The following is a 72,089-nucleotide window of genomic DNA, read 5'->3' as shown; positions in this document are numbered from 1 at the left end:
ATTGTTATGCACTGCATTCTTTACACATTGATTTTTTTTACATTTTTCAGTTATTTCAATGCAAGTTACATGGCACACACACTTAGTAATGTGATTTTTAGGATGCATCCACTTTGAAAGATCATAAAATACATATTCAATAACAAAATTACAAAAAATATACAACTTCTAGTACTTACCCTTAATTATATTTTTACTAATGTGTTTTTCAAATTACTAAATGCAACAAAAAAATAGAGGGGTGCACACCACACATTATGCTATGTTTTACTAAAAAAATAGGAACACTTTTGTGTGCACAAGACATTTCATCCTCTTAGTGTTATTTATTTTCAAAAAACTTTAGTGGTTTAGAAACTAGATTCACAGTACTACAATTCTTGTTCTTTTGGTATTGTCAATTTTTTTGTGCATGAATCTCAAATTATTGATCCAAGTTCAGGTTTAACTGATTTAAAAAAAAAAAAGAGTGGCCACGTTTGACCCCCTTTTTGTATTTCGTTTCCATGCACTTACCCACTTAAAAATAAAGATGAAGGATGAAAGTGGATTTGAATTTAAGAGATGATTATTTGGACTAGGATATAGATAGATAGATGAAGATGAAAATAGACAAGTTAGGAGGCAATTGGGACAAAATTTTGATTAGATAGAGATTTCTAAAACCATCAAAGCACAAAGAAGTTGAATTTCACAAGCATCAAACCATCTAGGTGCGAAAATATGAAAGAACTAAATCACGCAAGAACTAAAAACAAGCATTGAGAACAAGCTAAAAGAACTAAAATGAAAGGATGAAAAGGAAGTTGTTGGATGTGGTATATATTAGATTTTAGGATGGGGAATTGGATTGGAGAGATTTTTGGAGAAATAAATTAGATGGTTGGTTTAGGATGAAAGTTTGTTTGCTTGACTAAGGGGTGGATTTGAAAGTGCATTAAACAAAAAAAAGTAGATTGAGGGGGATTTGGGATGATAGGTGTTGGGACCTTCAAAATTTAGCAAAATTTGAAGGGTCCATGATGAGGAAACTAATTGCAACATTCAAATATCCCTACAAATTCTTCCCAAGTAGCCTACTTTGAGGATGAATAACTTGATTTCCTACAATTGTCATGAAAACCCATTTTGGGATCTTGTTCATATGATATCAGAGAGTATCCATGCCCATTCTCAACCTCCCATTATCAGATTTGATGTTTTTTTAATGCACATAGTTTGAGTGTTCTACAAAGATATGTTATTTGCACACTGTTATGTTAGCAAGAGTAGCCATTTTTAGAGAGTGATATTTTGCTACCAGTTGATTTCCATGCCAAACCAATTGCTTCCTAGAATTTTCCTTATATTAATGTACTATCATGTCCACTTGCATAACTCTAGTAACTCATTTGGTATTTTTTCCAAGCTAAAAGCAAATGAGATTTGTTCAGTTTTGCTACATGTGCTTTGCTAAATCTGGTATAGGGACCTTACATCTTAATTAATATTTCATGACCAAGTGACCTGCATATCAAATGGATCAATCCTCATGATTCTTTGGATATTCATGTACTCCCTCACTTGGTTGAAGCACCCAAACATTTAGTTTGATATTTTTTCGAGGCAAGAAGCAAACTAATTTTGTAGAGGTTCGTTATCAGTATTTCCAGAAATTTTCAGAGGGCCCATCTTTGACCATTAATATTTTGCATATTTGATGGAATTATGAAAAACGTCCTGGTATATGTACTCATTGTATCTTGATTGACTATTACACGTAGTGGCAACTTCCTAGAGCAAGTTTGATATTTTTTCAAGAGATGAAGTTGGCAAGGTTTAGGTGGGTTTTAGCATGTGCATTTTCCAAAATAGCTTAAGTAAGCAATTTTGAACGTTAATATTTTTTACCTCGGGCATCATTGTGCAAATCCACTTGGTAGTGTGATTATCATGATAACACTCAACATGAATGTCAGTTTTCAGAACTTAGGGAGAGTGTTTGATAAGTTTTTGAAGGCATTTCCAAAGGTCACCTCAACTATTTTAAACATTAAGCGAAGATGTCAGGTGTCAAGTTTAAATGACAACCTGCCTTGCCTTTGGGTCCATAGAGTGTGAAATTGTGGTTTCAAAATGGTTTTGGATCCATTTGTCTCATAACGAAAAAAATTAAGGTCGGACCCACAAGGGACCCAGCTTGCCTCATAGCATTGCAGTTTCATTTTAAGCTCGATCTTAAATATTTTATTATTTAAATCATTAAATGATTCAATAATAATATTTAGAGAAGAATGATGATGTGTGGACAAAAATATAATCATGCTCTTCATTTTTTAGATTTGAGATTAATATCACTTGGTAGGTTGAAGGTGAAAATTTATGTTATTTGAATCATTTTTTGAAATGATTTAAATATTCTATTGTGAAGAGATAATTTCATTATTCTATGAGTATGCATTTGAAATTTTGTGGAGCCTTTCTGAATTCACTTGAGTGAACAAAATGTTTGGCACAAAGGTTAATAAGTAAAAAATGGATTCAAATCATTTTTAAAATGATGAAGACTATCTGCACCATGTTTACTAGGGGAGAGGAACAATTAGTCGTTGTCATGTCCCCTCTTTAGCTCTGTCTAGCAGAGACATGTGAGTTAGCCTATTATGGAGTCTTGTAGGCTGGCAATGGTGGATAGAGACTCAGTCAGGATATTCAGTGTTTGGATTTGGTATTTCTGGCAATAGTAGACCAATTTGGAGCAGTTCCTTAATTTTAGGAGGCAATTCCTACATTTTAGGAGGCAGTTCCTACTTTTTAGGAGGTTGTGACAGGTTTAGTTTTAGGCTTTTGGTGTGTTTCGAGCTTTCTGTAGCTATTTGGGTTATATTTTTAATATATTTAAATATTTCCTAAGTTAGCGTTTTAATATTTTAAATAAGGCTATGTCTATAGCCATTTCGAAGTAATAAGGGGTTTTTTACTTCATCTGGATTCGTATGCCCATGTGTTATAGCTCGTTGGAAAGGTCTTGAACTTTTCTAAATGATTTTCACTTGTCAGAGTCCTTTTGGCACTTGGATTTATTTTATATTGAAAAAGTGGTGTTTTCTCTATACTTGGGCGCCCAATATTGGGAAATATGACCTTATATTAAAGCGCACTTTTCATATATCTTTAGGGTTTGATTTGGAAGGAAAGAGATATAAGGAGAAGGAAACCTAATTTCTCATTATTTTTTACATATTGAAAACTTGTTTGGTGTGATATTGCTCTGGTAGAGCAATTCTTCAATCTGGGATGCAAACCCCATGATTGGTATTGGCTGGGACGTAGCGCTCAGCTATTGATTGGTAGTGGATTCTTTTGGAATTGGCATTATTGGTCAGAGTGTATGCACTATTCCTTGTGGAGATTCAGATTGCTTGGTGAGGGTTTCAGCAGGGTGGTTGAATTTCCCAGCTGGGGCATGATTGTTTTAGCTTGATGCCACCATTACAGCAGGTACACTGTACATTGGAAGTGGTGAAGACTTTCATTCAGCCATGGCCGATGTTCTTGGTTTGTTTTCATCATCCACCCTTCAATTGGCGCCATTGTTGGATGTAAGCACATCCCCAATGTGTAGAGAATAATCTGGGTATTATAAATCAGAAATCTGCCTGGTACGGTTTGTATCAATTCTGATTTAATTGAATGTTCTTACTTGTTTCAGTTTCCTTCCTTATTTGTTGTTCTTTATTCATTACTTGCTTATATATTCAAAAAATAAATAAAAAGAAACCAAACATCCTGCAACTTCTCTCTATTCTGTAAGACCATCAGCAAAATCACAGGAAAATATAGTATTATTTTAAAAATTACAGCAAATTAGCAAGGGGATCCATCAACGATCTTTTAGTGGTATCAGAGCTATTTTCCTGCTAGCCTGTGGGGTTAAGCTTTCTTTTTTCTATGCATCCGGGAAGAAGTGACTTATACAGATATTATACTCGTAGAAGAGCTCAGTACGAGCGTGAGTGTGGAAGAGAACAGGAACCTATTATGGCAGATGAACAGATAAGACAGACAAGAGAGAGAGCTGATGAGGACCCTCATCACTACCCAGCCCAGGATTGTTCAGACCTTAGACAGAATACAGGTTACCCTGGAGCAGTTGGAAGTGGATAGACACAGAGGCAGACGAAGTAGATCAGTGTCTGTGGCTGGAAGCTAGCATAGTCATGGATCTCATACATCAGCTATGAGCTCTCATCATTCCCCTAGGCATGAGAGACATCATACACCAGTGAGGGATAAACCATTACTTCCTCAGTTTATATCAAGTGAGCAGCCGATACAGGTAGAGCCACCAAAGGAGGAATTTCAGGATTCAGTCAGGGCGACTAAAGCTAAGTGGAGAGCCCTACCCCCAGAGGTTAGGTATGTTTTTCCTTTTCTTCAATATTGTGCACAACGTAGAGATATTGTCAGGTTCAAAGGAGACTGGGGCTATAGGCCTCAGCAGTAGAACTATGACCTCAGTAGAGCTACCCAGAAGATCACATTGACTACATTTGATGGGACTAGTGGTACGAGTGCACGAGCGTGGGTGCACAAGCTGGATATATATCTATCACTGAGAGCCATGCCTGAGTGTGATGCTATTCGGTTTGTTGTCTTGCATTTAGATGGGGTTGCCTATGACTGGTGGCTCCACGGGTTGGTCACCCAGGACCACGCCATGGTCCACTCCTATGCAGAGTTCACTGAGCGCATCATTTCTAGGTTTGACCGTAAGGACACATAGCTCTATTATAGGGAGTTGGCACATCTGAGACAGACTGGGTATGCAAAGGCGTATATTAATGAGTTCCAGCGTATTGCAGTTATGGTACCTAATATGCCTCAGAGGCGCAGTGTGATGTTATTCATTGAGGGACTACAGGACAAGCTTAAGGGATGGGTACGTTCTTTCAAGCCATCCACTCTTAAGGATGCCATAGATGTGACATTAAGACTGGACACCACTCCTACTTCTTATCAGACAGATAAGAAGTCGTTCAGGGACTCACGATCTCCACAGAAGGCCAATACCTCACAATTTAGAGATGGACAGACAACTAGACCTCCCAGGATGGATCACGAGACACAAAATGATCTGAGAAGGAGGAAACTATGCTTCTCCTGCAAAGAGCCTTGGGAGCCCGGGCACCGTTGTATGGGCAAGGGCAAGGTTCATTTGATTGAGGTAACATTCAAGTTTGGTGATGAGGATATACTAGACACTGACACTAAGGACAGTACGGAGGAGACTAGGCAGGAGCAGCCGCAGTTGGAGATAGACATCCCTGAGCCATTGGCGACGGCTAAAGTGACTATGGCCACCCTTTCCAGTTATCCTAGATTTCATGTCTTTTGGTTGAAAGGTATAGTGCAGGGCCAACGAGTCATGAGCTTAGTAGATATAGGGGCGACGAAACTTTATTGATCAAAAGTTTGTTGAGAGGCGTGGGTTACAGTCTGAGGTATTTGATGGTTTTGGAGTGAAGGTTGCAGATGGTGCAGTTTTGGGCTATACTAAGCGGATTCCACAGCTTAGCATTCAGATGGGGAATTATACCTTGACAAATGACTTTTATATTCTACCTCTGGAGGACTATGATGTGGTTTTGGGCATGCAGTGGTTATAGGGTATTGGGAGGTATATTATTGATCATCACCGCATACAGTTAGAGTTCCTGTCTGGTGGGAAGAAGATAATTTTGAGGGCAACTTTAGATGGTGGACCTAAAGAGGTGTCTTCTCGCATGATGGATACTATTATTAGAGATGATGATGTGATTTGGGCTACATGTTGTTTGGTGAAGTCCAAAACACCTATACATCAGGATGGCAGGGCGTTTCATGTTGATATTCAGTCGATGATGGACTGACATGGTAGAGTCTTTGGTGACATACCTCCTGGTGTAGCTCCAGATAGAGGGTTTGAGCATGGGATAGAGATGGAGGATGGAGCTAAGCCAGTGATTACCACTCTGTATCATCATCCTAGAGCATACAAGGATGAGATTGAGAAGACTATTCATGAGTTGTTGGACATGGGCTTCATTCGCCCTAGCTCTAACCCCTTTGCTTCTTCTGTGGTGCTTGTTAAGAAGAAGGATGGGACTCTGTGGATGTGTATTTATTACCAGGCATTGAACAAGAAGACAATCAAGAACAGATATCCTATTCCATGCATTGATGATTTGTTGGATGAGCTTCATGGAGCTATCTACTTCTCTAAGATTGATCTTTGTTCAGGCTATCATCAGATTCGTGTATGAGCAGAGGATGTACACAAGACTGCTTTCCACTGTCACTATGGGCACTATGAGTTTCTAATGATGCCTTTTGGCCTTACCAATGCGCCAGCCACTTTCCAATCCTGTATAAACCATATCTTCAACAAGCATTGAGGAAGTCAGTTCTAGTGTTCTTTGACGATATCCTGATTTACAGTCGTACTTGGGAGGACCATCTCAGACATGTTGAGGAGGTACTTAGCATTATGGAGAGTCAGTCTCTATTTGCTAAGTTGTCCAAATGTGAGTTTGGACTTAGAGAGGTCTTATATTTGGGTCATGTGATCAGTGTTGATGGGGTGAAGGTGCATGAGGAGAAAATTCAGGCAATTCGTGATTGGCCCTGCCCTCGGAACATTACTGAGTTACGTGGATTCCTCTATCTATGTGCTTACTACGGGAGATTTGTGAGGGGCTTCTCTCAATTGGCAGCACCCCTGACATACCTCACAAAGAGAGGAGCTTTCAGATGGATAGAACAAGCACAGGGGGTCTTTGATAGGCTCAAGGAGGTTATGAGCACTTGTCTAGTTTTGGCACTCCCTAACTTCTCACAGCCATTTGTACTTGAGTGTGATGCTTCAGATGTGAGCATTGGAGTAGCGTTGATGCAGAACAAACATCCCATTACTTAAGAGAGTAGGAATTTGTGTGACAATGAGAGGTTGTATTCTACATATGATAAGGAAATGTTGGCTATTATGCATGCATTAGCCAAGTTCAGACAATATCTTGTTGGCAACAAATTTGTGGTAAGAACATACCACAACAGTTTGAAGTATTTCCTTGATCAGACAGAGCTCAATGATCATCAACAAAAATGGGTAAGCAAGATCCAGGCCTATGATTCTGACATCGAATTCATTAAGGGAAAGAATAATACTGTTGCTGATGCACTTTCTAGGAAACCATCACTTGCTGCCCTATGCTCATTGAGTGAGATTTCAATAGATTGGAAGGCTCAACTTTTAGTTGAGTACTCTAAAAATCAGCATGCTTGTGAGATCATGGATGGATTGGTATTGGATGATAGGTACAATGTGGTGGATGATGTCATTTACTACAAAGGCAAGGTATATCTTGTTCTAGGTTCTCAGTTGAAGGAACATATTCTGCATGCTTACCATGATACTCCTACCGCAGGACACCTAGGGTATGGTAAGACTTACAGGGCGGTTCGGGAGAGATTCTCTTGGAAGGGTCTCAAAGATGATGTTCTACGTCATGTCCATGAGTGTATGACGTGCCAGGAGAATAAGTCTAAGCATACTTTTCCTATTGGTTTGTTGCAGCCCTTACCTATACCAGAACAAAAGTGGACAGGGATCTCTATGGATTTCATTACAGGTCTTCCTCAGATTCAAGGGAAAGATTGTATCTACGTCATAGTGGACAGGTTAACTAAATATGCCCACTTCTTTCCTATTGCAATTGATTTCACAACATCTCAGGTAGCTGAGCTATTTTTTAGAGAGGTGTTTAGACTCCATGGCCTCCCCAAGACCATAGCGAGTGACAGGGATAGCAGGTTCATGAGTTCTTTCTAGCAAGAACTTTTCAGGCTCATAGGTACGGAATTGACACCTAGTACCAGCTACCACCCACAGACAGATGGGCAAACCGAGATTGTTAATAAGTGAGTTGAGGGGTATTTGCGCAGCTATGTGGCAGGACAGCAGAAGGCATGGGTGTGTTGGTTGTATTTGGGCGAGTATTGTTATAATACTACACACCATATGTCTATTGCTATGACTCCTTTTAGAGTCCTCTATGGTTACGATGCATTATCTTTTGTTGATCTGGCAGTAGGTGACAACAGGGCTCCTTTGGCACAGGATTGGTTACAGGAGAACCAGGATATCATGAGATCTCTCAGGGAAAATTTGAAGCAGGCACAGAATCAGCAGAAGGTCTATGCTGATCGGCATAGGATTGAGAGGGTACTTGAGGTGGATGATATGGTTTTCCTACGTCTGCAGCCTTACCAATAGAGAATTTTTAAAAGGGGTGGAGCTGAGAAGCTCAAGCCTTGTTTTACAAGCCATACAAGATTCTCAGTTGTGTTGGAGAGGTTGCCTATGAGATTGAGTTACCACCTGGCAGTCATATTCATAATGTGTTCCACGTGTCCTGTCTAAAAAAGGAATTGGGGCAACATATTGTAGCATCTCCCGATCTACCTCCCTTGGATGAGGAAGGTAAGATGACATTGGTTCCTGAGGAGATCTTGGAAGAGAGAGAATGTCGATTGAGGAGTAGGGTGATTCGGGAGTACTTGGTTCGCTGGAGGGGTCTCCCAATAAAGGACACCACTTGGGAGGGAGAGGCTATTTTGCAGCATCCAGCTTTGCAGTTGCTTATGGGTAAACATCTCCAAGAAGGGAGGACTGTCATGTCCCCTCTTTAGCTCTGTCTAGCAGATACATGTGAGTTAGCCTATTATGGAGTCTTGTATGCTGGCAATGGTGGATAGAAACTCAGTTAGGATATTCAGTGTTTGGATTTGGTGTTTCTAGCAGTAGTAGACCAGTTTGGAGCAGTTCCTTGATTTTAGGAGGCAGTTCCTACTTTTTAAGAGGTTGTGACAGGTTTAGTTTTAGGCTTTTGGTGTGTTTCGAGCTTTCTGTAGCTATTTGGGTTATATTTTTAATATATTTAAATATTTCCTAAGTTAGCATTTTAATATTTTAAATAAGGCTATGTCTATAGCCATTTCAGAGTAATAAGGGTTTTTGGCTTCATCTAGATTCGTATGCCCATGTGTTATAGCTCGTTGGAAAGGCCTTGAACTTTTCTAAATGATTTTCACTTGCCAGGATCCTTTTGGCACTTGGAGTTATTTTATATTGAAAAAGTGGTGTTTTCTCTATACTTGGGTGCCCAATATTGGGAAATATGACCTTATATTAAAGCGCACTTTTCATATATCTTTAGGGTTCGATTTGGAAGGAAAGAGATATAAGGAGAAGGAAACCTAATTTCTCATTATCTTTTACATATTGAAAACTTGTTTGGTGCAATATTGCTCTGGTAGAGCAATTCTTCAATCTGGTACGCAAACCCCATGATTGGTACTGGCTGGGACATAGCCCTTAGCTATTGATTGGCAGTGGATTCTTTTGGCATTGACATTATTGGTCAGAGTGTATGCGCTATTCCTTGTGGAGATTCAGATTGCTTGGTGAGGGTTTCAACAGGGTGGTTGAATTTCCTAGTTGGGGCGTGATTGTTTCAACTTGATGCCACCATTACAGCAGATACACTATACGCTGGAAGTGGTGAAAACTTTCATTCAGCCATAGCTAGTGTTATTGGTTTGTGTTCATCATCTACCCTTCAGTTGGCACCATTATTGGATGTAAGCACATCCCTAGTGCGTAGGGAATAATCTAGGTATTATAAATCAAAAATCTGCTTGGTACAATTTGTATCAATTCTGATTTAATTGAATGTTCTTACTTGTTTCGGTTTCCTTCCTTATTTGATGTTCTTTATTCATTACTTGCTTATATATTCAAAAAATATATAAAAAGAAACCAAACATTCTGCAACTTCTCTCTATTTTGTAAGACCATCAGCAAAATCATAGGAAAATATAGTTTATTATTTTAAAAATTACAGCAGATCAGCAAGGGGATCCATCAGGGATCTTTCAGTCTTGCACCCTAACTTTGCGCTTCTCAAAATCCTACAAGGAAATTTCAAATCTCTCCTAATTTTTTACAGTAGCTTACTTAGCAAGTCCCTTGCTTATAACTAAGGTTTTAGGGTCACATCATCAAGTATGGTGCCACATCAGCATGCTTTTTGCCAAGGTGTCCAAAACAACCCAAAAAGAAAGTGAGACCAATAGGTGTGCAAAAGAGGCCCCAATACTTGTGCAACTGTTGTGGCATGACATGATTGGTTACTTTTCTCAACTATTGGTATATTTCCTAATAATAACAACTTTAAAGTCACAATTATTGGTACATAAACACACAAAAATTGATATTTTATGTTTCAAACAATAGTTTTTGTTTGTATTATTATTGAAACAAAAAGTATCAACAATCCTCACAATAATTGATACAGAGACACTTAAAAATAATTATTTTAATTATTTTTAATTTCTCACATAATTAATTTATTAATTAATTATGCAAATTCTAATTCTCCTCAATATTAATTAATTATAATTAATATTTTCACTATAGTGTGTGATTGATCAACCCCTCTTTTTATTCTTCTAAAAATTAAATCTTCTCAAATCCTCCCCTTTAGATCAATTAATTAGTTAACCTACATATTCTTCTACAAATCATCTTCCTAATCCATCATTAACCTAATAAATTCTTCTAGAAACTCCCTAAACTCACTTAACCTTATTTTTCTAATTTTTAATTCCCTCTACTCATTCTCTTTCCTAGTCAAATCCTCCTACAAATCCTATCCCACCTAACATTTCCTCTAATCCCCCTTCTAATGAGTTTCTAGTGGCTAATCATGATTAGCCACAAAGTCAACTCCTTGTCCCTTCCATCCAACCACTATCCTTAATTGCTCTTTTCCTAGGTGAAAATCTCACATTCCTCTAGGCATCTCCTCTCCCAAGGAATTTTTAATTTCTTCTTATTCCTCCAATCCCCGTGATCATCCCTATTTGAAGAATTTTAAATTCATCCTCCCCATTCTTCAAGGAATGTCCCATCCCTTGCTCTTCTCAAGGCACATTGGGAAGTCTTCTCAATGCATCTTGAGGAGTGTGGAGACAAGAAATGCCTTTAAGGCATATCTCTTGGGCCTTGTGTGAGCTCACAAGAAATCCTAGCCCTTCATCTTGAATCCATCCTGGCCATCCATTCTTCTTCCCCTCTTGCTATAACTTGAGGAGTTCATCCCTTCATTCATCATCTCCAAGTTTAGTAATCTTATGCTGCTAGTTTGAGCCTAGAAAAACCATCATAGCATCCTTACCATGCCAAAATAATCTCTCATCCACACTTAATAATCTCATCCATATCATTCCTCAAAATCCATCTTAATCCATTTGTGCACAATATTTGGAGAGCCATCCACATCAAGCAACCAAAGGAGCACATCAAGTGGAGCATCATCAAGGGGCGCCTTCACTTCACGAGCTCAATCCGAGGGAGAAGTATTTATGCGGTTTTTGGAGGCCGACATGGTTAACTATTCTTTTTGTTGTTGCGGATCTACATAAGATCAATTTAGTTGATCATTTTGACATATGATATATGTGAAGAGAGTCTGTATGAGCGAATTTGTGGGTTTGGTGAGTGTGATTGAATTTTTTGGTGTTCTGGTGTGTGACAGAGCAGAATAATAAAACATAATATCATATCAGTTGTAGGAGTCAATCAAAGCCTAACCAAAACTTCATTTTAGCATAGATAGATGTTATACTTCAATTTACTCATTATGGTAATCAATTATAATAGCCTGTAAGGCAGTGAGCCTTCCTTTGGGTTGTAGCCCTTTTGTAATTGAGCAATGAGCTCTAGGCAGTGAGCTTGAATGCAAGTGCATTCCACTTTTATAATATTGATCTACTACTGGCCATAGTAAAATAATATTGTGGGCACTCAATCCCATCATGGTTTTCCCTTTCTGGGTTTTCACGTAAAAATATTGGTGTTATGGTTGTGTGGTTGTTTGCTTTATGCTTATGAACTTTGATTACTTTCTCATGCATCTAGTGGTTTAAGAATCAGATTAATAAGTTTGCAAATTATTAAACATTGATTGACCCCCCCTAAGTGTTCATTGATTCCAACAATTAATATCAGAGCTTTGTGCCTCAGAAGAAGCCTAATAGCTCGAGGAAGATTCAGGAGGTTGAATCAATGGACTCTGATTTGCAGAGACAACTTAGTGTGGTGCTTGAAGATCTTGATGCAGCAAGAAACGAAGTGAGTTCACTAAAAAGAAATCTGAATACAGCTAAAGACTTCATTGAGACATTAAAAGATCAATTGAGTACTTTTAGAGAAAAGAGGAAGTAGTTGATGGATAAGTTGAAGGAGAAAGAAGAACAAGACAAGACAGATGAATGTGAGAAGTTGGCTAGGGAGAATGCACTTTTGAAAAATGAGACGCAATCCATTGTAATGAAGTTGACAAAGGAGATTGAAGACCGAAAGAAGAATGAAGAAACCCTAGCTCAGTCACTGAAGGAAAAACTTGATGAATGTTTCAAATTAACATATGAGAATGATCAGTTGGAGCTTGAATTGGTGCAAATAAAGAATGATGGACAAGAGCTTGAAAGGCGGATCATAATTATGAGAGATGAGCTGACTACTGCAAATGAGTACAAAGAAAAATTCAAAACCAGTTTAGCCCGGTTGGATGATATGTTGGAAAGTCAAAGACATGGGAAATATATGCGAGGGCTTGGATTTGAGAAAGGAGAATCCTTTGGTTCTGGTCAAAGCAATCATCAGTCGAAGAATAAGAAACCTCTAGTAAGACAACCTAATGCTTACAAATTCAATGGTAAATGTTTTGTTTGTGGTAAATTTGGTCACATGGCGAGTCAATGCAGAAGTAGGATGAATAATGGGATGATAATAATGGTCCTACCTTTACCGGTCAATGTTTCATATGCAACAATTTTGGTCATAAGTCAAACATGTGCATAACAGTAATGAACAATTTTCAGAATAAGAGATGTTATGCTTGTGGGATGTTTGGGCATATTTCTAATCAATGCAGGGTGAGACCAAATCATATGAACTTCAGGCCTATGCAAAGAAGTGTTATTTCTCATGCATGCAACAAAACTTGGTCATATTGCAATAAATTGCAGAAGCGGGAATGCTTTGGTAGACAAGAATAAATTAGATGAAAAAGGAAAAGCTAAAGTGGAAGAGACTAGAGATCAACATAAGAAGATGTGGGTGAAAAGGGAAGATTCAAATGTGCAAAATGGATCCACACCTGATACCGGTGTAGGAACCTCATCCGATAACTAAGGTCTAATGTCTTAGGGGGAAGACTTGCATGCATATCTTTAGAACCCCCTTTCAGAGATCTCTAACTAGTCGAGGATGGTTGCAGATGGTGAATATTAGCTATGCAGTTGTTATCCTCTTCCCCTATTTTATATTGCAAAAGGGGTTTTAACAAATTTCCGAAGCAATTTTAAAAAGTGGTGGGCCTCGTCTTTGTTTCTATATGTCTTAAGCTCTCCATCGTAGATCGGTGGGACAAGAAATATGTTCCATCGATAATGTAAAGTCCCTTCGATGGAAATTGAAGCAGGCCCCAAGACTTACGTTCAGACACGAAATGCACACATCTGTGATCGAAGAGAGTAAAATGGGGTCTCTTCGATGGGTGATATATCTTGCCCTAATTTGTGATGTCAGTACACGAAAGGAAATGCATACAGAATGTGGAGGTGCAATCAATGCAAATGAATGGTTTGACGAACTGCCTCACATTGATATCATCTCATGGAACATAATGAGTGCAAGATCAGCAGAAAGTAGATTTGTTAGAAAGGATTTTGAACATTCAAGAAATGCATTTGGTGCAAAGCCAAAATCCATAACGTTTGACATTACTCTCCCATCGAGCACTAGAATGGAAGCTAATTGAAGACAGAGTATCGACATCCATTGAAGCATAAAGTGCATAGATTTTTATCAGTTGTTGTAGTTGCAAATGCCTTAGTAGGCACGCATGCAAAGATATAGAGTTATAGACAAGGCACATGAACAGTTTTGATCGAATGCCATGAAAAGGGGTCATCTCAAAGAATGGAATGAAATGATTGCAATGTCTGCACAAAATGAATCTGTTGAAAAGGCTTTAGCAACTTCCAAACAAATGCAATCAATACGTATGAAGTTGATTCAAGATCCTTTATCGTCATCCTCCCCGTTCGTGTCAATATTGGAGCTTTAGAATAGGCTGAGTTATTTGATAGGCCACTTCAAAGTGATGTTATTTCGTGGAGTGAAATAATAGCAGATAATGAAGTTGTATTGAGATCCGGTTGGCCACCACGTTCTAGACTTTCAGGCCAAGATAATATCCACATTGGCAGTGTTAAAATACTTGCACGTTTTCAGGTTCTTGTGCAAATACAGTTGAAAAATCATCCTCAACGATGCAAAATGATCTTGTGTTGTATCCAAAAAGCTCATTAGCTTCAGTGGGGAGTAAACCCTCTTCCATGTATCAAAGTGTCTGAAATGTTGCTGAAAAATGGGTTAGATCATTACTAGGGAAATCCAAATCCAAAGTAAACAATTACAATGCCAAGAGTAATTTTGATAGTGAAATTGTTCTTATCCATTGTGATGGGAGATCAAATGAGGAAAGACAGTTTCCTGCTTTTCAAGTACAGAGTATTGAAGGATTGGTTCTTCATCAGCCATAGAAGGAAGTAGGCAGATGTCGATTTCAACTGTGATTTAAAGGCTATGACAGGATGCAAGATAATGATGAAGAGTTGGAAAGCAAAGGGCTGTGAATTCAGGAAACTTAACATAGAAAATGTACTCATAATGTTGCGTGCTAAGGGAGTAACGGCTTAAATTTCACACATTAAGTTTATATTTTTAGGTTTAAAAATGTTAAACATTCATAGAACTCTGACATTTTCGAAGCTTAATATGTTGTTTAATATGTGTGGTCACACTAAAAATACATTTTTGAACTTAAAAACGTTTAACATTCAGAATTGATTAATATTCTGTAGACTTAATATGTTGCTTGATGTGTGTTGTTTAAAACTGACCGTTAAGAAGAGGATGATGCTAGAAGGGGTCTGCTCTACCAAAACTTGAGGAGCCTATTGCTAAAATCCAACAGAATGTGATGCTATTGCACTATAAAATCGTGGTTATTCTCAATGGTAAAGCCTACAACGAGGATCTTCCACAGATTATGGGCCCAAGTAGAATGTTGCTAAGGGTCAATGCATATCTAAGAGGGTCACACAAGTTGAAGGCAGAGTTATTCTTCACTTTGCAAAGGTTGTGATGAAAATTAAAGGTAGATTTCTCTGTGACATGGTTATGCTGCTCATAAATAAAGTCATATTTGACTTCTGGCAATTCCCCCTGTGAAGAGCAATACATTGGTTCAAGATTATGAGTCATTTTTTCTCCATTTTTTAGTGACTCCCATCTGTGAGAGGCGAGCCCAGTGACTTTTATTGTTTTGTTCAATATATGGGAGAGACACAGAGGATATTTTGATATTCAAATGACAAAATGTATAATAGCGAAGCAAGCAGATTTAGAAAGACTATTATTTTCACATGATCCTTAGGCAGTTGGTAATTTTCAAGGGTAGGATGTCAAGACAGTAGACACTAGAGAGTAAAATTAGTTTGAAGGCAAAATATTAATGTTGAGAGTTATAAATGACGTTTCAAGTGTCATTTTTTAATATTTGACAAACTTTCACATTTGAGTGGTGGATATTGTATTTTATTTGCCTAATGTTTTTCACCTGAAGATGGTCATTATTCACCAGAGGTAAAGTGAGGTAACATTGAAATATTTATTTTTTCACTCAGGAGAGGATGTTTTCACCAGAGTGTAACAATATTGAATGAACATTTGTACCCCAGAATGAAGAGTTACAACAGAGTGAATTTTCACTAAAAGGTCAAAATAAAGAAGAAGTGCTGGAACCTTTTCAGATTGCCAAGTGTCACATAAGATAAATTTAGTTGCAGATCAAAGAATGTAGATTAAAGGCAGGGATGCATACAGAGGAAATAAAGGAGATTCAAATGCAGATTGAAGATCAATCAAAGACAAAGAAGTCAAGTGTCATCTCTAGATTCATTTTAGCTTTCTTCTTCTTTTTATTAATTCTTTTTTTCTCTTTATTGAAAAGGGTTTTGATGTAATTTTCTGGCAGGTTCAAAATTATAGTAGGATGAGATTTCAGTTTGTAATTGTTTTACTGTCTTAGATAGTTCTTTACCAAAGTGTAAAAATGTTTATGAGTTTTGTTCAACTGTCTCCTATATGTATGAGCACCAATTTACGGAATAAATGATTAAGGATCTTGTGAAGGATTAAGAAAATGGCTACAATAGAACCAAAGTAGAGGATATTAGTGTCAGACATTGATGTTATGAACTCACTAACTTAGAGTTAATCTATTTAGGTAGGGCATTTGCTTACTGTATGTTGACTTTGTAGCCCCAAGGAAGGCATTGGTCTAGGGAGTCTATGCCTAGTTTTCAGAATCATTTTAAACTCCAAATCTCTTTAAATTTATATTGTTCAATATAGGTTTAGATTAGTTTTGTTCTCAACGATTTGTAAGGCAAAATGGGATTATGTCTGAATTCAGGAAAATATAACATACCCATCATCATACGTTTGAGAACTATCCACATTCGGGGGTCTATAGTTTGTTGTTTGTAATAAATTTGTCATTTATTCAGGCCTACAAATGTAGGAACACCCTCTTGAGTCATATGGAGCTCAAAGTATAGTAGGCTTAAGGGCCTTGTTCGTTGGCCTTTCTTGTCCTTGCCTAAAGCACTTCATCCCATTGTTTAGGCATTGTGTTATTTTCAACTCCAACAATAGGCATGCACTAGTTTTGCACAAGAAGATACACAAAAAAAATTGTACAATCCTATATTATTCTAGTGGGAGTGTCACCTATTATGGGCCCAAATTTATATTATCTATGGAGGGCGTGGGTAGCTAAGGAATGCAAGGTCATGGACCACCAATGTACCCCTTACCTTGTAGGCTTAAAGCCTTACCCAAAGTGAGCTCTACATCTACCACTTGAAATAATGTTGTAACTTATTGGGCTTGATTGATATCTGATGCAACACAAATGGGATGACCAAAATGTCTTAAGCTAGGATGAACAATGATTTGTAAGGAGTCCTCTATATACCTGTTGTGACCATTTCACACATCACCCCATTAAAATGGGGACCCCCTCTTTTTTGCTCGTTTTTGCTCGCCTTTCTCTTTGCTTTTTAGGGTTTTGGTAGTTTGTCAGTTGTCTGGATTAAGGGTCAAGCCTTAGGGTTCCCGTTTTGACGTTTTGGGCCAGAGTCCAGTCAATCTTGAGAGTTTTTCGAGCTTCCTTTCGTAGGATGCAATTTTGAATAAAGTGAATTCGCCAGAGGCTAAGTGAGTTGGTCTATTTTCAATTGGAATTTTGAATGAAGAGTCTAAATTTGTCTCAGTGTGAATGATGAAATTGCGAATTTTGTCCAATTGAGTGATTTTGACCAAATTTTGAAAATTTTGATATTTGATCCCGGGCATTGGAAAGGTCTTGTTTTTGCCTTGTGAAGTGATTGTAATCCCGAAATCATGATATTTTGGCCTGTAGGAGCAAAATCGCTCCTGTCCCTTAGTGAAGGACCGGAGCTCATTTCTCAAAATCTTACTGTCTTTGCAGGATCAAGACAAATTTTGAAGTGGAAGTGATAAAGGGAGGGATGATCTTTCCGTTGAATATAATTTGAAGAATTTCACAAGCATGGAAATGTGCCAGGAGTAAAAATCGCTCCTGTCCCTCAGTGAAGGACCGGAGCTCAAAATCAAACATTGCCTTGTCCTTGCAGGATTTGAACAATTTGACGATTTAAGGAGAACCAAGGAGATATGTTTCATAAGTTGAATATAATTTAGAAGTGCCTTCTTGAAGGAAAATGGACCAAAATGAAAAATCGCTCCTGTCCCTCAGTCAGGGACCAGGGCGAAATTCAGTGTAGCTCCCGTCCCTCAGTCAGGGACCAGAGCGATTTTGCCTTAGGTCAATTTCTCGCCAAGTTTGAATGAATTCCAAGCCATGGATGAATGAAGGGATGCACAACAAGATCATTGAAGATAAATTTTGGGGTTGGCAAAGTGTAATTGAGCTTGCACATGAAAATTCGCTCCTGTCCCTCAGCTAGGGACCAGGGCGAAATGATGATTATCTTGCCTTCCACTCAAGTTCAAACCACTCCAAGTCAAGATACATGGAGGCAAGGACGTTTTGAAGCGTCTCGATGAAGAACAAAGTTACAAGGACCGCTAAAGTTGAAAGAATTGCACCAAATGCCCAAATTCGCTCCTGTCCCTCAGTCAGGGACCAGAGCGAAATTTCTATGAAGGCTTGGGTTTTGAAGGTTTATCAAGTTTCAAGTGTCCAAGAGGGATCAAAGGACCTCATTCTACATGGTGAAAGTGATTGCAAGTTGATACAAACAAGGTTGAGCCCAAGATGCCCAAATTCGCTCCTGTCCCTCAGTCAGGGACCAGGGCGATATTTACCATATTGGCCAAATCCTTCAAAAATCACGCCAAGTCAAGGTTGTACAAGGTTGCACAGGGTCTAAGGTGTCTTAAGAAGATGATATGCAAAGAAATCAAACGTCAAAAGGTGATCAATTGAGCCAAGGAGACAACATCGCTCCTGTCCCTCAGTCAGGGACCAGGGCGATTTTCACAAGATCATTCATTTTCCTTCAAAATCATGACAAGGCAAGGATACACAAGATCAAGGATATCGTTTGGAAGGCAATGAACAAGAAACAAAGGTTACAAAACGATAAATTTTGGCTAAGATACAAGGTTCGCTCCTGTCCCTCACCAAGGGACCAGGGCGATAATCCTCCAAGCATCAAAGTGCCTTGTTAACGACAAGTAGAACAAGCATGGAACGAAAGGATAACGTTGTTTCTTCCTCATGATGAAATTTGGTGATCATAGAAGCTAAGATCAAGGAGAAAACACCAAGATCGCTCCTGTCCCTCACCAAGGGACCAGGGCGATGATGGTCACAAGAGGCATTCATTTACGAAATCAAGTCACTCAAGTTCGAAATTCCTTGCAAATATGCCAGTTTCAACGTGAAGATGATGGTTTTGAACGTCGAAAGCACAAGAATCAAGGCCAAAATGAAGTTCGCTCCTGTCCCTCAGTCAGGGACCAGAGCGATAGGTTCGTATCTTTCCCTTCTCCCAATTTTTGGCGCTAAAACAATTTTTTAAATTTTATTAAATGCTAGAAAAAATCGATAAATCAATTGATAGCATTTAAAAATTGCGCATAAGCATTAATTAATTAATTTTTGCCTATTTAAAAATCTAATTAATTAAAAAACGATGGCATTTAATTAATTAATTATTATTTTAAATAATAAAATGGGGCGCTTGGTGTTTATTTGTTTATTTTACAAAAGTCGGCCTTTAAATTTATTTAAAAAATTGTTTTAATTTACCTCATTTTGCAAAAGTCGGCCTAAGGTAATGAAGGGGGGTAAGTGCCTATAAGAGGAGGGTGAAAATTTTCATTTTCACATTATCATTTTATCATCTTCCATATGCGATTTTGGAGAAGTGCGATTGGTATTCAAGTGGAGCGAATTTCCATTCCAAGGAAGGCGCAAACATCATCAAGGAAGTGCGAACTTGAAGTTGGAGTTGAGCGAACTTGCCAAGATCACGTCAAAGACCCCCCAAAGGTGGCGAAGTTGCTAGCTTGAGAGAGATCACGTTGAAGCCACCAAATTTTGATTTTCACCTAGGCGATTTTCTTCATTTTTGCATTCTAGAGTTTAGCTCTCAAGTGAGGTATGGTGAAGATCCCTTGTTTTGATTTTGAATGTTGATCATCATAGCTTCAAATTTTGAATTTTGAAATTTTGAATTCCAGTAGCTCAATCGTTTTTAGGAAATGATAACTCAAGGACTTATCATGAAGTTTCCTAATCTTTAATCTAATCTAGTTATTCATTGCAAAATCTAGCTACTTATTATGAAATGTTGTGTAGGTATGGCGACCCCGAAGGCAGGAGCATCCACCAGTCGTACAGCTCTCCAGATGAAGGAAGTTCTCTTTGAGGACATCAGTACTAGATGTAGCCATGTTGAGGAGGTGATCAATCCGATCCAGGACAGAGTATTTGAGGTACTACGTACCATTCTTGGCAGGAGGATTGAGGTCGAGACAGATGTGGATTTGCAAGAATTGGAGGATAGGATCAAGGTCATCTTTTGCAAGGACGCTAATATCACAAATGAGCAACAGGACCAGATGTTTGCTACCATGCTCCTGATTGAAAAGACTAAAGAACTTGAACCTGGATGGGACGCAGCTCTTCTAGATGCATTTGATCAGGTCATCCACTTGGAAGAAAGAATGAAGAATCTTCCGAAGATTCCAAATGCTGAGATCGAAGGAATCGTGTCAAGATTCATTGCATATGCTAAAAAAGAGAATTGGAAAGGGAATAAGATTCTAGATGAGAGGTTGTTATAGATGAAATGGCACCTTAATTGTCATTGGTCTATGTCTCCTAGATTTTTGTGCCAAATTTAATATTTGGCTATGCATTTAATATTGTTCAGTAAAAAGGAGGCCATTTGTAACAAACCCTAATTAGGGTTTAGGTGTCATGATCTTGACCGTTGATCTGCTTTTTGATCTGGACCATTCATTGTAATTGAGGATGCTATTTATACCCTCATTTCATTTCATTTTCATAGTTAGATGTGAGAAGAAGATTAGATTATTGATGTATTAGAGAGATTAGAGTTTAGAAGCAATTTACTTTTGTAGCAAGATTGAGTTTTGAGGAAAGAATTCAAACAATTGTTGTACATGATGACTTTGAAATCAATGAAATATTGAAGTTATGGTGTTTTGTTGCAATTCTCTTGGTTATCTTCATGGTTGTTCAATTTTCTTGAATCATTCTCAATCAAAGTAGTGTGTTAATTCGAAGGACAAAGTGTTGGACTTGATCTTTGGTAGGATTCGCTTTCCAAACCACTAGCTTCTTGCTGATTGTAGGAACGCCTTGCGTGGTCAACTGGAGAATACTTGAATCACTTAACCTTCAATCATTGTTGTATCTTGGATATGTACCTTCGTGGTAGTGTCCTTGGTCTTTGATGTATTGAAAAATCATTTGTTACCTTAGAAGATCGCATCAATTTCAATTGAGTTGTTAATTTATGGCAATATTGAAATTGGTAGAATCTCACCAAGTCTTGTCCACATTGAGTCATTCTTAGGGTTAGACTAGATTAGAGCTCTTGCAAAAAACCCTATCCTTTTGATATTTTTTTTGAAAAGCTTGTTTAGTTTAACAAAATCTTCGGCAACGTAAGGCCCCTTGAGGACACAGCAAATCACAACGACCACTGGTGCTTATCCACACGTAGAGACCCTACTAGAAAGAACATTGGAGTCATCCTAACTGATCCTTCTTGCGAAATCTTCAACAGTTAGCGACTTTATTCAAGAGAGGATAAGATGCCTTTGGGTATTTTATTCTGTGTATGATTGTGTATAAAATACATGTCAACAATACCCCAAGGATACATGAGGTCAATTTGTAGATGAAAGGGAAAAATTTCAAACAATTGGGATGAGAGGGTAGCCCACTCTTCACCTTCACTTCCCCAATGTATAAAGTTATTGGGAGTTTACCTAAGATTGACAAAATTATACTTTCAAAAGGAATGCCTTTTGATTCATCCTCTTCTTTCTATATTCTAGTAGAACATGGGAGTTTGGGTTGTCCCTTAGGTTGCCTATAAAGAATTATCTAAGTGTTTCAAATGGATAATCCAAGATCACACAAAGTCCAAGGGGGGAGCATGCACACGTTGAGACCTTTGGGATTAAAAAAAGAAAGTGAGGTTTTTGATCCTCAAGATCACACAAAGGTGCAAAAGGAAAGCATGCACACCACTCACTCAAAGACACAACAAAATATGTTGTTTTCACACTACTCTAACTTTAGTGAAATTAAAACTATTAGAGAAAAATAATCTAGGACAAGTATTAACCTACAAGAAATAGATTAGTATTTTGATAAAGGTTTTTAAATAGGCACACATAGATGCACAAACTGGTTAGAGCAACATATCAAAATGAGAAATTAGCATGAAGATCAAGAAAATGAAAATAAATGCAAAAAAAGTAGAAGTGAGCCGATGTGTAGTAGAAATGCCTATTTCTCAAGGAATCCATTTGTTCAAGCATTGATATTCTTCTATGTTGATATGTGTACGCACTCAAACATAATATATAAGCATTTAAATATTATTCTAAAATATATATTATAGATTCCTTCTAAAAAATAATAGAAACCTATAAAATAGTATATTAGAAATGATGAGAATAGCAAGAAGACACATTAGCAAACATATAGAAAGTGAAGAACAAAATGGTAATACACAAGATGACATAAATAGAAAGAAATGCTCCTATACACAAAAGCACTTAATGATAGGGTAGAAGCATCAATGTGTATAAACATTGATATCAAGAGTGTAAAGTGAAAACCAAGATAGAAAAAATATTTGTAATAAAACACATTATCTTGCAAACAAATGGTTAGAAAATGATAAAAATGTGGATGAAAGAAGGCTAATGACTTGCACAATAAATAACAAGAAGTGAAATAATAATAAAAAAATATAAAAAATGAAACACAAAAGTGGAGAAACAACAAAATCATGGGAGCATCAATTTATGTGGAAGCATTGATTTGGGTGGTGCAAGTGCTGAAACGTAATGCATATGCATTGAACCATGAACCTAAATGTAAAAACTTTAAAAAAAACTCAAGTAGAGATTAGTGACAAGGACATGGGCCCCAATAGGCATGTCAAAATGAAGATTGAAGTTCTAACAAAGTCATCCATTGCTAAAAACATTTTTCATTGGTAGATTTTCCATGATGATCAAGACTTACTCAAGTCACTCCATTACATTGATGATTATAATAGTCAAGAAATTGACTTCCATAATTTTGTTGGAGTGATTGATGGAAAGGAAATTGTTTTATGAAAAAAAAAGTCATCCAATAAAAGATAAACAAGCTCCCAAGGAAATTAGTGGCATTAGAAATAGTTTTTGATATTGTTGATAAACATGTTACCAAATCAACCTTCGTGCATGAAGAGGGTCCTATGGAGATCAAAAATTACAAGAATAAAGGCTTATAGGGAAGACATATTTCTAATCTAGGCATAGTAAGAAAGAAGAATAGAGACATTCTACATTTTACTAAAATTTTTAAACATGAATGTCTCATCACTAAAGGATAATTATATTTTATCAAATATGGAAGCTATGCTACAAAAGATTACTGGTTGTGATATATTGTCCATGATGGATGCCGGATGCGTTTCAAGACACAACCAAACAAAGGTTAAAGAATCAAAGCAATATAAGACTTCCTTCATTTCACCTTGGGGCAAATGTTTATGCAATGATATCTTTAAGCTTAACCAATGTTGGTGCCACTTTTCTTCAGAAAGACATGGATGTAGCATACTCAAATATAATTGATGTTAACCAATCAAAGACCATATTTAGCCTAGAGGCTTAAAAATTTGGACGGATCATGTTCTAAATAAGATTGTTGTCATGATTCCATCTTACACACTCAATATTTATAATTTTACACATCTTTACTTTAATCTATCATTTAATAATATTTTTTTTAAAATTTGAGTCCTAAATAAGATTGTTGTCATGATTGTATCCTAGACACTCAAATGTCTCCAATTCCATAGGTCTCTACTTGATATTAAAAATTTTAATTAAAGCAATTTCAAGATGTACAAATCCTTCACATCATAGTATGGTCAGGCATGAGACAGAAACAAGCTGTACAACAAGAAAACACCATGATTTGTAAATCTGAAAGGCTTTTTTTTACAGTACCATTCAAGTGTTTTTTACTGCTGACAAAAAAAATTAATGGCAATCAAACAGACAACACAAGCCGCATTAACTGGCCGCAGTTCAATATTACAAGAGATTTTCGCATAGCAAAACAGAGCTTCCAAAACAAGAGTTGCGCGTGCTAATCCTCAGCTCTGAAGACAAAACCCAAGCAAAAACCATTCCTCACATCCCCAGCACTAATGCAGAGCGGTCAAGATGGAAAGCAATCTATCAATTTACTTCACTTCATTCTGAATGAAGATGGGAAACAAAGCGAAGCAAGTGGAAATTAAAAAATAAGTATTTTGCACATCGGACACTCATGAAGGCCATCAAATTCCACACTAAAACTTTTTTTCCCTAGAATGTAACGAATATAAAAGCTGGGAACAGCCGGTGGCACCCGACTCCTCCATTCCTAGAACTCGTCACCACAAATTTCCAAACGAACTCCCTTGTGAATCTCCGCACTTAGTTTCAAACGCAGATAAAAAAATGTCATTTTATTGCCCTCGTTGTCCTCTTTGTATTTAAAAATTCAATAATTCTTTCTAGCAGGTTTCTGAAACAGAAAAACATATGTTGCACTCGGCGAAAATATATGCTAGTTTCTTATCACCAGCATTAAATATTAAATTATTTAGCTGTTCATGGTATGTGGATTTTTGCATTATATGTCTGTAATTATTTAAACCTGCCGAAGCTTTCGATGTTGAGAATTTACAACTATCTTTTATCATACATTTTATATGTTTTCCCAATTCCTGTGAATTTGTTCCACGATTGTGCAATTGTCAATTACGGCTTTATTGTTGGGAAAAATTGGCATTTGCCTGCTTCCTGCTTCCAATACGTGCGTCTAAGTGTAGGTGAAAAATCAAAATCAAATTCAGAACTTGTAATGCTCGAATTTTGGAACTTCTATTTTTACGTTCGGTATATAGAATGTGATTTTTAGTTCTGTTTGTGTTAGATTTTTATGAGAACACGTAATATGCAAGTTTCGACAATTATTTTTCTGGAAAAATGCCGTGTTTTCCTTTCGAATTTAGGGCTTTCATTTCATGTAGTAGCTACACAAACTGCTTATATGAATTCAAAGAATTTGCATGTTCGTTTTTCTAGACGTGCTCACTGTTCTGGGCTTCAAATTTTGGGTTTTCTTGAATTCGTATGTTTAATAGTTGGTGAAAACCGAATTTAGAGCTTTGTAGAGCGAGATTATTGTTAAAAACATCTATTTTCTGTACGTAAAATAGGTTTTCTAGTTCCATTTATTATCAGTTGTTATGTAACGAGGGAATATGGATGTGTCCGTCAATTTTCAGGAAAACTGCCAATGCTTTGCTTTTTCTGATTGCCAAATTCACCATGCTGGGTTTCCTTCGGTTTAGGTGCCACGATAAAGTCGAATTGTTTCTGCTAAATTCTCCCAAGATTAGCACCTGGCCTTGTCCATCAGGGTATGCCGCTCGTGGGTATGGTAGCTTGCTCATGTCAGCATGTAACATGCTTTCTGGAGATTTAGACAAGTGTCTCCATAATAAAAGCCTTGATGATTTACCATATGAGCTCATCCCATGTGACATTGGGAAATTGTTGTGTTACCCTTGCAGGTTTAGTTTTTAATTTTATCATGTATTTACAGAAACTATTATTCTTATCTTGAATTTAAATAATTTCCTGTATCATAATTTGGAAACAAATTGCTGATTTCTGTTTCAAATTTGGATTTTTGTCTCATCTCTAGGTTTAATTATTGGCAAAAATCAAATTCAGACCATTTGCAACTCAGTATTGGAATTAGTTTTCACTTAAATATATACAATATGGCCTCTAGTTTTCTTTGTTAAAATGTTTCGCAACCACATGCTATATGATGAGGAGCATACGGGTCCTCAGGGAACTTCTAATCGATCAAATTTGTAAAAATGAAGATTTTGCTTGAAGGCAGTTTTTCAACTCATTAATTTCGAAGATTTTTTGATGCAGAAGCAAAATAATTTTATGGGAAGCTTTATAAGGTCATTCTATGTCCTCAGGTCAGCTTTCAGGTTAAAAATAGCCTCCTTATCAAAGTTATGCCAAAAGTCACTTTTCAGGTACCTTGTGCACATGTCGAAATTGCATTTGGAATTTCCTCTCTATTTTGTGCAAATATCAGAAAGAAATAAGGAGTTGCTCTTAAATGATATAGATCCTCAATTGAGGTTCTTCTAATTGAAGCAAAAGAAATCATGCAGATGAAGGCAATCTAAAATTGTGGAAAATCAAACGCCATATGGAAAGGCAAAACAGCAAGTTCAAAATATATGTAATGTCTATGTTTAGTGAGTTTAACACTGGAAAGGTACCACATTACTGGTAATAAATAAAAATATGAAAATTTATATATTTTATGGACAGAGGCATTACAGAGGTAGGGGGAGTTGCAATTGTGGAAGACAACAGGAAAAGAATAGAAGAATAACTTTTGAAGTTGAAGAGTCGCCCAGGCTAGAGGAAGGTGAGGAAATGAATCGCCCATCTTATGGTTGTAAAATTTAAATTAAAATAGCAACAAACAATCTGAAATGGAGGCGCTGCATTGGAAGAAGAAGAGAGAGGCACCAGTATGATTTAGAATCCTCTAAAATTTGCAGATTTTAAAGACAGACAGACAGACATTTAGAAACAATGATGTAAAGAGAATGACAAGAAGCTAAAGAGTTGCCGAAACAAAGTTTTTAAAGAGGAAGTAGGAAGGCGTGATGAGAGAGAAGGAAAATGGAGGGGCACCTAAATAATTTGAGTTACAGTGGGGAACAAGAAAAGAAGATGCATTGAAACTGAAGAAAATGGACAGTAATTTGAAGAATAGAGCATAAGTTGTGCAGAGGGAGCATAGTAAATAGACTTAGTCGCCCATTTGATGCATATAAAAAGAGAATAAGAGCAATTAAGGATGAAGAGAGGAGTGTGTGGGAAGAGAGCTGTGTGGTAAAGAAGTAAAAATGTGGAAAAAGGCATGGGAAGGAAGGAAGTGTAGTCCATACTTTAGACAGCACAGAAGGAAAAAACGTTTTGGCTGCAGATTAAAGAACATAGACTGCAAAATAAGAGTGGGGTGTAGCAGTTTGTAGTAGAGAATTGTTTTGAATTGTTGTTTCAGTCATAATGTTGAAGATTTAAATACATCACCCACTGATTTGATAGCAGTGAAAGAGACTCCAAATTAGAAGATGTGTGAAGAATTGAAAACAAACTTTGAAACTCCACAAATTTGAAGCATGTAATCAACAAGAAGAGTTGTTTATGTATGTAATTTGCAGAAATAGATTTATTACTTTTGTTATTTCAAATTGTTTCAGTTGTGAAGTTAATAAAATCAATTTGAGCTTTATTTTCAATGTGTGGATTTGTGAATGGCGCTGAGTTGGCAGTGAGATTGAGTTGCCTGCTAAGGTTACCCGATCCCATCTTCATCACTATATAAGGTTCAGTGGCAAAAATTTGGGAGTAATTTCATGTTATCTTTGTGGATTGAGGGTTTTTATTTTGTTCAGGAGCTATGCAAACTTTGAATCTTATTTGCATAGCTATTGAACAATTACAGTTGAATTTTGAGAACTTTTGGATTCATCATTGTGAAAGTTTTCAGCTTCAGATTTTTTTTTTGTCTTATTAATATGTTAAAGTGTAGGATCAGATTATTTATTAAAAGACTTGCCACAATTGGGTGGTATTGCTTCTATTAAATTGACCCAAGATCTGCATTTGGCTTTGACCATTAGGTTATGTCAATCCCGGAATTAAATATTGTAGTTTGCCCATTTTAACATTCAACCTTTGTAATATTTAAGCATGTAACATGTTTTCTGGGGATTTAAGAAAGTGCCTCTATTATAGAAGCCCCTATGATTTACAACTTGAGCTCACCCCATTTGACATGAGAAAGTGTTGTCATCCTTGCAGATTTAGTGTTTTAATTGTATGAACACTATACATGAATAATTATTCTAATCTTAAATTTAAAGAATTTCTTGTTTCATCATTTGGAAAAAGTTTGCTATTTTCTGCTTCAGATTTAGGGTTTGTCTTATCTCTATTACTCTAACCTTGAAATTAAAGAATACTTTGTTTCAACATTTGGAAAAAGTTTTCTGTTTTCTGCTTCAGAATCTGGGTTTTGTCTTATCTGTATGTTTAATTGTTGCTGGAAATCAAATTCAGACCATTTATAACTCATATTGGAAATAATTTCATTTCTTTTTGTACACTATGGCCTTTAGTTCTCTGTGCCTAAATTATTTGACAACTACAGTATATAAGGTGCATCGGCAAATTTTGGAGTAATGTCTTGTTATCTTTATGGATTTGGGGTTTTTATATTTTGAGGAGCTATGCAAACTTTAAATCTTGTTTGCATAGCTACTGAACAATTACACAATATCTGAATTTTAAGAATTTCTGGGTTCAGCATTGTGAAATATTTACGCTTAAGGTTTTTTTTGGTCTAATCTTTATGTTAAATTGTTGGTTGAAATTAGAGTATTTTTCTCCTCTGCATGGAGACTATTTAACGGTTCACTTTCTGGTTTTAAAGTGTTCCACAATCATGGGATATGCAAGATACATGGTTCAATTATTGGATAAAATATCATACATTTTCTATTTGATTGGTAGTAAAAAATGACGTGATATACTTGTGCATTTCAGTATTAAATTTGACTCTGTTGTTATACAAACTTTGAACCTAATCACTTGCTCTTAAGATTTTTTTTGTTTGAAAACTTACTGCTTTTTGCATATAAAATTAGCTTTTTGTTTATTTTCTGCCCTATATTATTTTTAAAATGATGATATTTTGTTTTTTCACTGTGCATGTAAAGGAATATATTTTCCATTCCTTATCAACTATACCAGGCCTTGTTGGGATCATTGTTCAAATATTATTAGTTGACAGGTAAAATGGCTTGTGTAGTGTAATTGTATCTTGTCTTTCCATGTGTTGAAAGTAGACTTAGATTGACATAATTACCCAAATCACAAGGAGGATTTATTTCTAGTTCTTGAGATTATAATTCTGTTTCGAAAGTTCCAAATTTTCTGCTTTTAAATAAATGTATGCTCACCACATGAAACTTTTTCTTGTTCAACATCATCTGGGCTGTGGCTGGAAAGTAGAGGTTTGAGCTTGGCGTTGTTATTATATTATTGGCTGTCAAATTTAAAGCCCTGGGTTCTCTGTACAGAGATTAAAAATGTCCAACGAACTTGTCACCATTCAGCCTGGAGAGCTCAAGTTTCCATGTGAGTAAATCTCTTCACAGCATTAGTGAATTTGGCAGTCTATTCACAGTGGGAAAACTAGTTTATGATATTTACATCCTTTTGCAATGTTAAATCAATTACTCATCGTTATTGTTATTGATTGTATGAGGGATGCAAGCATGCATACAGAGGAAACCTTGCCTTTGATCATAATTTTGTGGTGTTTCATGTTTATCATTTGTCTACCTATTGGTCTATGTTAGCCAACATGCCCTCCAACAAATTTATGGCATGTTTCATTTAAAACTCAGTCGTCAGTTTTTTGGTTTTCTTCTGGCACAATGCACTTTTTTCATGCATTTTGCAAGATGATTTTTTTATATACCCTTCACCATTATGTTAGCATCTTGCCAATCATTTTTCATATTATTTAATGAGAAGTGAAATCAAATAAACTTGCATATTATCCTGTATGAAATGCCTTTATTTATTATTGACATCTGTGTCTCCTGTATGAAATGGTTGGCAAGTTAAATTGAAGCAGCAGAGTTTGTGCTCCTTTCAATTGATCAACAATACAGACAATTATCTGGTGTTTAAGGTACTTGTACTTATTTTTATGTTCCCAGTAATTTCTTGCTTGGCGACCAATAGGCATTCTGATGATTTGGTGTGGTCAAGTGACCAAATGAAGCAAACATATTTCGTTTTTCTAATTTTAATTCTTTTGAGGCCAGTTCAATTCTACTCATAACATTGGTCTCAGTGCACAAGGTGGATGTGATATTAACATGAAATGTGACCATTAATGAGGTTAAAGTTACTTAATTCTCCTATTGTGCTTGTCACCTAGAGTTGTTCTTTGACAGACAAATTGTAGATTTTCTGCTAGAAGGGTAAGATTAGTTGTTAAAGGCATGATATAAAAGTTCTTCTGGTTTTGACAGGTTAAAACGACATCTACAAAGAAGTATGCTGTACGACCTAATAGAGGTGTTGTGCTACCTAAGGCCACATGCAATGTGACAGGTTTGAGACCCAATATTTACAATGGCTCACGGAGTGTTTGTCTCTTGCTTGAATATGATGCAATATAGAGCTTTCTGAACTTGTTTGGTAGGAACTTGATCATACTTTTACTTATATTCTTACATTGGGGTTGGCTTGCTGTGTAGTAACCATGCAAGCTCCGAAGGAAGCACCACCTGGTATGCAATGCAAAGACAGATTCCTTGTGCAGAGTGTCATAGCACCTTCTGGGGCAACTGTTAAGGATATCACTTCTGATATGGTGAGTGCTTATTATGATTTGATTTCTGAAAACTGGATGCTTATTGATAGAAGGTTCTCCTATGTCAAAAAGAAATTGAAGCAATAACCTATGTTTTCCAGTTCAACAAAGAGCCCTGCAGGGTTATTGAGGAGAATAAATTGAGAGTGCTGTATGTAGCACCACCTCAATTCCCTTCCACTATCCTTGAATCATCAGAAGAGGGACCAGCACAAAAGGAAGTCACAGGCTATATGAGCTCTGATGTCTCCTCATTTACGCCTGTAAGTGTAAACAAATGTCCTGCTTGTAGGCCATACATTGTTATAACTTATTAGCATGGTCTCAATTCTAGATGTCGTTCTTGGAGTATTCTATTGAGGTTTTTATTGCTTGTTGTTTACATCTTATTCCTTTCTATGAATTCTGAAAAGGATGCATTGAATTGACATTTTGGTTATTGAGAAAATGTTTTGGACATTGATTTCTCTGTTTGACATGAATAGGTGTCTAAAGATCTCAATGAGTTGAAAGAAAAGCTATTTGAGGTGAGCTCTCTCTTTAATACAACTAAATTCTTATTGGTTTGACTTTATATTGTTTGGATGGTATTGGTGCTTAACTTGGACTGCTAGTCTATTTAAAATTTTGACTCATTTTTGAAAAGTTGATATGACTAGTAATAATGCAAAATAGAAAGCATGTAGAAGACATGATAATGTTCACAATATATTAGTATATATTCTACTAGTTAGTGGTTAATAGATTTTATGAACTACACTTGAATATAGATTTAATCATAAACTTTAATTATACATACACACACATACGCACATATACATATGTATGTATGTATGCATGTATTCATGTATGTGTGTGTGTGTGTGTGTGTGTGTGTGTGTTGTGTATGTATGTATGTTTATAATAAAAGGCCTGTCTGCAAGAAGAAACAACTAGTTAGTGTCCAACAATTGTTTACAATGACAATTGCACATTAGCTACAGATGGACCAACAAAGTTTTGAAAGATCTGATTTGTTAGGGACAATTTTCAAATTTTAAAAATAAATATCAAATACTGAAGTCAACTGATGAATAGCCATTGATGAGTGAATCCCTTGGACATGCTAGTTATGAATAGTAATACATATACTTATAGTGACCAAATTTCAAAAATTATTGATGTTTAAGGAGGGGAGTGTACAAATGTCATTGCATCATAAGTGGAAATAATCTACTTTCAAATGCTAGACTTGCCTATGTGTAGTTTACTGGGTGTGTGTTGACGTGTCTAAAATCGCATTGCTGCAAACTCCATATGGCTAACACAGAATAGAATAACCAGCTGAGTATCCTATCCTCTCTTGAGATAAGGAAGTCCCTAATGCTATTTTTTATATTTGATCAAAGGGGACAACCTCAAGGTTTCTTTTGTCACGTCTTGACTGCGGGACTACTCAGTGGTTTGATGTGTTTTTGCTGGAAACACAAGGGGACTTACGATTTGCAACAAACTAGTCTGTTGTGATTCTCGAATTATGCAATAAAGAGCAAAAAGAAAGGGTTAGGAGATTTGAGACTAACAACATGGGTATGCGGGTAGACGGATTCAACATAACCAATTCCTGCTTGGCCAGAATAGCTCACAACCTTGCAGGAACGGTGCAATCTTCAAAGGGACTTGGAAGATTTTCAGACTGGAGACGCACAACTTAGCACCCAATTCTGGCGCAGCTCAGACGGACACCTGCAATTGAACTAAGCACAATTAAAGGCTCAGGTTAACCATACAAAAGGATACACAATCAGTGTATCCTCAATGGTATGAGCCTAAATCTATCAAATACCTGCACACCCAAAATAGAAAGATCTATCTAAAATGCTGAGAGAAACCATGCAAACAGGATGAAAACAAGACAATAAACACCAAATCAATGTTTATATATTGATTTCAGCTGCCTATTACAACAATTTCTGCAGCATCTCTATGCTACTGCTTAAAATCTAACCTATTCTAACTCTAAAATCTAACTCACTAACAATTTCTAACTATCTAACCATCTAACCCTTTACAAAAGAAAGACCTCTGCCTTTTATAGATATTACAATTTTGAATCGAAGGCTAGGATGGACTGCATCCAAGAGTCCTAATCTGCCTTCCAGAAGCTGGCAGCTTTAACCCAAGCCGAATTAATTCTCAGTTATCCAACCAGCAACTATCTCAACTACCTGCCACTATTTGGCTTTAATTTAGGTCTATCCAATCTTCTTGGTGGTTGGGAATAGTTATCCACAAAAATATCTTGTGCGGGACCCATAGGCAGTTTACAATAAAGCAGTTTCAGTTTTAAAACTGAATTTCTGGACTTAAATCCAGCTATGTGCTTTTCCTCGAGAAGGCATAAACTTGCAGCATTCAGAGTGTTCTTTGGTCTTTGGTCACGGTGGTGGACTTCATCTTTGTTCAGTGGCACGGTTCCCAATGTTTGGTTGCTCTCGCGCTCTTGCAGCACGTTCCCACATCTTTTTCTTTTCCAGTCTTCAGCGCCTGGGCTTGATTGCAATCCTTCTTCGATTTGCGTTTCAGGTTTTTCTCCCGGTTCTCCAATGATGTCTCGCGACCTGCGAACGATCAATTTCATTTTAATAAATCAATTTGAAAAATTAAATAATTTAATTTAGCAAACATTAAATTTAATTACGACGTCTAGCTTGAGAAGCTTTTTTTGAGATGTATCTTGAAAATGCTTCTCCTTTCTCTTTGAATGTGAAATCTGATCCTTGGTCTTGATAGTGTTTGGGCGATTTACTTCTGCGTGATTTTACCTTTGGAGTCTTGGGCATTTTGAATGGGTTTATGGCGTTTTGAAAACTTCTTATAGCATGATTCTGGAGGTTTGAAGAGCTCCTGCCAATTTTAAAATCCTAACACTCATGCCCTTTCTGGTGAATTTCGGAGAAGTAGTTGACTTTGGAATTTCAACTGCGTTTTATCTTCCAACTTCAGACCCTTTGGCGAATATGGAGGCCCGTCCAAAACCTATACTTCACATTTGCCCGACCTACGTGAACTTCGGAGCTATTACGTCCTTCGCGATTTTCGCGTCCCTGGCGATTTTGGAGTTTTTGGATGAATTTTAACGCCTTTTGCGATTGGAGATATTTCGGAGCCTGGGGAGTTTTGCAAGTCAAAGGGTAATTTTTGGACCATTGAACACTTTTTGCAACTCTAAAGAAAACTTCGGACCCCAAGGCACTTACTACAATTTCTACGAATTTCGGACTTTTAACATGCTTTGCAAATTCTTTTAAAAACTTCGGACCTTAACCACCTTTTCAAAAACTCAAGGTAAATTTCGGACCTTTAGCCCCTTTTAGAAAATCGGAGAAATTTCGGACCATTAAACATGTTTGCAAATTCGGAGTTTCGAGGCATTTTCGGCGAACTGGAGCTATTTCGGACCCTAGCGTATGTTTCGCAACTCAAGAAAACTTCGGACCTTAAGGCACTTTCTACAATTTCTACGAATTTCGGACTTTTAACATGCTTTGCAAATTCTTTTAAAAACTTCGGACCTTAGCCACCTTTTCGCAAACTCAAGGTAAATTTCGGACCTTTAGCCCCTTTTGGAAAATCGGAGAAATTTCAGACCATTAAACATGTTTGCAAATTCGGAGTTTCAAGGCATTTTCGGCGAACTAGAGGTATTTCGGACCCTAGCGTGTGTTTCGCAACTCAAGAAAACTTCGGACCTTAAGGCACTTTCTACAATTTCTACGAATTTCAAACTTTATTCTATTTTTTGCAACCTTTAGCATTTTCAAACCTTTAGCCAGTTTTTGCAACTTCTAGTTTTTCTCTCATTTTGGCCTGACAATCCGAAATTCGCCCCTTTGGGCATTTTGGCGATTTTAAACCTTTTCCTCAAGAAGTGCAAGCTTGGGCACTTGGGCGAGTTTGTCAAGATCTCGCCGAAGGATCATTTTATGGAATATAACATTTAAGTATAAGTGACATTTACTTTAAGTTATATTCCATATATACTTTCAGGATGTTTGAGAGTGGTTTCGAACCTCCAGGAGTTATATTGCAAATTCTAGTTTTTGGAGGATTCCTCAGTTTTCCAGACTTAGTCAAATTTCAGGATCAAGACATTCCAGACTTAACCAAATTTCAGGGCATTTGGAGATCAAGATGACATTCCAGACTCCATCACTCACCAACTTGACCTAACTCAGACCTTCAAGGATGATATTCACTCACCAAGCAAGACACAATGAGCAACAAGAGCAAAACCAGGCCGAAGACTCTCAAAGAAACCCTAATTCTGGGGCCCTATTGACTCACCCTGGCTCAAGCAGAGCCTGCCATCCCAGTGACTCCCCTGACAGTACTCATCATGCAAAGGCTAACAGACAAAACCTTAAAAAAAAACTAGAAAAACAAACCCCAGAAAGCAAAAAGTAGGGGTCCCATTTAATGGGGCGATGTGTGAGTTCGTCACAATAGCCCCCAGAGGCCGAATTTGGTTTAGCGGCACTTGACCCTTCATATCCCCTTCCTCTTCCGCAAAGACAAAAGGCACAAACTGGGGGGTCCCTGTCCAAGACGGGGATGGGTGTGCGATTCGCACAACAGTGTGTTAGTTTATTTTGAGTGAAAATAAAAAGGATGATTTTGCAAGGTTTAAGGTAAAAGTTTTATGGAATTAATGGCCATTGTGTTTTGCAAACCTATTGATGTGTTTTGGGCCCACTCTATAGCTATTAATGGTAAATATCAGGCGATACCAATTGTGCATTCTTGGTGCATTTTTAGCCAAGAAACTGAAACATTTGATGGGGAAAACAAGTTCATATGTCAAGGATTCGGCCCACTTTGTGTATAGATTTAGAGGTTTAAATGGAAAGGGATGACTTGTTGGGAAGTTTCAATGTTCTAATGTTGTTCAATTGTTTATCAGGATTCTCTTGAGGAAACATAAGAAATACTTGCAAAATCATGGATATAGAAACTATAAATTTTGTGGAACTTGATTGGCAAATGCAATGTGTTTAACCTTCTTAGAAGTAGGATCTTTAACTTTTAATCACTGTTCTATGGTTATGGGTCCCTAGGGGTTTGGGTGATGTCTCCAATGTCTTGAAAGTGTTAGGGATTTGAGGAATTGGAGTGAATGTCCAATTTTTTCATGAATTTTAGAAAGGTATCTTTTGAAAGAAAAATGCTAAAAATCCCTTAAAGTTAAAACCCAAAAGGGGGAGATGTGTCATTGTGAAATCAGCACACTGTATATACTATTTAGAATCTCGGTTGCTCTTAATTTTTTTTTAAAGTTATTTTAGTCATTCCCCACTATTCCCAAAATTTGGGAAAATTTTTGCCGTCCTTTAAGCCTTGTCCCCATGTCCCTTTGTTCTAGAAACTTGAAGAAATACTACTTTTATTATGTTGTCTCCTTCTCACTTTCAGTAATGCATTGTATCTCTTGAGTTTTGTTAGCAAATTCAAAATGTTGAGGATTAATAAAAACATTGCAATGTTCCTAGAAGCATGTCATGTAGTTATTATATTTATATATTGGATTTTCTTTATTACTTGTACTTTGACGTATTTGCATATCTGCCTGTTGCTTTATTTTTAGATACAATAGTATGATATTTGTATATATGCCTATTGTTTTATTTGATATAATAGCATGGGATCTATAGGGGTCCATAACCAAAAGAAGCCATAACAAAACATTTACATAAAGATACACAATATGTGACTATTGATGTAATGGAAACCACTACAAAATATACCAAAATTCCAGATAAAGCTTGTAAGGAAGAAGGAACTACTAAAGCCCCAAAGTCCCTGGATACGAATTGTGAACCTGGGGCCAACACATTATGCAGTTGAGCTCTAGAAATTCTTTTATTTTGAAAAGCTTGGATAGAAAAGATGCTCACTACATACAGAATGTTGTTCCTGAGAAAAACCTGTAAACTTTTGAGCCGTGGCTTGTTTGGGGTAACAACATAAGGGCTAGCATATAACTTGTGCTTTGTTAATGGAGCTAGCCCAAAACACAAGATCATGTCATTGTTCCCATCTCATGGATGTATTTATAGGATCACTTACTGTTCTAGTATTCAATAGCTTGACTTCTTAGTGGGAGATCAACATCAATGTTCAAAGTCATTGGTAATTGTAACTTGTAAGTAAACTATACTCCAAGATCAAAAATACCAACTTCTTAATAGGAATCTAATTTTTTTATGAAGAGATGTGTGCTTCTGAGCAGATAGTATCTGGTAAACACTTCTGGAATCTGCTGCTAAACATATGATGTTTGGAACTGAAGAGTAGATTGTTTTTAGAAATCGTCAATATTAAATCTTTGAAGGCATGGACTAAGTGAGATGGTACATTATATGAAAAGGACTTTCATGAGAAGGTATGGATTTGAGCTAAGCCTAGGATACTTAAGCACATTGTGGCTATAGCACTCAGTCTAGAATACTAAGTTCTTAACAAGAAGCTAGCATTTTGGTTGCAGGATAATGGACGCATGCTTCTGATAAGTTAATGTCTGGTAAAACACCGCTGGATTCTGCTCCTATAAGTGATTAACATCTGCTATCTGAAACTGAAAATTGAATAAAATATGTAATGTTGAAAACAAAGAATAGAACTGAAGATTTTGTATATCCTCAAAATCGAATCTTTGTTGATATGGAATTAGTCAGATGGCACATAATGTGAAATAATTGTCTTAAAATGTATGGACTCTAGCTGGGCCTAGGATGTTGCAATAAATTATGGGCACTGCACTTGGTCAAATAAATCTGTGTTTTACAAATGAACTGAATAGATGTTTTGACCCTATATAAACCCAACTGTAAGGGTCAAAGGTAATTCAAACTTTAAAGCCACCATTTTCCACTTGATATTTTTTGTTTCCTTTCATTGAGGCTAGTGATGCTATATAGTAAACTCTATTTTTGAATTTGTTATTCCAATATCCTTAATTAATAACAGTCCAATGCTTACATACAAACCTTTAATTGTCTTAAACCTGTGCTTAATTATTTACTTCATTTTTGGATATAATTGTTAGGATATACATCTTGCCTATTAACTTTTTTCATTTAAATTAACTGTTAGGATATAACCCCTTAGCCTATGATTACACAATGTGTTCTTTATTACATTGAAAATCATTTCTTTTATAGCTTTCCTGCCCATAACTGACTCGTAACCAACTCATAACTACCTTCTTTTCAGATTTTACAAGATATTCAAAATATAACATGGTCCTTTTTGTGTGTGTGTATCTCCAACTCATTAAAAGAAATGTTTTTAAAACATTAATACAACTGACTTTATAATAAAAAGATGAGCCCTTATATAAAGTTGACAAGCTAAGGGCTATCATGACATCATGCGAGACACTTTGCAAAACATCATTCACATCTTCCAAGATTTCAATGAACTTGGCAATGGTCACAGCTGCACCAATTTCTATCATTAAAATAGCTCTCGCCAAACAAGTCATGAGAAAACTATGATTAGCTCAGTATCAGTAGTGGACAAGTTTGTAAGGACCCTTAATAGGAACATTAATGTATGTGATCTGTTCTGGAGAAAGATTTGTAAGTCTGGCACCCAACTTGGGCAATCGTAGAGCAGTCATCTTCTCATATAAACACTTGGGTAACACATATACTTCTTATACTTACCTATTTTTCTCTCATTCCAAAGCCCCACTTGTGCAATAACCTAGTTTGTGAATGAGCAAGACATGACAAAACTTGGATGGCCAATATAATTTAATATTTTAACAAACACTTGTCTTTTCTATTGCAAACACTGTGCAACTTGCAAAACCTTGAAGGATCCTAAGAATGATACCTTGTGCAACAACCTTGTGACCTATGTAATCAATTTGAAATAATTGTATTATAATAGGCCTTTGTTCTCTTTAAACTATTATTTTCCAATGCATAGATAGCCTACTCATTATCAATCAATTGTGAAGCATCACTCTCTAAAGGCCCCACATCGAGATCAATTTCTTCTTTGGCATCCAAATCTCCCAATTTCATTTCCTCATTTTTTAGGCTCCTTCATCTCGTTTACTAAGACATTTGAAACTTTTTGATTCAATAAGGTGCTTCCCTTAGGAGTTTCAACATTGTTGACATGTTTTTGATCTACCAAAGCATCACACCTATTACCTTCATTCTCTCCTAATGCTCTAGCATTGTCTAAACTTATCCTTTGCTCATAAAACATCTCTCCAACCTTATTGTAAAACATTGGATACCTCAAGTTGTAATGTTCCCATATATAAATGTGCAAACTATAAAACACAAAATTAGCATTGAAGAAAACTGCCGAAAATCTTTTAGTGAGGAGTACATGTTGGGAAACACAACATGGCTACAATAGTAGAAAGCATAATAAACCAATAATAATAGGAAATCTACTCGGATTTCACAAACTGCCATGATGGTGAAATCCAACCCTATTAAACATGCCAACCCATGCCATTGCTAGAACCACAACAACAGATGCAACAAGACCTGCTAAGGTATATGATAGTAGACTCGGATTGCATAACCAAAGCTACAAGGAGAACAAATGATTGGTTTGTATTAAACTTTTTCCTACTATACTTATAGCCATTTTGGAGAAAAGTTGGGCCAAATTATTTCCCTCTAGTATAAAAAACACCACAACCACGAGGTAAAGTTCCAAATACAGCACTACAGATACAATGATTCTTCCAGTCCGTCCAAAAGTTGTGTCCTATGTCCAAATAACTGTGAATTTGTGTATTCACATCAATGCAATGCTTAAGAAGAATCCCAGTTAAATACTCTCTCATCCTAAACTTGACCTGGTAACCTCATAAGCAAGGAAACATGTAATATTGGCGAGAACACTTTTGGCCAAGGCAGGTTCTAAGCGTTTGTACATAACTTTAATCCCTTCAGAAGCAAAAAATTTCCTAAACGCATCAATTGAACATAGTAATTTTGCTGGCGGAAATCATCAATTTGGATAACACTCTTCACACATCAGTTGGATATAAAGTCAACTAGCAAGCAACACCAACAAGATCACTTGATGTAAGAAGAGCACTTCAGCCCAATCCCGAAGTATCACATCTTGCTTTAGACCTAATGCAGATTTTGTCATTGATGTCAAAGGATAATTGTCAAGGCTTATGAAAAGAGAATTGGAATGAAATATTAGTTAAGCTGCTGATTATTCAACAGATTTTGGTTGAGTAATTTTGGCTACTTGGTTGTATGGTTGAGCTACCTAGTTGTCTAGTTGAGCTGCTTGAGCTACTTGCTAGCTTGGTTGAGCTACTTGCTTACTTGGTTGAGCTGCCTAGTTGTCTTGTTGAGCTACTTAGCTGTGTGTTTGAGCTTCTTGAGCGTTAGCTTGAGCTGGCTGCTTGTCCACTTCACCTGCCAGCTTTCTACTTCTATTTGACAGATCACTGTTTGAATTTTCAACTACACAGTGGCCTGAATTTAATATGTTCCTTATTGTTTCAGAATTGACAATATGTGGAATATTAGTGGATTAATGTTAACTATGTGTTGAATGCTATTCATAGGATGCATCATAAAATGTTTGTTAAGGATGTCAAATATCTTTTTAAGCTATGACGGCAAGGTTGTCAGTTAGCATTTTGTGGAGTCTTGTGAGCATACGTTATAGGTTATATTTTAAGCTTTTGCATTGTGAAATGCTGGAGTATTAAGTCTGATGGCTATGGTAATCTTAGAAAACACCCGAATCGGGTATATTTTTGGTGTTTTATTATTCTTATGCACTGGGCAATTTTGGTTCAGCGTTTAGACAATAAGCAGGCATGGTATCGTGGACACTTTTGGTTGGCAGAAGCTTAATGACAATCTGTTTGTGCAGATCATGTGAGCCTTTTCTTGCTATGTGATGTGAGGTTGTGGATGAAATGAATAAAAAGACCGTATTGATAAATTTTTTGAGATGATTTGAATTGGAAATTCACCCACTTGAGTTTATTCCGAGCACAAAATACATGTTTTCCATCTATTTGTGGAACGTCGACCATTGATTAGATTTTAACACACGAAGCATATGGATAACGTGCGTGGAGCAAATAATAAGTGAGAAAATGTTGAATGAATATTTGGAGGTGATGCGATACTGGTATTGGTAGCATTATTGCAGAAGTGGAACTGACATTGAGAGTCCAAAGTGTGATTCGAATTTGAATTGAACATACATGAGTTTATTTAGAGCATGCTGTGGGGGAACTGGAGTATTTTGATTGCCTGAATCGGAACTGAATTTGTGTGTATGCAACAGATGAGTTAGATATAAAAGTTTGGCCAAGTAGCAGTTAAAAATTGAAATGGAAAAACATTGAGTGAAGTTTTAAAGCCTCATGTGATCAATCAGGTTGAGTCACTGGAAATTGTATGCATTTTGAATATTATCAGATTTGCAGCAGAAGGTATATGAAAATATCATTTCAAAATTCATTAGCAGATTTGTAAAGAAGAGTATTTCTGAGTTGATGCTCAAATTGAGGTTGGTGCCTTAGCTGATCAAAGTTGGTGCTTCAAGGAGAGTTGGTGCTCACTTATGTAATTTGGGTTGGTGCCTATTTTGTTAATAAAACTTTTGGTGTGTCGTGGTTTTTTACTTGAAAGGGTTTTCCACGAAAAATCTGGAGTTTGTGTCTTGATGTTTTCTCTCTCTATGTTTTATGAGGTTTCATGTTTTTTAAGGTTTAAATTACTAATTCACCCCCACCTCTCTCACTATTTTCTGTGTGCCCTTCAATTGGTATCAAAGCAGGTTACCTTTGGAAATAGAGCTTAAATGCTTGGAGGTTGATCTTGATAGCACACATGAGTGCTCTTGAAGGTCTTGCTACAAATAGAGCACTTCGATTCAATGGCTTCAATTATGCATTATGGTGTGTTCGAATGCGAGCTTATCTAATGTCCTTTGGTTTTGATGTTTGGAATAGTGTAGTGTCTGGATATACAATCCCTCCAAATCCTCCAATGGATATTGATGGGAAGGAGTTTGAATATAATGCAAAAGCCATGAATGCAATATTATGTGGTCTGACAGAGATAGAATTTGTGAAAGTCATGCATTGTGATACAACTCATGACATTTGGGAGAAACATCAAAACTTATGAAGGAGATGACAAGGTTAAGAAAGCTAAACTTTAGACTCACAAAAGAATTTTTGAAATTCTCAGGATGCATGAAGAGGAAATGTTGCTGCTTATTTTATGTGAATAGATGAAGTTGTTAACTCTATTAAGCATTGAAGAGAAAAGGTTGAGGAGTCTACAATTGTTCAGAAAATTTTAAGGTCTCTTCCTATGCGCTTTGATACAAAGGTTTCAGTGATTGAAGAGATGACAGAACTTGATAATTTGACTGTTGATAAGCTTCATGGCATTCTAACAGCATATGAAATGAGAACAGACTCTGATTCTTCATACAAAAGGGAGGCAGCCTTCAAAGCTTCGAAGAAAGGAATAGACAAAGAGTATGTATCTAATGAAAGTTCTAATGAAGAATCTGATTCTGATGAAGCACATTTTATGAGAAAGCTGAAGAAAGGGTCTAGTAAATACAAAGGCAAGTTGCCTTTCAAGTGTTTTAACTGTGGCAAGGTAGTACATTTTGCAGCTAAGTGTCCATATGAAAAGAGTGAGTATAGCAACTATGAGAAGAAGCCTAAGTTCAACAAGAAGTATAAGGGAAAAGAGAAGAAGTCTCAGAATTTCAAAAAGAGTCTATTCAAAAGAAGAAAGTTGTTTGTCTAGTGTTAGTGATGAAAAGTCTTCAAATGAAGAAATATTGTTCATGGCCATAGAAGATGTACACGTTGAAAATAAAAAAGATGAAGATCTTGTTGATGAAGAAGAAGGAGAAGTGGATTTTGAAGAAGAGCTAATAAGTGCTCTTAGTGAAATCAAGAGACTTAGAAAGAAAAATCAGAAATTGAAGTTGTTGCTACAAGAGGAGAATGAGACAAAAACCAAGACATCTCGAGCTCTTGAAGGAGCAGAAAAATTGATAAATGACTTGAAGGCTCAGGTTGAAGAAGCAAAGAAAATAGAAGAAGAAATTAAAACATAGCTTAATCTCAAGGAAGAAAACTGTGAAAGACTTGAAGCTGAAATTATTTCACTAAGAAAGATAAATCTTCGACATAGCTGAATCATGAGAAGATAAATCAGAAAAAAATCATGTCTTTGGATGAGATCATTGGCTCACAAAAATCATCTATTGATAAAGGTGGAGCTGATCTTGAAGAAGGTCAAAGCTCTAAGTCTACAAAAAAAGAACAGCAGAAGACCAATGTTGATAGCACAAAGAATTCACCATTAAAAATCAGAAATCATTCTTTCAAAAGGGCTCCATCTCAAGGCAAGCACATATGACCAGGTTTAACAATTCTTACTTTTATGGTTATTGTTTTTCTTGCAATTATTTTGGACACAAGGCGATCAACTATAGAATGTTTGTAGGAAATAACTTCAGATTCATGAATAAGAACTCTTTTGCTCCTCCAAGGAACTACAATGTTATATGTTATAAATGTAATAACTTTGGTCACACTACAAAAGTTTGTAAAAGTGGTATGGGATTCCTCTAAGGAGAACAAAAAGGTTGAGAAAGAGGACAAAGTAAAGGAGGTTACTAAGGTTTGGAGGAAAAGGAGAAAGAAGTTTTAGAAGAATCCTTGATTGTGCAATCAACCTTTCTTATAGAGAATGAAAAGGACATATGGTATGTTGACAGTGGTTGTTCTAGGCATATGACTGGAGATAAGAGTGAGTCTCTGACTCTCAAAAGTACAAATGGAGGCAAGGTGAGATTTGGTGATAATTCATCAACCAAAGTTGCAGGTAAAGATACACTTGTTTTGAATGATGGTGAAACCAAAGTTGAGAATGTTTTATATGTAGAAGGTCTTAAACATAATTTATTGAGTGTGAGTCAATTGTGTGATCAAGGACACAGTTTGGTTTTCAATTCAGATTGTTGTGAAATTAGTAAAAATGCTAATTATATTGCTAATGCAAGTAGGGCTGCTAACAATGTATACATTCTTGATGATATCAAAAGGGAGAAGTTGGGAGTGATTCCAGTCCATCATTGAATTGTTGTTTGGGCTCAAGGGGAGTTTTCATGGTCATATTCTTTCAGCCCCATTTTAGTTATGCAGGTTGGTTTCAATCATTGATGTCAAAGGGGGAGTAGTATTTCAGGGGGAGCAACATTGTTTCAAAGCAGTTTTGATTTTAGGTTGGTTGCAAATGGAGTTGCCATCAATGACAAAGGGAGAGTTTGTTTCAGATTCTGTCATTGATGTCAAAGGATAATTGTCAAGGCTTCTGAAAAGGGAATTGGAATGAAATACTAGTTAAGCTGCTGATTATTCATCGGATTTTGGTTGAGTAATTTTGGCTACTTGGTTGAGCTGCTTGGTTGTATGGTTGAGCTACCTAGTTGTCTAGTTGAGCTGCTTGAGCTACTTGCTAGCTGGGTTGAGCTACTTGCTTACTTGGTTGAGTTGCTTGGCTATCCGGTTGATCTACTTGGTTGTGTGTTTGAGCTTCTTGGGTTTCAGCTTGAGTTGGCTGCTTGTCCACTTCACCTACCATCTTGTCTACTATTTGACACATCATAGCTTGAATTTTCAACTACACAGTGGCCCGAGTTTAATATTTTTCTTATGGTTTCAGAATTGACAATACGTGGAATATTGGTGGATTAATGTTTTCTATGTGTTGAATGCTATTCATAGGATGCATCATAAAACGTTTGTTAAGGATTTTGAATATCTTTTTAAGCTATGCCAACAAGGTTGTCAGTCAACACTTTGTCAAGTCTTGTGAGCATGTGTTATGGGTTCTATTTTAAGCTTTTGCATTGTGGAAGACTGAAGTATTAAGTCCGACGACTATAGTATTCTTAGAAAACACCCGAAATCATGTATATTTTTGGTCTCTTATTATTACTATACGCTGGGCAATTTTGGTTCGGTGTTAAGACAATAAGTAGGCATGGTATCGAGCCTTTTCTTGCTACGTGATGTAAGGTCATGGATGAAATGAATAAAAAAAAACGTATCAATAAATCGAATTGGAAATTCACCCACTCGAGTTTATTCTGGGCACAAAATATATGTTTTCCACCTATTTGTGAAACGTCAGTCGTTGGTTAGATTTTAACACACGAAGCATATGGATAGCGTGCATGGAGAAAATAATAAGTCAGAAAGTGTTGAATGAATATTTGGAGGTAATGCGAGACCGGAGACCGGTATTGGTAGCATTATTGTAGAACTAGAAGTAAATTCGAGAGTCCAAAGTGTGATTTGAATTTGAATTGAACATATATGAGTTTATTTAGAGCATTTTGTGGGGGAACTGAAGCATTTTGATTGCCTAAATCAGAACTGAAATCGTGTGTATGCAACAAATGAGTCAGATATAAAAGTTTGGGCAAGTAGCAGTTAAAATTGAAATGGAAAAACATTGAGTGAAGTTTAAAAGCCTCATGTGATCAATCAAGTTGAGTCGCTGGAAATTGTATGCATTTTGAATACTATCAGATTGGTAGCAGAAGGTATATGAAAATATCATTTCAAAATTCATTGGCAGATTTGTAAAGAAGAGTAATTTTGAGTTGATGCTCAAATTGAGGTTGGTGCCTTAGCTGACCATAGTTGGTGCTTCAAGGAGAGTTGGTGCTCTCTGTGAGTTGGTGCCCACTTATGTAATTTGGGTTGGTGCCCATTTTGTTAATAAAACTTTTGGTGAGTCGTGGTTTTTTTACCTAAGAGGGTTTTCCATGAGAAATGTGGAGTTTGTGTCTCGATATTTTCTCTCTCCATGTTTTATGAGATTTTATGTTTTTAAAAGTTTAAAATACTGATTCACCCGCCCTCCAACCCCCCCCCCCCCCGCCCTCTCACTATTTTCTGTGTGCTCTTCAAGACCCTCATAAAACACCAAACATAATTGCATTTTTAACAATATTTTTTAAAAGTAATCCTTTTTACTTTATGTTTTGATGGATGTCCACATGCTATTCCAGAGCTACTATGGCTTTTGGCATTACACTTGTTGAATGCATGTGCTTGGGAGTTTTAAAAAGCCTTTTCAACAAATCCATTTTGACCATATTTTGCAATACTGGCATACATGAGACTGTAATTATTTGAGGCATTATGTCAAACAGTTCACACTCTTTTGTCCACATGTTGTCTTCATGGGCATACACATTTACTAGGGCATCAACAACTCAACATTTATCAAAAATCCTCCTTTGATTATGCTTTGATGAAGGTCCACAACCTATTGTTCAAAAACTCTATCTTCTACCCAAGTGCAACAAGAAAGGTGCAGTGAACAATTGTGGAGTTCGGCGTTACATTAAATTAGAGCTCCCACTTCAGTTCAAGTGTAGAGGAATTTTTTTTTCCATCAAATCCATTTAATCTGTGGTGTGCAACTTTGTGCTCCATGAGACCATATTTCTTCAAGGCTTTTTGTCAAACAGTTCACGTGCCTATTCTGCGCTTCTATATTTTGCATGCATGATCACTAGAGCTTCCTACATTCAATTAGACCATTTTGAGATGAGGAGGGAAATGAAATGTCTTTGAAAAGGGATGTCGGGGGTTGGGGAGGTTCTCGATACAAAGGGAACCTCCAAAAAGTTCTTGGTTCCTATGCAATTGCAAACGAAGCAATAAAAATGTGAATACATGAGTGGGGTTGGGGATTCTAAGGTCATTAGAAATCGTCAAGGATTAGGCACCTATTAGGAACGATCAGGGGTTCCTAACTCATTAGGAACTAAAACAAGTTTAGAAGATTTTAAATAGAATTTCTTGGATTTTAAAATGACAATAAAGGATAATGGCATGAATGCTAAGGGTTGTAGGAACTAGGAACCTTAAAAGATTTTAAAATCCAACCATTGCCACAAATTTTGAAATTTTATTTTCTGAACCAGAGAGGTGTCACATGAGGAAATATCAAGATTTGACAAATTATTGAACTTATGAACTTGTTTTGATAATGCCCAACAAATCTGTAAGCATGATGAATGAAGATCTATACATAAATTTTACTTGGATCAATGTTTTCTCGCAATCTTGCCACATTTTGTAAAATAACATTACAAAGCCCCCAGCCAAACCATTTAGCTCCAACTTTTATGGAATTCTCAATTTAATTGTTTCCGCTAACTGCATGTCGAAAAAATGAACTTTTAATATCTCACAAATTGAAAGGCATCTTGATCTAAAAACTTGTCACATTAGGGAAATACTGTCAAGATCCCCCCAATAAAATGATTTCGCAACATATCTCATGGATTGTTGAGATTTAATTGTTTTAGCAAATCCAATCCAGCTATATCATTGTTTTTGAGGGTTTTGGCTGAAACAATAGAGATTTTTCTGCAGAAAGGCAAGAGACTTAATGCTTGAAGATAATTGGGAAATTTTTTACTAGGAACTTCTCGACACAAGAATTCAGATACAAAAAAGTTAAATTTGGCGATTTTAAGAATGAGGCTACCACAACTTTACTGTTTTCATTGTTAATCTAGGTTGCGACTTCTATTCTTGCTCTGTTTGATCTGTTTAGACAACCTGCATGTTTTTAGATGATGTTCCTCAACATATTGGACTTGATGTATTTCACTATAGTTGTATCCTTGAGATGCATGTGTTATGTTTTATATTTCTAGTTTATCATAATTCTTTAGTTCATGGCTATGCATATTATTATTCATGTTGTTGATAAATGTTATAATAATTGTGTGACAATTAGATGCACTGATTTACATGTTATATGATGCTGTACCCCATTGGGTGATTATGCTATGTTTTGGCTATTATATATTGAGTAGGTACACTTATCAAGTGTGTTGAGTGGGTATAGGTACAAGGCTATTTCTTCACTTGATTAACAGGTCTGAGTTATTTGTCATGACCCCACCATGAAAAGGATATCAATGCTCAAGAATATCGTCTTATTTATAAGACTTCATGATTTTCTATGTGAATTAATTATCTTCATAAGAAAGATAACAAGGCAGCGATCAATGTTAAAGGATAGTAATACATTCAGCAGCGATTCTATTAACAAACAGTGATGATTAGTATACAGACGAAACAACGCTCATGTCATGTGCTAAGCAACAGTTAATTAATCCCAGCGGTTAAAATATTCAAAACTCCTAAAGAAGTGATTAAGAAGTATTAAAAAGGCAGTATTTGAAGCATTATTATTAAGGATAAGACTTGAAGAGGCATTTTTAAGAAAGGTTGTGACCATTCTTTAAGGACAGCAACTTCCAAAAGTTGTCTCTCTTCAAAGAGACACGAAGATATAAAAGGTTGAAGACCACTATGGAGGAAGGCATCAAGCAACATCAGTACTCATAAAAAAGCAGATCAGTTTATAAGACATCAGCGATCAAGCATATAAATCTATTAGATCAGAGATTACTATATATTGCAGACAATAACGATCTTATTCATCTGCAGTATGCAACATGGAGATGTTTTATAGATAATTCCTCACATAATGATAAAGGCAATAATGTGTGGATAACATGATAGTATATTTTATAATCTCTCTTATATGGATGTATGCAATATGATAATATATTTTACTCTCTCATACATAATTAGATTTCCTAATTTATTCATCAAACTGCTGCAAGCAATCATGTGGAGGTAAGGAAGGGAATACAAGGAGGGAGATGATATGAGATCCTCTTCTAAGTACACCACCTCATGTTGGATGGCTTGTGGCCTGCCACATGGGGCCAAGGGGGGCAAGGTATATCCCTCCCTTGGGCTTAGATGAGAGGGATACTCTAGGCACCCTATTGCAGTTTCCCCTTGAACCTCCACCATGGTTGATTGTTGGAATGAATTTAAAGGAATCTCAATCATAGGAGGGCAAATCAAGTGGCATGAGTAGGGAGGGAGAGACAAACTTCCCCACTAAGCATGCTACCTCATGTTGGATGGCTAGCGGCTTGCCACATGGGGCCAAGGGTGATGGTATATCCGCTCTCAGGCTTTGTGTGAGGATTGCTTCAAGCACCCTATCATGTCTCCATATCCCAGCCTTGTTATGGTTGAAATCCAATAATGAATTATAGATATTGTATGATTTATTTAAATTAAGATGATTATGAATATACATGTGCCATATGTTATTTGATCTTTAACCATAGTATAAATAATTGATTTTATGAATATATTTTCTATAGTTGTCTAACATGATTTTAGGATCTCAACCAGGATCTATCTAGCCTAAACATTTTTTGGGTGAAGTTATGTCCCTAACTATATTACATTTCTTGTTTTTATTGAACTTATGATTCGAGGACAAAATTTAGGGCTATCCCAAAAGGGGACATTATATTATTCCCCAACTGTGGTCATTTCGAAGATGTCACATTGGGCTTCTTTCATTGTTATTTCTTGATCATACTCAAATCAAGTACAAGATATGTCATGTATGACCCAGTGTTAATCTAGATTTGAATTGTAGGCAATTCTAGAGTTGTCTATATTGTGAGTGACTTGTAATTGCATGATTTAATTTAATGATCTAATTTCTTTGCTGATCATAAATGGGTTTTGATGCATTAAATGATTCATAGTATCTAGTGAAATATTTCTATGATTTGAAAAAAGGGAAAACAGGGATAAGTTATTTATGTCTGGAATATTTCATTTGGATAGGATATATATAATTAAACTAATCATTTTGCTTATATATTGCAATGAAGTAATGTTAAATGTTTTATTTTTCTCAATTGCATTTTGGAAAAGAGTGGGAAAAATATGAATAAAGGAAAATAGGAAAAAAATGAAAATTAAAAAAATTTAAAATAAACCAAAAAGGGGATAAAAGAAAAAGAACTAGGTCATTTTTCATTCATTCTTGTTTTGGGAAGAAAAATAGTTCTCAAAACCCTTCTCATTAAAATTTTTAATTGGTGGATTTTACTCACCTTGGATTGTGAGAGCTTGGGATTGACATGGGATTTGGATCATCAAAACGTTCTTGGATCTTGTGTGTGTTTTCCTCCAACTTTCGTGAAATTGAAGAAATTAGAATTTGTTTGTGACTCTCTCTCTCTCTCTCTCTCTCTCTCTCTCTCTCTCTCTCTCTCTCTCTCTCTCTCTCTCATTTCTTGATTCCATTATGTCGTGCTCACCCTTAAGGAAGCATAAGACTTCCCTAGTAGATTTAATTTGGAGCACATCGATTAATTAAATTGCTTTTAGAAATTTTTTTAAAATGTCCATTATGTGCCCTTGTGATGACAACATTTCCAAATTTTCTTGGAATACAAATTTTATTTTGTGAATGAGTTGTTCATGTTTGAAGCGAAAGGGCACTTTTTGTTTTTTGAAGCAAAAAATTGAGCTTTTGTTAATGGAGTTTGAAGAGATTTGCTAGTTTTTTATATAAAAAGTATTTATCTTTAAAATTAAATGTTGAAATTGAATTGGATGTTTTGGTATGGGGGAACTCGTGTCTCCTCCAAGATTTTTTTGTTGTGGACATTTTAAAATCATGTTCAAAAAAATTTTGTGGCAAAGTTTTGTGCCTTTTTACCATGCCATGCTCATTTGTGCCTCCATCCAAAAATCAAATCGGATTTTTGTGCCTCCTTAAAAAGTTACATATTCACAACAAGCTTCCAATGAAAAATATATTCTGTCATCAATTTTGGTGGATTGTGCCTCATTTGTAGATCTTATCGTATTTATTTTAAAAAGAACACAACTTTTCTGAGCAATAAGATGGTTTTATTTATATTATTCCTACAAAATGTTATGCACTTGCGAACATAGTGTCTGGCAGTTTGAATTTTTCTTTTTGGGTTGTGGGGCTGGCCTATTTTTATACTAATTGTCAGGGTTGGCAACAGCATTGTCTATGCATTCGACTCTATGGTCAAAATCATCAGTAATAAGTGATCAAGGGTGTGAACTGGGAATTTTAACTCCTTTGCAACCCATAAGTTCATATCAAATGGACTAAATAAATTACTAAGACTTCTGAGTTTGTACAACAGCATTACATGCAAATTCAAATAACATTATTCTTTGTCTTAACACTTGAGTTTAACCATCAATGTTTTTACTTGTATGCATAATTATGCTTCACGTTGTGGTGCTTATTAAATCTTATTATATTTTATGACAGGTGAATCCTTGTGGTGTGATTATCGATCCATTAAAAAATAGTTGACACAAGTTTCTCAGAACATGGTTGAAACTGTAGAGGATGATCTCAACAATTTCATGCTTTTTTATTTTATTGGCTGTTTGAGTCCATAGAAACAAAGCTATCCGTCATTTACAAATTTTGTGAGAAGTTAGCTATTACACACTTGCATTTTAAACATCTTGGTGTCTCATGGAATATTAGCAGTAATTTATTTCGTTGACTAGTCTTGTAGCAGACATCACAATTTTGTACAAGTATAAATTGCTTTTTGGATACTTGAAGAATACAGAATGCTTTGGTGCTTTTGCAGTCTCAGGCTAAAATCTCAAAATTTACAGAAGAGAAATCTGCCGCTTTGCAGCAAAAGCAGAAACTGGAACAGGAATTGGTACGTTCAGAAAATAAGGTTGATTAAAGAATGCTATTAGAAATCTTTGGGAATCGCTTCTTTGACATTCTTAATTTTATTGAATATTTAGAGCCATGTTATAGTGCTTGAAGAAGGTTATCATGTCTGGGGCTATGCGTATTAATGTTGATTTATTTATTTCTCAAGGGATGTCTTAAAAAAAATTTACATTTTATAACAGATTTCTTTTTGTTATGGTTATCAATACCATTTTCTTGAGTGTTGTGCTCAAGATTGTGCCAACCATAATATTGTCGTGGGGAGAATTAGACAAAATAGTTTCTAGCTAGATTGTTGACTGCATAATTGTTGAATAAAATTGATGTTTGGACTTTGGAGTGTCGAATTCAGGTTATTTTCTCTAGAAAAAAAGTTTGGAGGTTAACTTTTAGCTTACTTCCAAGGTAGGTTTGCAAGTTTTATTTGTATGATTGGTTGTGTGTCTAATGAAACTATTATGTGATTGCTGGTAGCCTGTGTGTTCACATTTTGCTTTGTCTTTGACACGAAGCATTTTCTGGGAATATATAGAATGCATTTGGTTTGAAGATTTTGGACTCTATACTTTTACCTTCCTGGGAAAAGTATGATAGAATTAACTCTTTTAAACCCTAAGCATAGGATGTGCTAATATTTGCTTTATTGTTTTTTCAAGATATTTCTATTTCAGCATCAGTTGCTTTAGAAGCACCCCAAGAGTGACAGTTCTCAATAGCATAAGCAGCTCCTTTATTTTTGTGAATTTTTCCCTTATTGTAGGATTGACAAAGATGTCTACAATCTTATCATTGATTCTCACAAATCTAAAATCGAGCACTTGCTATGCCTCATTCCTTTTGTTGTTGTCCTTGGCTTCTGCATGTGTTTTCAACACTCTAGCCACAGGAGCATAATAGGCCTGCTGATTTTGACTTTGGGCCCTTCTTGGTGTAGTAATATCTTCATCAATCTCCCTTAGTCCCTTCAACAAAAATAGTAGCCCAGTAAAATTAGGTGTTTCCCTTGGGATGACTAACACCCTTTCCCCTCCCACGCTTGAAGCAAGTTTTTCCATGTTTCGGATCAATCTCATCTGGCATAGTGGATTCAATGCCCAATCTTTTGTATGAATTCTCAATTAATGCAGCATCACTCCAAAGAGTCCAAACAACCTCATCATTTTTTGAAAGATCTCAAAAGTTACAACTAAAGGACCAACCAAATTGGAACTAGGTCTCCCATCTTCAACCATGCAAACAATTTGGTTTGTAGGTTCATCAATTCATGTCGGTATCTCTAGATGGATTCACTTCATTAAATATCACATCTGTCCAAATGATGATGCCTTTGGTAGGACTCCATAATTGATAGGCTTTGGACTCCTCCAAATAGCTCCTCATAATGCACTTATGCTTTTAGGGTTAAGCCTCTTTCACTTATCAACAAAAATTTAGGCCCATGTGACATGTCCAAATTCTAATGTACAATAGTTGGCTTTGCACTGCAACATTTCTTGAATGGTATGGTAGCTTGAACAACTTTTGTAGGAACCTTGTAACAATGTAATGAGCACAACAAAGTACAAGCTACTTCAGACAAAGATTTATAATGCATACTTTTGTCTTGGGATATACAATGTGCTATCTCACTCAAAGGTTTTCTCTTTGCTTGGTCGCATGATTCTGCAGGGGATTATAAGAAACAGTTCAGTGTCAAACAATCCCATGCTTGATACAATGCTCTCCTAAATGATTTAATCTCAAATATTTGACAGGATGTCTGTACTTGTGGAGGATTCCACATGCATCAAAAATCAAAGTGTTGCATTTCAAGTGCCCAAATTGCAGGAATTGAGTGTGTTAATGTAAAATTGAATGGAATCCCAATTTGCATGACTCATTCCTTTGTTCATGCTTTCTTTCCCAATCTTTATGCCCATTTTGAAGAAAAATTGCATAGAGGAAGATTTTTCCATGTTGAGTTTGGAGCTGGATTGCCCTATTGACTACATTTTGCTGAAGACTAGCATGTTTTGCATAAATCTTTGTTTGCTTGGCTTCTAGGTATGGAGACAAATTCAAATTTAAATTTGAATATCCTTCCTATCAAATTGGCACGCTGTACTTGTGGAGGATTCCACATGCATCAAAAGTCAAAGCTTTGCATATCAAGTGCCCAAATTGCAGGAATTGAGTGTGTTAAGGTAAACTTGAATGGAATCCAAATTTGCATGACTCATTCCTTTGTTCATGATTTGTTTCCCAATCTGCGTGCCCATTTTTGAAGAAAAGTTGTGTTGAGGAAGATTTTTCCATGCTGAGTTTGGACATGGATTGCCCTATTGACTAAATCTTGCTGAAGACTTGCATTTTTTGCATAAGTCTTTGTATTTCCCATGGAAAAGGGTGGACTTGTTTGATTGAGTTCAACTCTTGAATAGACTTGGCATATTAGAGTTCAATTCGATTGCATGACACTTTTGATGGAGTTTATCTCCCACTTTTTCTGCTATTTTCTCTAATGCTTCAGGATGGAGGCTAACTGAAGGGTTTTACAAAAAAGAGAAGTTAAGAGGAACTTGCAAGGTGATTTGTTTCAGGTTGAAGGTGTTACAGAGGTTCTATTGCAAGTTGGAATGTTCATGACAAGTATTGTCATTGTCTAGCACATAGATTGTAATTTTTTGAAGACAGCATCATTTTATCACAATCTTGTGAAGGTGAGGTGTTTTAATACATTTTTTCTAGTTTTCCACGGGAATGTACTACCCACTTTAAATTGCATTCTATGTGATATTTTCAACAAACTATCAATAAAAAAGCAACATTTTCCCACACCCTATGAGTCTAAAATTCCATTTGTAAGGGGTGGTTGTTCTAAAATCTAAATCATTTTTTTTGATAAAGACTAGTGTCGTGAAGTTTCTTGAATTTCTCTAAGTCCTATAACCAACCAGCTATGCATTTGTTAAAATTTGTAAAGCAATGTTGGTTTGATTTAAGTGTAGGGACTATATAATCAAATTGTCTATCGTTTTCAGACCCTTGTGAAACTTAAGAAAATGTGTGGTTAAGTGTTGCTGCAAGGTAATGGTTGTTATTCATTTTGCTTCCCAACCTTTGTCTGTATAATCCATCCTACAAGAGATGGATATTTTTTAGTACATTAATCAAAATAAACAAGTTGAAGATGCCCCTTTGTACACGAGGCCTTAACCCTCTCAAAACCTTCTCGATAATGCTTGTCGAGAACATGTCTTCCACAACATGCCTTTGGATAGAGAAACAATAGGTAATCCATGAACCAGATCCTTATGATCCACTAAATGCATACACCTAAAATTCAAGCGCCCCAATCTCTCATGTTTCAATAGGCTTGGATCATTTGCCATAGGTACTAGTGCTAAAACATATTAAACTTGTAATCCTAAATTTTCTTTTCTGGCTTACCATGGCCGTTCACTTGAAATTTATTGCTAATATTCTTCACAATAAATCAAATATGACAAAACTAAAATACATTTTCTTGTTGAGTTATATGGAAAACAGATGGTAGATTGTAATGTCCCCACTCTACTCAGTCTCAGTGACTGATGGGTTAGCCTATTATTTTGGACTCTCGTAGGCTAACATTTTGGATAGAGAGTCTCAGTGGCAGTTCCACTTCTTCAGTTCAGTCTTGGTTTCAGTTCCAGGGCCTTTGCAGTCAGTGTATGGGCTTAGTTGAGGGACTTACTATTTATAGTAAGTCAATCTGGCAGTTGTGATATTTTTAGTCAAGGCACCTGGACACATGGGGGCTATTCAGTGTTGACCCCAGTTTCTAACGGCACGTCAAAAGACTAAATATTAAGGGAGATTAATATTTTAGTGGTTAAGTTATTTAATTAACTTATATGGATTTTATAAAGTCATAAAGTGACTTTATTAAAATTATAAGCCACTTAAATATTATAAAGTGACTTTATAAAAATTTAAAAGGTCACTTTAAATATTAAAAGTGATTTTAAATCACTTAAATGAAAAAGCACGTTCAAGATGAATTTGAACTATTGAAAAGTGATTTATATACATTTAATGTATTTAAATTTGCATTTGGGCATACTTTTTGAGAATTGGCCATTTGGGGGTTATAAGAGAATTGAAGGCAATTCAAACTCATATTATTGATTATTTGACATTGCTTGATTTTTTCTCTGTGGATTGTTTGAGACAAGGGTTTTAGAGGGTTTGCTATTGAAGAACATTCATTCTTCATGGATCTGTGATTCTGAGGTTGTGAAAGATCAACCAAACTATTGCAAACTGAGAGGGCTTCATTCAGAAGTCTTTATGTGCTTCAACAGTGGTTTATTTCTTCAGTTATTTACAGTTTTGGAATAAGGAACGAGGCAATCAGGTTTAGACGCCTCATTAGCAACATTTTATCAAAAATTCAATAAATAGCTGTACCAGTCTTCTTGTTGGCCATACCAATCAGCCTTGGCACGTGGGCTCCAAAGAGGGCGTTTTGCCTGGGAGGCTAAAATGCCTACCCAAAGTACATTCTGAGTACACATTTCCCAACGCCTAGTCTATTCAAGCTATTCCATCAACTTTCTGGCTCAGAGAAATCACATTCTGGACTTGTATGCTCATTTTGGTCAGTTTCCGAGTTTTGACTGGCAAACACCAAATTTCTTCATTTGAAAAAAGATAAGGACCTATGGGTATGCAATTAGCAGTAGGATTTATTGTAGCAGTTATGTTATTCATAATATAGTTGCAGTTGCTCTCAATTTCATTTCTATTTGGTTTTATGTGCAATTCTTGCTTGGCACATGTGTTATTTTTGCTTTAAAATTGTTCAAAACCCTTGAAAATTCAAAAACAAATCAGCAATAGTATTTCAGGAGAGTTAGGACCAGCAAGGTTCTTACAGTGGTATAAGAGCTTCAATCCTGCCTTCCTAGAGGGTTAGGAGTTCTTATGCATCAACAACAGTTTGGGCCTCACAGGTATTATACACGCAAGAGACCTGGTTTGCAAGGGGATCTGGATCAAATTGAAGAGATACCATTGGAAATTATGGGGGACAGGAATGATGATGAGCCACATAGAGAGCCTATTAACAATGAGGGGTCTAGTAACGGGGCAGCGACAGGTGGCAAATATGTTGCAGCAATTGACTACAGCCATACAGCAGATCACTATGCCAAGGGGACATAACCTGAACCAAGAAGAAAATGGAAGTGTTGTTGGTCTCTGTTGACGTGTATTTTGTACACAGCCAAACACAGAATAAAATACCTAAAGGTACCTTATCCTCTCTTGAATAAAGTCTCTGAATGCTGAAGATATCGCGAAAAGGATCAATCAGGATGACTTCAAGGTTCTTCGTTGTAGGATCTCTACGTGTGGATAAGCTCTTTGTGGTATGATGTGATTTGCTAGAATCACAAGGGGACTTACACTTGATGACCTGAACGTCTGATTTGCTGGAATCATAGGATTTTACTAGCTTTGATTTGAAAAAAGGAAAAAAGATGAGGGCGAGGAAAGGATCTAATTCTTATACTAAGAATGTAGGAGCAATGAATGATCTTTGATGAAATTCTAACTAAGTCTTGTTTTGACATCCCAGGACCATCTCCACAAGGTTGGTGTGATCTTCGAAGGAAAGCTTTATGATGTTCAAATCATCACTACAGGCATAGACACCATCAGGCTGATGCATATCAATGAAGAAGCGACAAATGAAGTTAAGCTTAAGCTGAATGATTCCAGTTGACTACACAAGGCAAGCCTGCAATCAACAAACTGCTAGTAGTATGGATATACGAATTTCACCATCAATCAAGCACATGTCTTCCACTCATCTAATAACATGAAATCAAATATGAGAAGTATAGAGACCATGCAAATTGTCGAATCGACCCATAAATTTCACCATTTCTTCAATGAAGTTTTACAAGTCTCTTACAACAACATCTTGGCAACAATCTTTGCCTTCTCTCTCTACTCTACTCTAATTGCTATTCTATCAACTAGCTAATCACCTTCTAACTACTCTCTATCTGTCTTCTATTCCTTTCTAACTCTCTAACTGCCTTTACAAAATGAAGAGTCGGGGCTTATATAGTGCCCACAATACAATCCGATGGCTAAGATCAATTTGAGATCAATGGCCAAGATTCAATAATAAAAACCCTAATTAGGGTTTGTTACAACCATTACATAACATTTAATGCTTGACCAATGATAAAATTACATCCTTAGGACACATGTCTTCTCTGGAAAAATTGACCAATAGATAGCTGGGGTAGGTACATAGAAGTTTGTGCCGCCTCCCATGAGTTAGATACATTGAATCTGGACATGCTGAGGTGGACCACACTGACTGGAGAAATGATGACTAGGATGCCAACTCGCCAGACACTTGGTTGATACTCAATTTGGTAATGTTGAGAAGTTAGCTTTAATTAACTCTTCTGGAATTATCTGCTTCTTCAATGAACCCTTTGCTTTGACTTCTTGTGTCCATGATTTGCAGGATGATGATGTACCTCGCCTTGGAATACTGGACTGGAAGAGGTCGCCCTTATCCTGATGATGCCGGATCGAAGAAGGTCATCCTTGTCGATGCTAGGCTGGAGGAGGTTGCCCTTATCCTTGCTTGATCTTCTTTGATGAGAACCTGCTGACTTGTAGATCCTCCAGGCTTGGGAGTCGCCATTTGATGCCTACACAAAAATTCCAAAATTAGTCTTTAAGCATTATATCTTAAAGTGTAGAAATTAAGACTCTCCAAAGGGAAGATTCAAGATATTGATTAGGAAATTTCATGATAAATCTAGAATTCTTCATTTCCTAATTAACCATGCAATACTTAGACTTTTCTAAAAAATGTCTAAAAATCAAACCTTGAACAAGGGCGTTAAGATGATTTCGTCATACCTCCTCTTGAGTTTTAAACTCTAAGAAATGATGCAAAAAAAGGATTTCGCTAGGCAAAGTGTAGATCAAAGCCCTCTCTTGGATGAACTGCGCCTCTTCTAGCCTTCAAAAGAGCTCCACCTTCCACTAGCTTCTTCAAAATCTGGAAATTCGCCTTCAAATGCCTTCAAAAATCTGGAAATTATCCTCCAATCTAGCAAGAAATTCACCTCTCCAATAGCCTTCAATATGAATTTCGCCCTCCTTAGTCTCCACACTTAGTCGAAATTCGCTCCACTCCAGCTAGATTTCGCACCTTCAATTAGCTCTCCAAATTCGCACTTGAAAGGATGATTGAATGATTTGAATTGTGAAAAAACACCTCCAATATATAGAGCGCTCACCCCTTTGCTCCCTCTAGGCCGACTTGGCAAAAAGAGGTTAAAAATAAATAAATTTCCAAAAAAAAGGGGGGCCGACTTGGCAAATAAAGGCAAAATAATGCCTTGTGCGCTCCACATTTAATTTTAATTTAATAAAAATTAATTTTAAATGCCTTCACAATAAAAGTTCGATTTTTTAAGGCCTAAAATCAATTTATTAAATGCCAAAATGTCTTTATTTAATGCCAATTTAATTTTAATTTTTTCAAATGCCCCAAAGTTAGCAAATTTTGGTGAATTTCAAGGAATGTCAACGTTCAATTAATGCAAAAAATGAAGGATATCATCAATTTCGCCCTGGACCCTTGGTGAAGGCCAGGAGCGACTTTTCAATCTAGACCTTGCATACCTCCTTTTTTCTGCCCAAAACTTCATCTAGACATTTAAATGGCATTTTTAACTAGAGTTTTGAGTTTGATTTCATTTGATATTTAGGAGGAAAGTGTATTTATTCCCTTTTCACCCTGGACCCTTAGAGAGGGTCAGGAGCAATTTTGCAAATTCAAGCTTATCCATCTTTTGTTAGCCCTCCAAATTTTCTTCAATGGGTAAAACATACCTCTACGCATCCATTCCAACCATAAAAATTGCTTTGACCTTGCAAGAAAAATGAACTTTTGAGAATTTCGCTCTGGGCCTTCAGAGAGGGTCAGGGGCGATTTTTGTCTTTGTTGCCCAAAATTCACCATTTTTCAAACTTTCAAACTTTCAAATGCATCCAGTAATGTCCAATCTTCTCTCTGGAAAACCCTGCACAAAACAAGTTAGCCAAAATTAGCGAGAAATAAACTTGAACAACATTTTCGTCCTGGACCTTCAGCAAGGGTCAGGAGCGAAATTTACAATCTAGGCTAAATTGCTCAATCTTTTAGTTTCAAACCACTTCACAGGGCGAGGTAAGATCATTTTCAAAGCCAGGAACAAGATTTCAAGCTCAAACAAGGTGGCAAATGAAGTCTACAATGAATTTCGCTCTGGACCCTCAGCAAGGGTCAAGAGCGAAATTTCTAATCTTGGCCAAAATTCTTCATTTACTCATTTTTCATCCAAACAAGTGTTTTGTCCTCAAAGATGCCTTGCAAGTCAAAATTTGGTCAAATAAGGCCAGGAATGAGTCCTAGGTTGATTTTCGCCTTGGACCCTCTGGAAGGGTCAGGGGCGAGATTCGCATTGGACCTCCTGAGAGGGTCAGGAGCGAAATTTTTAGGATCAGGACTTTCAGACTTAGCCAATTTTCAGGATCAGGACTTTCAGACTTAGCCAATTTTAGGATCAGGACATCACCTAAGCCGGACTTGCTATCCATGTGATCCCCTTGGCGACACTCAAAATGCAAAGGCTAACAGACAAAACCCTAAAAGACCTAGAAAACAAACCCTAAAAAGCAAAAAAGTAGGGGTCCCCATTTGCAATGGGGCGATGTGTGAAATGGTCACAACAGTCTCCCAAGGGCAAGAGTGACACCCACACACACCTATGATAGGCCTACATGCCCAACCTTTGTAAGAAATGAACCTGAAGAAGAGGACGTGGTTGAGGAGGAAGATGAGGTGGCCTTTACAGTTAATGTGACAACACTTCATGATGAATGGGATGCATTACCACCAAGAGTTAAGGAACATCTTAACTTTGATAGGTTCATGAGTCAGAAGAGGGAACATAGCAAGAAGTGGAATTGGAATGACAGGAAACCTTGGAATAAAACTAATGATCTCAAATATGCAATCAACAAGCTCACACTTTCTACTTTTGATGGCAACGTTAGAGTCACAACCAGAGCTTGGATTAACAAGTTGGATACTTTCTTGACCTTACGTCCTATGTCAAAAGAAGATGCCATTAAGTTTGCAACTTTGCATTTGGATGGGGTTGCCCATGATTGGTGGCACCATGGGATGGTTACCTTGCATCATGACCTTATTACTTCTTACCAAGAATTCACTGATAGATTGGTTGAGCATTTTGACAAAAGAGATCTAGAGTTGTATTTCAGAGACTTAGCTCAGCTGAAACAAATGGGCAGCTTGGAATCTTATATTAGTGAGTTTCAAAAACTCTCGGTCATTGTCACAAGTATTTCAGAGAGGAGGCTGGTCATATTTGTTGAAGGTCTTTATGAACCTATGAAGGGTTGGATTAAGGCTTTTGATCCCCCTACGTTGCAAGAAGCTATGAGGAGAGCACGTAGCATGGAACTTACAGCTCCACGTAGTAAGTTCAACTCAAACAATTCAAAACCATCTTCATCCTTTAATGACAGCGAATCTGATCCAAATAAACCAGAAGATAGTGATCAAAAGAAGAAATTTGCAGCACCTTTGGATAGGGAAACAATTAATGACTTGCATAGAAGGAAATTGCAGCACCTTTGGATAGGGAAACAATTAATGACTTGCGTAGAAGGAAACTGTGTTTTTATTTCAAGGGCCCTTATGATCAAAACCATGATTGTCCCCTCAAGCTTAAGGGTCAAAATAGGCATATGGAGTGGTTTTATGAGGGAGAAAACATGACTAATAACACAGACCAGCAAGCTGATCAAGATGATTCAAAGACTGAAAATTCAGAAAAAGGAGTTGAAAATGAAGGGGAATTTGATCTACAGGAAGCTCATATGTCTAGCATGCAGGGAGAAGGCTCTTTTAGGTTGCGTGGACTCTTGGCTGGTCAAAGAGTCATTTCTTTACTTGATGCAGGTGCAACTCATAATTTCATAGATGCACGGTTGGTAGAGAAGCGTGGAATTCAAACTCAAGAGTTTGAAGGTATAAGGGTGAAAATTGCTGATAGTAACATTCTTACTTGTGATAGAATGATTTCAGACTTACCCATGAAACTCAATAACTATGAATTCAAAGCTGATTTTTATGTGGTTAACATGGGAAACATGGATGTGCTCTTTGGCATGACATGGCTTCATGCAATAGGTGAATTTACACTCAACCTTAGAGCTAAGTCACCGGTTCGGGTTCGGGTTCGGGTTCGGGTTCGGGTTCGGCAAAAAAAAAAAATTCTTGGGTACGGGTTCGTCCGTACATATATACATATATTAATTATAAATTTATACATATACACATATATTATATATATCTTCAATATATACAATCCATACAAAAATAAAATATACAATGTGACTTTCCATACATAAATCATAAATCCATAATTGCCAATGCCAATAAATATCCATATATCGCAAATGTTATCAGTAAACTAATAACTAAAGTCTAATATCATATTCATAATTTGCAAAAAAGATAATATTCAAGTTTCAAGTTTCAACTGATTCAAGTTTCAAAATGTGAATATGTCATGACACAACAAAAATTCAAATTACAAGCCATCTATGGGATTTAAATTCCATATTCATCATCTTCATCTGAACCATCCAACCCAAGCCCAAGGTCATCAAGTGGTTCAAATCCAGCATCAATTGAACCACTATCGAATGGAATGTCACACCCACTAGCCAAGTCTCTCTTAAGTTCCATAGTTGCCTCGTCTATAGAGACTTGGGCAAGTTGTGCAACTGTAGCATCTAAATCAGCACACTCAGGGGCTAGATCCCAATTCCTTGTTGCACCCACATTATATTCAAGGTCCTTATGTGACAACAAACGAAGGTTGGAGTGTACGTAGACCAAATCCTAAAGGGGAGAATTAGGGTTTAATTATTAATTAACTATTTTTTAAAGTACTTTTTTATTGGTTTTTATTGTTTTTTGACCCGTGGGCCCCATTTTTTGGAACCCACGGGCCTGGGTTCACCCGGGTCCTCCTGGGTTCGACCTGGGTTCCACCCGGGTCCTTCCCAGGTGGAACCCAGGTTGAACCCAGGCCGGACCAGGACCGGGCACGAACCAGGACCTGGACCCAGGCCTAAACCACAAGAACCGGTAACTTAGCCTTAGAGATATGGAGATGAAGTTTAAGGTTGATGGGACAATTCACATACTTAAGGCCATCAAGGACAGCAACTTGAGAGTTATAACTCTTAGAAGAATGGAGAGACTTATCAAACATGATATGGTAGAGCGGGCAGCAAAGTGTAAGTTGATGCTTTCTTATGAGGAGCAGCATACAACACCCTATCATTCAAATGTTCAAGAGCTTAGAGTTAAGCACACGAAGGTGTTCAATGGCATACCCCCTGGTAGACCTCTTGATAGAGGCATTGAGCACCTCATTGAGCCGAAGGAGGGCACCAAGCCCATCATGATTACACCTCGTAGGCACCCAAAGCGTTTGAAAGATGAAATTGAGAAAACCGTCAAAGAACTTTTAGCTTTGGGACAACATGTGATTCCTTCTTCAGGCTTACCACCCCTGGATGATGAGGGGGAGTTGATATTAGCACTTGAGGCCATTCTGGATTCCAGAGAGCGGCATCTTCAGAGGCGGGTTCTCAGGGAATGTTTGGTTAAGTGGACAGATCTACCGACAAAGGATGCTACTTAGGAGAGTGACAGTATTTTACAGTATCCAACATTGAATTTGCTTGAGGACAAGCAAATTCAAGGAGGGCGGATTGTAATGTCCCCACTCTAGTTAGTTTCAGTGACTGATGGGTTAGCCTATTATTTTGGACTCTCGTAGGCTAACATTCTGGATAGAGAGTCTCAGTGGCAGTTCCACTTCTTTAGTTCATTCTTAGTTTCAGTTCCAGGGCTTTTGCAGTCAGTGTATGGGCTTAGTTGAGGAACTTACTATTTATAGTAAATCAATTTGGCAGTTGTGATATTTTTAGTCAGGGCACCTGGACACATGGGGGTTATTCAGTGTTGATCCCAGTTTCTGATGGCACGTCAAAAGACTAAACATTGAGGGAGATACTAATATTTTAGTGGTTAAGTTATTTAATTAACTTATATGGAATTTATAAAGTCATAAGTAACTTTATTAAAATTATGAGCCACTTAAATATTATAAAGTGACTTTATAGAAATTTAAAAGGTCACTTTAAAAATTAAAAGTGATTTTAAATCACTTAAACGAAAAAGTGCGTTCAAGATGAATTTGAACTATTGAACAGTGATTTAAATACATTCAATGTATTTAAATTTGCATTTGGGCATACTTTTTGAGAATTGACCATTTGGGGGTTATAAGGGAATTGAAGGCAATTCAAACTCATATTATTGATTATTTGACATTGCTTGATTTTTTCTCTGTGGATTGTTTGAGACAAGGGTTTTAGAGGGTTTGCTATTGAAGAACGTTCATTCTTCATGGATCTTTGATTCTAAGGCTATGAAAGATCAATCGAACTATTGTAAACTGAGAGGGCTTCATTCAGAAGTCTTTATGTGCTTCAACAGTGGTTTATTTCTTCAGTTATTTACAGTTTTGGAATAAGGAACGAGGCAATCAGGTTTAGACGCCTCATTAGCAGCATTTTATCAAAAATTCAATAAATAGCCCTACCAGTCTTCTTGTTGGCCATACCAATCAGCCTTGGCACGTGGGCTCCAGAGAGGGCGTTTTGCCTGGGAGGCTGAAATGCCTACCCGAAGTGCATTACGAGTGCACATTTCCCAACACCTAGTCTATTCAAGCTATTTCATCAACTTTCTTGCTCAGAGAAATCACATTCTAGACTTGTACGCTCATTTGAGTCAGTTTCCAAGTTTTGACTGGCAAACACCAATTTTTTTCATTTAAAATAAGCTAAGGACCTATGGGTATGCAATTAGCAGTAGGATTTATTGTAGCAGTTATCTTATTCATAATATAGTTGCAGTTGCTCTCAATTTCATTTCTATTTGGTTTTATGTGCAATTCTTGCCTGGCACATGCGTTATTTTTGCTTTTAAATTGTTCAAAACTCTTGAAAATCCAAAAACAAATCAGCAATAGTATTTCAAGAGAGTTAGAACCAGCAAGGTTCTTACAGTGGTATCAAAGCTCTGATCCTGCCTTCCTGGAGGGTTAGGAGTTCTTATGCATCAACAGTAGTTTGGGCCTCACAGGTATTATTCACGTAGGAGACCTAGTTTGCAAGGGGATCTAGATCAAATTGAAGAGATACCATTGGAAATTATGGGGGACAGGAATGATGGTGAGCCACATAGAGAGCTTCATTGAGAAGTCTTTATGTGCTTCAACAATGGTTTATTGCTTCAGTTATTTACAGTTTTGGAATAAGGAAGGAGGCAATAAGGTTTAGACGCCTCATTAGCAGGATTTTATCAATTCAATAAACAGTCATACCAGTCTTCTTGTTGGCCGTACCAAAGCCTTGGCACGTGGGCTCCAGAGAGAGGGCATTTTGCCTGGGAGGCTGAAACACCTACCCAAAGTGCATTCTGAGTGCACATTTCCCAGCGCCTAGTCTATTCAAGCTATTCCATCAACTTTCTGGCTCAAAGAAATCACATTATGGACTTGTACACTCATTTTGGTCAGTTTCCCAGTTTTGACTGGCAAACACCAAATTTTTTCATTTAAAATAAGTTAAGGACCTACGGGTATGCAATTAGCAGTAGGATTTATTGTAGCAGTTATCTTATTCATTATATAGTTGCAGTTGCTCTCAATTTCATTTCTATTTGGTTTTATGTGCAATTCTTGCTTGGCACATGTGTTATTTTTGCTTTAAAATTGTTCAAAACCCTTGAAAATATAAAAACAAATCAGCAATAGTATTTCAGGAGAGTTAGAACCAGAAGGGTTCTTACATAGATTCATAATTAGACCAGGTTAATGATAAACTTTTCTAGCTATGCCATCTTCTAGCACAACTTTATTACTACCAACTATATTAAGAGTTGAGTTATCTGCTTAAAATCCTTCCCATTGGCAACTTTTCCAGGCTTTTAGAACAAACTAGAATCCTTGTTCATATTTAGAATCTATAAAGAAGCCACATTTGGAATAATGAGCATGGAAAACTTGAGAATTATGAAAAATATTTTGATAAACATTTCTAGGTACACCATCTTCTAGCACAACTTCACTACGATTAACTATATTTAGAGTTGAATCATCTACCCTATAAACCTTGCCATCATTAATCTTGCCAGTATTTTAGAACAAACTACCATTCTTGTTCATATCTAAAGCCTATAAAGAAATCACAGTACGTATGATCATGAAAAACTTGAGGCGAAGTATCAGTGGCAAGAACATTTTTGTCATTTTTGTTTTTCTTACCCTGGTGCTTCATCTCCTTGAAACAATTATTCTGAAACTGCCCATGCTTGTCATGGAATTTTTATTCTTTATACTTGTTGTTCCCATTATTATTGTCTACTTGGCATACATTTGTATTGGATCTTTGAAGTTTTATTTCAGCTATTCTTTATTCATATGAGCCCATTTCTTGCAACTGAGAACACCTAAATTAATGAAGTTTTGTTGCTACACAACCAACAAGGAGTGCAAACCTACAAAAGACTGTCTTTCCTCCATAATGGCCCCATAAGTGAATAACTGAAGAGAATTACATTATATGTCCGCTTTAAGATGTTAAGGTCAATCTTAATTATCCATCTTATATTCCTTATTGCACTCCTCTAATTAATCTAGAAAATCCTTCACACGAGTTAGATTGCCCTCATTCCTGTCATACATCAATTATTAAGTATATACAGATTGTGATTCAACATCTAATCCTCAACTCATTAATCTTATCAAACAATTCCTTTGAGATTCATCATCTGAAAAGATTTATCATCTCCTTTGAAGTTTTTAATCCCCTGGGATTAAAATGAAGTTCATGTGCAATGTGGTCAATCCTATTTCCATGATTTTTTTTAATTATAATTTGCACCCTTCTCCTCAACAGAAGAGACCTTTTTAGTCTCACATAATATACCCTATAAGCACTTGGTCTTCAATGCAATGTCAATGTTCAATTCCCAAGCTTGATAATTGTGTATTGTAGAAACAAGAGCCCTGGAACTCTAAAGAAGCTTAAGACCACAAAAAGGCCTACAAAAGTTGACATAAAGAGATCTAAAAATGTTTTCCAGTCTTTGGAAAGTGAGTTCTAATGGAGTTTGTTTCTGAAGTTATAACTTTAAAGTTTAGTTACTGAGATCTAGTTTCCTTGACCTCTTGGCCCTTAACAGAAAAATCAAAATTTAAAAATTGGCAAGAAATCACTTGATTGTGCTAAATGTCACTCATAAAGCCTAATCCACTCAGTGGATTGTTTGATGTGGCGCATACAAGTACATTAGAACTGGAAACTTGAGAAGTCATCCTTGTTCACATATAGAGTCTATAAAGAAATCAAATTTGGATGTACGATCCTGAAGAACTTGAGAAGTATGAGTGACAAGAACATTATTCTTGTCATTTCTATTGTGTGTACCCTAGTGCTTCATTTTCTTGAAGCAAGTATTCTCAACATGTACATGCTTACCATGGTAATTGTATTCTTTACACTTGTTCTCCTTCAATTTGTGATCACTCTTGCAACTGCCATCCTACAAACTCCTATTGTTCCGATTATTATTGTCTAATTGGCATAAGTTTGTATTATTTCTTTGAAATTGATTTCATCTTCTCTTTAGTCATATGACCCCATTGCTTGGAACTTAGCACACCCAACTTAGTGAAATTTTGTTGCTACACAACTAACAAGGAGCACAAACTTGTGGAAGACATCCAGTCCTCCTTAATGGCCCTAGTATTAAAGAACTGGAGATAACTACATTATACCCTATATGCATGATTAACATGCAGCCTTTTCCTCAACAAAAGAGACCTTTTCAATCCCACATACAATCGCCTACAAGCTCTTGATCTTCAATGCAATTTCAATGCAATTTCATCTTCTCTTTAGTCATATGACCCATTGCTTGGAACTTAGCACACCCAACTTAGTGAAATTTTGTTGCTACACAACCAACAAGGAGCACAAACTTGTGGAAGACATTCAGTCCTCCTTAATGGCCCTAGTATTAAAGAACTGGAGATAACTACATTATATCCTATATGCATGATTAACATGCAGCCTTTTCCTCAACAAAAGAGACCTTTTCAATTCCACATACAATCGCCTACAAGCTCTTGATCTTCAACGCAATTTCAATGGACAATTCCCAAGCTTGATAATTGTGTATATTCAAGACAAGGGCCCAAAACTTTAAAGAATCTTAAGTTCACAAAAAGGCCTAGAAATGTTGACAAAAATGGTACCTTTATAAAAAGCTTTAAAAATGCTTTTTTATTTTTTAAAAGTGAGTCCTAATGTAATCTGTTTGTGAAGTTATGACTTAAAAGTTTAATTACTGAGATTTAATTCCCCTTACATCTTAGCCCTCAACAGAAAAATCTAAATTTAAAATTGGCAAGAAAATGTCACGCTTAAAGCCTAAGCTGCACTTTTGATGTGGCACATACAAGTACATTGGAATTGGAAACTAAAGAAACCGCATAAATATGTAAAAAAAAATGGCCCAATGACACTCTGGTACATGACAACCAACTCAATCCAATTTTGGGAATTTACAGAATTTTAATTCATTTCTATAGAATCAATCAAGAGTTGCCATGTGACAGCTTAATAGTCTACTACTACCAGTGGTCATACAAACCACCTTTGCCACTATTAAACTGCTAGGCAAACCACTGCCTAACCAACAAATAACTATTATCCAACCAGCAAACACCAAAAGATAAGTAAGTATCAAGCGAGGGATTGACCCTCTGACTTCCTTGGGCCAATCACCTTTGCTTCCCACATGCTACCAAGTAGGTTGTGCGTGTGTGCACACCCTATAAAAAGTGCACTAGATTATTAACAAAATCCTACCAAACATCTGCCCCAAAATTGCATGCCTACTCATCCCTTCATGCTAGTCTTATGTGGTTCAGCCCAAGTGATTGTGCACTTTTGCTTTAACTTCTTGTTCTATTTGCTAGGGGATTGATTACTAGCTCATTGGCACAAAAGACCCGCCAACTTTGAAGGCTAATTTGAGGCTCAAATGGAGTAATTTCTTGACAAACAAATAAGGGCCCTTTTTTAGTTTTCCACAAAGAATTCTAAAATGCAATTAGATCTAAGATATGACACACTTGCATAGAGGTTCCTTAAGAAACCCTACTTTATCCTATACAGACAAAATCTTGCATTGGGAGAGCTCCATGTTTAATTGCATTTAAACAAGTTTCTATTGTCTCCAAACTCCATGATACCGTGTGAGATATTACAACAGATACATAAGTGAACAATTATAAACTTCACAAGGCAAAAAGAGGACATTTATATGTCTGTGTTAAGAAACACAAAAGAAGAATATCCTGATATTGTACAAAAATGATTCAAAAATTGTTAATGATGTAGGACATAGGCATAGGCATGGACTTATAATTATTCAGATCAAGTAGACAAAATTGACATGTTAAACCTGGAAGTATTGCAAAGGCATTGGCCTCTAGTTATTGCGATCAAGTAGACAAACTTGACATGTTAAACCAAGGGGGTATGTTATTTGTTTTTGTTAATCACTCAAGGACTCAAGCTCCTAGAATCACCTGCAAAAACCAAAATATTCTTCTACAAGAGAGAAAAGTAAGAGCATAAATTTGCAATAATGGATGCAAAATATATTAGATCAATATGATCAATCATGTCCATATGCTTTTGTGATGCAACGATCTAGATGCAAAATATATTAGATTGTGATGAATTTTTTGAGACCCATAGAAACATGTTTTTGTTGTGCATGTCTTAACAGCTCGAAGAAAGCTGAAAATGAAGGTTTGGTTTATGTTGATTTCAAAGTTAGCCTATGAGTATGAAAGCTAGAAACAAAAGTTGCATATTTAGAACCTTCACATGATTTGAATTGAAATAGTAGTTCAAGAGAAACGAAGCTATGAATACATCCAAAAGCTTTTGTATCTTCAATCATCCATTTTATATTTTTATCATCTTTTGTAGGTTCAAGTACCTTTTTTCAACATATAGAGAATATCCAAGATTCATTAAGGCCTTCCATGCATGTTGATGCCATGTTGCACAATTATTTAGTATTAGCAAAGAGACCTTAGAATGATCCATGGAAATGAAGATCACAAGCAAACAAATTAAGAGAATACACCAAGAGACCCCCTCAAATCACTCAGTAAAGAGACCCCCCAATTGTATACGATGTTGACACTTAGTGTGATTACATATGTTACTTGCCAAAAATAGCAAAGTGGCCTTCATTCTAGTGCATGCAAATTCCAAATTTGGCCATAAAAAAAAGTAGATTGTTTTTGTTTAAATGAGATCAATGCATATTATGTGGTTGAAATGAAGTGATTTATTTAAAACAAACCCAAGTGCTAGCATGTCCAACCAATCCTCCAAAATGTAAATATGATAAAAATTGAATAGAATATACCTGGGTCTAGATTTAAAAAAAAATTGTAGACGGCTTGATAGAGCTCCTCAAGACCTTTTCAACGCCACAAGGATCATGAAAATTGAAGATCTAGGCAAAAAGTAATGAGCTCAAAAGCTAAAAATGAACACTTGATTTCAATCAGCAATAAAATTTTCCAGCAGCAAGATGTGATAATGAAATTTGCACCATTGAAAAGTACACAAAATCAGCTTTCCAACAATATCTTGTTTGCAAAATCTGATTTCTGAATAAAAAATTATTAACTTTTCAGAAAATGGTTGAATTTAGCCTACATTGATGACCCTCGCAAATTTTTTTTGCCAAAACCAAATTCAACCAAAATAGACAAATTTAATATGAAAATGGGTGTTTGAGTTTTTTTAATGCAATGTTGGCATTCATTTGGACTGAAAGTGATCCAATTAAAACCTGTTCATGAAATCTAAGCTTCAAACCCTCGTAGATCTAGCCTCACATGTCCAATTTTGACAAAATAAAAGGCAAAATTGACTTTCTTGGACACTCCAAACTTAATGGTGAGTTAAGATTTTCACCAATAAACTCCAAAATAAACCTGCAATACAAAGCCACAAAAAAAATTAAAAAAATTGATATGCTTATCAAGTTTTTTTGAGTCACTCAATAACTTAAGCTCCCATAATCACTTGCAAAAACCAAAATTTGCAATAATGGATGCAAAATATGCTAGATCAAAATAATCAGATGTGCATATGCAATGTATGTCATACAATGAAATGCACATATTAGGTCTTGTTTATATAGATAAGGTTGAGAGATAAGGCTAACTAGGATGATGACAAGTGTCTTAATCCTATGCCATATGACACCTAGAGGATAAGATCGCATGTCTACAAGAGACTTCTAGAGAGATTACTAACTCACTAAGTAAAATTAACATGTGCACATTTGTGAAAGGTCTTAATAAGGAACTAGTTAGATAATGTATGTTATTCACATTACATAGGGGGGGAATGGATAGGAAACACCCTTGTTCAAATCAACATATTCCTTGTAATTGTTGTGTTATATGCATATTTTCTATTTGCTTTATGAGAATAGTTCATAATGCACTCGATTTACTCTAAGGAAGTTAATTTTAAATAATTGCAGTGGGTTCATACAACATTTACACCATATGGTGAGTATATGATTTTTTTGGTGGTTAAATGATTATTAGAATTCAAAATAGTTGAATTTAAATTTTAGATTGTTGTAGTTGAAAATCCATTTTTTTGCCAAAATGGTTTTTCTGGGGTATGAAGTCTGATGTTAATCATGTTTTTTGAGTTGATGATCTCCCAATTTTCAATGTTTTTTTTTTTTTTTCTAGAATTGGAAAACTGGATTATTTATGCAACTTGTTGTTTTTGTGTATTTTATATAATTTCTTTTTTGTTTATTTGCAGGCACTTATAAAGAGGAGCAATCATGAAAGAGCTAGATTGGGTTTCCCATTTTTATTTGTTTGCTTTATTGGTATCGTGGGTATTATTTTGGGGTACTACTTCCATTCATGAATTCAATTAAATGGTTACATGTATTTGCAAAATATAATGGTTTAAGCCACAAATATTGAGGTTGACAAATTTTGTGAGAAGCATGCAAAGAAGCATTTTAATTGCCATGGAAAAACTATTGTTGCAAGCATTTGTGTTTTCAAGCACTATAATGATATAAGTTTGTTTCTTTTGACTTTGATCCACTTTGGATCTTTCTTGGTGTAGTCACATCCTCACCAGTATTCCTTAGGCCCTCCAATAGAAATAGTAGCCTAGTAAAATAGGTGTTTCCCTCGGGATGACTAATACCCTTTCCCCTCTTCCCATGCTTGAAGCAGGTTTATCCATGTTTCAGATTGATCTTATCAAGCACAATGGGTTCAATGCCCAAATCTTTTATTTGAAGCCTCAATTAATGCAACATCACTGCAAACAATCTCGTCATGTTTTGAAAGATCCTCAAAAGTCACGACTAAAGGAACAACCAAATTGGAACCAAGTGTCCTATCTTCAATTGCATAAACAACTTATCAAATATGACATTTAATTTCATCAAATTTCCACAATCCATAAGTTTATCAAGTATTTGCTTTTGGATTTGATTGTCTTTTTTTTGCATCAACGTTTCGTATCACACTATGTTCCATCATCA

At 36.3% G+C, this 72,089-nt stretch overlaps 2 protein-coding genes across 5 annotated transcripts; both read left to right on the top strand.

Annotated features, from left to right (window-relative positions):
- The first annotated feature begins 6,508 nt into the window (after positions 1 to 6,508).
- LOC131077125 (uncharacterized mitochondrial protein AtMg00860-like) lies at positions 6,509 to 6,937 on the top strand. Its single transcript, XM_058014556.1, has one exon. It carries the CDS (start codon positions 6,509 to 6,511, stop codon positions 6,935 to 6,937), a length of 429 nt encoding a protein of 142 aa, XP_057870539.1.
- A 16,998-nt stretch (positions 6,938 to 23,935) lies between these two features.
- LOC131077057 (vesicle-associated protein 1-2) lies at positions 23,936 to 71,630 on the top strand. 4 transcript variants are annotated; one of them, XM_058014446.2, is made up of 10 exons: positions 23,936 to 24,642; positions 28,861 to 28,934; positions 29,156 to 29,281; positions 29,773 to 29,843; positions 30,190 to 30,271; positions 30,418 to 30,533; positions 30,635 to 30,796; positions 31,019 to 31,060; positions 51,138 to 51,233; positions 71,345 to 71,630. In XM_058014446.2, the coding sequence occupies exons 3-10, from the start codon at positions 29,233 to 29,235 to the stop codon at positions 71,453 to 71,455; spliced, it is 729 nt and encodes a 242-aa protein (XP_057870429.1). In that variant the 5' UTR covers positions 23,936 to 24,642; positions 28,861 to 28,934; positions 29,156 to 29,232; the 3' UTR covers positions 71,456 to 71,630. The 4 variants fall into 4 exon arrangements, with proteins under 4 accessions (XP_057870429.1, XP_057870433.1, XP_057870432.1 ...); XM_058014449.2 differs by having other exon boundaries at positions 23,943 to 24,642; positions 51,138 to 51,215; XM_058014450.2 differs by lacking the exons at positions 51,138 to 51,233; positions 71,345 to 71,630 and adding an exon at positions 50,804 to 51,081 and having other exon boundaries at positions 23,938 to 24,642.
- The last annotated feature ends 459 nt before the right edge of the window (positions 71,631 to 72,089 follow it).

This window comes from Cryptomeria japonica, chromosome 9 (assembly GCF_030272615.1).
Source record: "Cryptomeria japonica chromosome 9, Sugi_1.0, whole genome shotgun sequence".
Lineage (NCBI taxonomy): Eukaryota > Viridiplantae > Streptophyta > Pinopsida > Cupressales > Cupressaceae > Cryptomeria > Cryptomeria japonica.
Note: the sequence above shows the minus strand (reverse complement) of the source record. Positions and strands in the feature narration are given on the sequence as shown.

Excerpts from the sequence above, each read along its gene's own strand:
- LOC131077125 (XM_058014556.1), top strand. The coding sequence starts at position 6,509 with ATGGAGAGTCAGTCTCTATTTGCTAAGTTGTCCAAATGTGAGTTTGGA.
- LOC131077057 (XM_058014446.2), top strand. The coding sequence starts at position 29,233 with ATGTCCAACGAACTTGTCACCATTCAGCCTGGAGAGCTCAAGTTTCCA. Across the intron at positions 31,061-51,137 it reads TGAAAGAAAAGCTATTTGAG|TCTCAGGCTAAAATCTCAAA; the intron begins GTGAGCTCTCTC and ends GTGCTTTTGCAG. Across the intron at positions 51,234-71,344 it reads TGGTACGTTCAGAAAATAAG|GCACTTATAAAGAGGAGCAA; the intron begins GTTGATTAAAGA and ends GTTTATTTGCAG.